General features: G+C 34.0%; 1 protein-coding gene and 1 long non-coding RNA gene across 2 annotated transcripts; one reads left to right on the top strand and one right to left on the bottom strand.

The window, feature by feature from the left end:
• The first annotated feature begins 801 nt into the window (after nt 1-801).
• Nucleotides 802-40,817, top strand: LOC140450643 (UPAR/Ly6 domain-containing protein crok-like). Its single transcript, XM_072544304.1, has 3 exons — nt 802-982; nt 18,368-18,622; nt 30,745-40,817. Exons 1-3 carry the CDS (start codon nt 922-924, stop codon nt 30,972-30,974), a joined length of 546 nt encoding a protein of 181 aa, XP_072400405.1. The 5' UTR covers nt 802-921; the 3' UTR covers nt 30,975-40,817.
• On the bottom strand, nt 37,486-54,545 carry LOC140450644 (uncharacterized). Its single transcript, XR_011952023.1, has 2 exons — nt 47,628-54,545; nt 37,486-47,526 (listed from the first exon to the last, which is right to left on the bottom strand). It is a non-coding gene; the product is annotated as an uncharacterized lncRNA (long non-coding RNA).
• Nucleotides 54,546-59,672: the final 5,127 nt, after the last annotated feature.

Below are 59,672 nucleotides of genomic sequence, written 5' to 3'. Positions count from 1 at the left end.
GGGAAGTAAAATTTTTTGGGGCTCCAAAATTAATATTCTCGGCCAAATTCAGCTTGTTCGTTTGATTTTGAGGGGTTCAGTGGCATTTTCGTCTCTGACGACTGGAGTAACTACCTAGCATCTTATTTTAATTTGTGGTTCCTGTTTTATAATAATCGGGGAATCACGTCAATAAATAAATAAATAAATAAATAAAATAAATATCTTCGTATTTTTTTGTAAAAGTTACAAGATTGCTCGATTTTCTTGAAGGGCTAATAGTAGCGATCGCATATCGAATGCTATTTATGATTTCTAGATTGGTCATTTTCCTTTCATTTAAATTCCTTGCAAATGTGTTTAAAATAGACGTTGGACAGCATTGGCCACGTTAGATATCCCTGTATTACTCCCCGTCTTACTCTGATTTCGTATGATTTTCACTTTCAATTCTTGTATTTCTTCTTATTCCAATATAAATTTATTTGTAATTATTCCCAGATTTTTATGAGTACCGTCTTGAAAGTATATGAAACATGCTGGTAGAACCATGGTTATGAATACATTTAGATCAGACAAAGCCTCCCTAATGTTTAACTTTTTTTGAATCCCATATTGGTATCGCTAATATCAAATTGTAGTTTCCGGTAAATACAAAATTCACCAATCAGTGAGAGCTCTCTAAGCTAGAGCGTTATCAGTCGAATATATAAACACCCTCTAAATTATAACTCTTTCAAAGTTTTTCATTGACAAAAATAAAAATATACCAGAAAAATGTTTGGTTTGGCAACATCGCCCTTTACGTTTTCATAGAGCAAATGTCGGCCAGATAAGACAATCCGAGAGCCACAATTTTCAAATCGTCCGAAAGAGTTGCTTGATTAAAAAAAAATCGAACACTTTAGTGCTGTATATGAAGTTAAGAAAAAACGTACAAAAATGTTTGTTGGTGTCTTGTGTAAAAGTGTCATCGTTTTATTAGGATTTCTCCTAGTTTCCTGTAAGTATATTATCAGTGAGACTATATTCTATAAGTCTCTTATTTTTTGTTTGACTTATTGATACAAATTTTATCAATAATAAATTTATTTTTTGTTGTTTTTTTCTAATTATTAAAAATACGTTACATAACTATTAATGGATTTTGCGGGAATAAGTAAAATCGATGGTAACCTAAAAGGTAGAAATTGGACTAAATTTGTTATAGTGTTTCTAATGTTAAATCGATATAGGTAGCATGTTTCTAGGAGTTTCACAATTTTTTTTGTCGGAATTAATCAAAATAAAAAAAGTTTATAATTATGGAAAATTTTCGGAAAAATATGCACTAAGTAAACTTTTTTTAAATAAGCATGTTGTAAAAAACAGTGAAAAATGCATTTAAATATGCATTTATAGAAAGTAAAAAGAGTAATATAAAAAATAAAAAAAAAATAGATACAAATACATTTTATTTATAACCAACGGTTATGTAAAATTTACTAGTGGATAGTTACAAAAATTATTAAATACAAATTTCTTTCGATTTAAGTTAATATAATATTTATATACATACTTAGAAAATCTACTTTTTATATTACATGAAATAACTGGCAAATATTTTTATAGGAAAAATTATTAACTAAAATCATTCTCCAATATTGCTATATTCGTGAGAACGTCATTTAAATTTTTAATAAACAAAAACCACAATTATTTAAAATCACTTGACGAAATTTTCCATCGATGTCTTTCTTTCCTATTACAAGGAGTTTCAATTTCAGAATTTGTTACGGTAGTCGTTACTCAACCATTCTCTGTGCGTGACTACTTCTTTTGTGATTCTTTCTCTTATTATCATTATGTCAATTCTAGTCTATTGGCAGCTGCTCTAAAAAGGTCTACTTAGCTGACATCATATCATTCACATAATAGTGTTAAAAGAGTATGTGAAATAGCGAGTGTAAGTAACCTTTTCGAGCATGAATGTGACCGGGACTCACGACAATTCGCGATTGGATGCTGCTTCGCGCATTGCATCAGTCGCGGCAGTTAACGTTACGGGATTAAAGCTAGCAAAACTCACTTATTAAGCGCGATCATACTATTACTCATATTTGAGGTTTAAAACTTCAATAGGTTTCATTTCGTGCTTTATTGTCACATTGTGAGAATAAATGGTTATAGATTTTAAGCCGATAAATCCGCGAATGAGCTGCTTAAGAATCAGGGGCAAGTTTTTTAATATTAGCCTTATTAATGTACATGCCCCAACAGAGGACAAGCAAGACGAAGAAAAACACAATTTCTATGATGAATTAGAAAGAACATATGACAATTGTCCCAGAAATGACATTAAAACAGTAATCGGTGATCTGAACGCAAAAATCGGCACGGAAGAAATATATCTACCGCACATTGGTAAATATAGTCTCCATAATAATACTAATTCGAATGGACACCGAGCAGTCACCTTCGCAGCCTCAAAGAACATGATCGTAGGAAGCACATGTTTTCTACACAAAAAAAATACATATGGGGACTTGGACCTCGCCTGATGGATTAACGAACAACCAAATTGATCATGTGATCATAGATGCTAGACACTTCTCCAACCTTATGGATGTCCGCACCTATCGAGGCGCCAATATTGATTCAGATCATTTTCTAGTTAGCACAAGAATTCGGGCTAGAATCTCAAATGCGAAGAAGGAGAGAAGTACCAAAACAAGGCGCCTTAATATTGAACTCCTCAAAAACCCGCAAACGGTAGAAAGGTTTCAAAACTATAGCGAAACTAAATACATAACTAAAGAGAATCTAACAATTAGTGAACAATGGGAAATGTGTAAAAATTACATTAAAGACGCAGCAAATAACATTCTAGGGCCGCAAAGACCACCACCACGCAATGAGTGGTTCAATGCTGAGTGCGAGGACATTACAAGAAGAAAGAACAATGCATATAAACTGATGCAGCAAAGAAGAACCCGAGAAAAACAACAAAAATATAAAGATCTCAGAAGAGAAGAGAAGTATATCCGTCGGAGAAAAAAGCGAACTTATGAAAATAGAATATTGGAAGAACTTGAGGCATTAAAAAAGGAAAATCAAACAAGAAAATTCTATAAAAATCTAAATAAAGCAAGAAAAGAATTTAAACTAAGGATCGGACTATGTAAGGATAAGGAGGGGCATATACTCAATACAAAAGAAGAAGTATTAAAAAGATGGGTGGAACACTATAAAGAACTGCTTACTATCGAAGTAGAAGATCCAAATCAACCACCCCTAGGAGCAAACAATAATACACTATTGGAGCCTCCATCAATTCAGGAAGTACGGGATGCAATAAAACACCTAAAAAATAATAAATCTCCAGGAAGTGATGGTATACCCGCGGAACTTATTAAATGTGGAGGTGCTACTCTGACTAATCATATATATAAAATAATACTGAGAGCCTGGAATGAGGAACAAATCCCAGAAGAGTGGTGTATTGGGGTCGTTTGCCCGCTACACAAAAAGAGCGATGAATTAGAATGTAGAAACTATAGGGGAATAACCCTCCTTAATACAGCATACAAAATATTTTCGAGTATTTTATATGGTCGCCTGAGTGAATATTCAGAGGAGCTTCTTGGCGAATATCAAAGTGGTTTTAGGCCTGGTCGATCAACAACAGACCAGATCTTTGTGCTAAGGCAAATACTGGAAAAAAACCAATGAATTCAATATCGACACATACCATCTTTTCGTAGATTTTAAATCGGCCTATGACAGTGTCCTAAGAAATAAATTGTATGAAGCCATGGATGAATTCCACATCCCCGATAAACTGATAAGATTGGTTAAGGCTACAATGCGTAAAGTTGTTTGCAAAGTCGAAATACAGGGCGAACAATCACAGGCATTTGAGACGCATGTTGGGCTGCGACAGGCAGATGCGCTGGCGTGTCTTCTTTTCAACATAGCTTTGGAAAAGGCGGTCAGGGATGCCCAAATAGACAGCAGAGGAAACATTTTTAATAAATTATCCCAAATTTTGGCATATGCAGATGATGTTGATCTAGTTGCCCGCACAACACGCAAGCTAGAAGAAATGTATACCACCTTGTCAAACGCCTCAAAAAATATGGGCCTGCTAGTTAATGAAAATAAAACTAAGATAATGGCATTAACACCCAACAATAGAGCCAGAAACATCGGCCACCAATTCACGGTTGATAATTCTAACTTTGAAGTGGTTGACAAATTCACATACTTAGGCTCCCTGATCACCAAGGAGAACGTCATGACGGAAGAAATCAAGCGAAGAATAATCCTAGCAAACAAATGCTATTTTGGACTGAGTAGACATATGAGAAGCAGAAACTTAAGCCAAAAAACAAAAATAACCATATACAAAACCCTTATACAACCAGTGTTGACATATGGGTCGGAGACATGGACCATTTCCAAGGCAGATGAAAATCTCCTGCTTATATTTGAACGAAGGATCCTGAGAAGAATATTTGGTGGCATCTGTGAAAATGGTGTTTGGAGAAGGAGGTACAACTACGAGATATATCACAGATATAAACATATATTTGGTGGTAAAGATGTAGTATCCTTTATAAAAAAAGAAGACTAAGATGGGCACGACATCTGGCAAGATCACAGCAGAACAACCCTCCTAGAAGAATCCTTATGTCACAACCTGTGGGAAGTAGAAGTAGGGGTAGACCAAAACTCAGATGGAGGGATGGTGTAGATGAGGATGATAGACAAATAGGCGCAGCAAACTGGCAACAGTTGGCAATGGAGAGAACTGACTGGCGTAATAGACTTGGGAAGGTCGAGGCTCTTTTATAGGGCTGTAGCACCAATGATGATGATGATGAGAATAAAGGTGAAAGATATAAATTTCTTAGAGATAAAAATTCAAGAAAGTGTTATGTGGTTAGAAGAAGTTATTCAATATTTTGCACGGTATATTCACAGTATACAAGAAATCTACACCAAACAAGATGGTACTACTGTTAGTAGCACACAACAAAAGTTCTTGAAAATAAAAACAGTATAAAGAAAGCAACTTCGAATAACATACCAAGAATAGAAATAGTTACAAAAACCACTGGCTCGACGACGAATGTAGAACAGAGTTAAAAAAAATCAGATTTAAGATTAAAAAGTTTACGATTGTAAAAACAAAACAACCTAGACAGGAATGCCGAACAACGAAAAAAAGTAAAGAAAACCTTAAGGGCGCGGAACAGAAAGTATAATGGATGATAAAATAAAGCATATTGTAGAAAATTACAAGAAAAACGAAATAAAAAAAAATTACAAAGAGGTAAATTAAATTAAAACTGGATACCAGGGAAGAACGATGAATGTAAAAAAATATTTCTAAGAGCCTCTTAGAGAAGAGGCTTTACGAAACCGACTTAGAAAGAAATACTCCAAGCATGGAACAAGAAATATTAAATCCTATACACAAAAGGGGAGATGAAACTGAATGCGCAAACTATAGTCGAATATCCCTGTTAGAGGTAATATACAAAGAGTTCGCCATACTAAATAAAAAACGATTAGAAATATATATGGAGAAGAATCTAGGATAATACCAGGGAGGATTTCGTAAGGGAAGATTAAAAACCGATCAATTTTTATGCTAAAACAAATCCTGATCAATTGCTATAAATACAACATTTCAACACAAGTACTTTTCATTGATTACAAAGCTGCCTACGATACAATAGACAGAAACAAATTAATAGAAACGCTAAAAAAATTTCAAGTGCCAGAAAAAATAGTGATATTGGTAAAAATAACCATTAGCTAAACCATTGTGCGTTGTGCACAATTAACATTGTGCTGTGAAATGCAATGGTGGAGTCTCAGAAGAATTCGAAGTGAAAAAAGGTGTTCGTCAAGGAGACCCGTTGTCTACCTTGCTACTCAATATAATTCTAGAAAAAATTGTAACGGTTAGTGGGATAAATAGATCCGGCATTATTTTCTACAAATAGCACCAATACTTAGTGTACGCTGATAAAGTGGTTCTCAAAGAAATGGAAAATAACTGTAAACGTACTGTAATTTCTTAGTTATTCGTTAAGAAACTCTTCCACCTAATAATATGGTCTTTCAGATAGATAGGATTTTGTCAATTTACGAAATTTAAGGAAAGAAGTTGTAGATTTAAGTTGCAAAGGGAGGTGGTTGTATAATTTTTTTGCCGGATATAATATAGGGATCGGAAATACACATCAAAGCTCGAATTTCTAGGTCTTGCGGGAAAAACCTGTAGGTGTTTACGAATTAAGCAAACAGTTTCTAGAATATATAAAGAGGAAAGAATTAAAATCCCGTTATTTTTTAAGTAGCTTCTGCAATGTGTTATTCTACTGAGGCCAAAAAGATACCGTATTGCTCTTTTTTTTGTAATTTAAAAATAACATCAGATTGGGCAGCTGTACTAGAACCCCAAAAAGGAAGACCATATCGAAGATATGACTCGAACAAAGGAAAATATGTTATTTTGGAAAGTGTTAAATTGATTTCCTTCGAAATAGATCTTGTTACATAGCAGGCTGAGGCTAGTTTCTTACTTAACAAATCGATATGGAGGGGCCATTTAAGGTTGTTGTATATAAAAATACCAAGAAATTTTACAGAATCGACGATACTGATCTGGCTGTTATAACGAAGCAAGAGCTCCTTTATAGGATAATGCTACTGTCTTAGAGTCGGACCAGGTTTTTATTTTAAGTAGGTTTAAGTCTCATCGTTCAAGTTTATTTACTCCAAAAGGGAGTATATTCCTAGAGATATATGCTTAAAGTTTTTGTATCTTCAAGGAATAGGATACTGTTTTGGATTGGGGTAGTGGGGCAGATTGATTTACCCAAAATGGCGGACGGAGAAAGTGGCAAGGGCCAAGGAGAAGGTGGTTATTCATTATCTCCTGGTGGTGGGTTTTCTTTTGGCTGGTCGGCCGTCAGTCGATAAAAATACCGGGATCACAAAAAAACGATTCCCTTCAAAGTTGTTTGGCCTTTCTTTAGTAAATGCGTGGAGGTTAGCTATGGCTAGGTCCTCACCCTGTACAAATATCATTGTGCAATGAGATCTGAAAACCAATCTCCACCTGTCCGTAGTGTATTGACTCGACTTTCCAACATATGACTTCGGGGAACTGTGTGTTTAGGATTGTAGGTAGTGGTTAGCAAGTGAGTGTCCTCTGAGAGCTGGGTGCACTTGCCAACTTAGGGATGGATGTAACAAGGAATAATATCGATTTTGGATGAATAAATTTGATTCATGGTATGAAAATCTCGGGACAGAGTCCGGCGATGTCATCCCTTTTTTCTACAAAGACATTAAAAAGAACAATAGACATAAAGTGAGTTATTGACTGCATTTTTGAGGTGAAATCGTGTATTGGAATTTGTTTGAAAGTAATTACAATTTGCATTTGATGTGGACTAGTTTCTTGCCAAATTGCCTCGGCAGTTTGGACAAATTGGAGCATTTGCCTTGGGGCATTACAGTGATTTGTGTTGTTATCAGCAGTTATTTTTGTGGGCATTTGGTGTTGAGATGTTCGCTTTGTATGAAATTGGTTGGATATTGTCAGTAAAACAGTAAGAACCTGCTCCTATGTGGTCTCTGTTCTCTTTCTGCCTTGCTTTGGTGTATATTAAGATTTTGATGTATATTCAAACGGATTTTTCTGATTGGTTAGCGTAGATGCCTTCGAACATTTTTATATCTACCGTGAGTGGACCTTCGAGAATTTTGTGGGAATGTGGTTGATAATTAATATATTTGGATTTGCCTGTATATCGTTTTTCGTATTTCTCGATGCGACTTTTGGGGTTGTCTGCCATTCAAGCGGCAAATAAACTGCATACTCTTATGATAGGATTCTTGGACTAAGGGAAAGCCCTATTTAACACTAAGCGTTGACAGACTTTCTTCGCCTTCAGTGCTCACTTTAGGTCTCCAAAGTGACTGTTAACCCGATCGGTTGCACTACGCGATATTTCGGTGATTCTTTTTCACTACTTGTAACGTAGGCTCAGGAAGATGCATATTGATGGCAAGGATCTGCGCATAATAACCAGTCTCTATTGGAACCAAAGTGCTGAGATAAAGATGAGCAACTTACACAGTGGGAAGATAGATATTAAAAAGAGTGTACGACAGGGATGCGTCCTCTCGACGCTCCAGTTCAATATATACTCTGAAAAAATCTTCAGAGAAGCACTGGGAGAAGTTTCGGAGGGTATCAAAGTAAACGGAGAGGTAATCAATAATATAAGATATGCTGATGACACAGTTATTATCGCAAATGACTGCAACGAGCTTCAAAGACTCATGCAAAGCATACACACAGCAAGTCAAGAATATGGTTTAGAACTCAATACAACCAAAACTAAATGCATGCTCATCAGCAGAACACAACAACCTCCGATGCAATTGACATTAAACAACCGAAAAATAGAACAAGTGGAGACATACACATACCTTGGAACCACAGTCAACACAAAATGGGACCAGTCAACAGAAATAAGATCACGAATTGAAAAAGCGCGAAACGCGTTCAACAATATAAAAAAGTGGTTCACAAGCAAAATCTCAATGGAACTAAAATTAAGACTGGTCAAGTGTTATGTCTTCCCGGTCTTGTTCTATGAAGCAGAGGCATGGACCACAACGGAAGCCACCCTGAAGAAACTAGAATCCTTTGAGCTGTGGATATATCGCCGTATTCTTCGGATATCCTGGACAGACCACATCACTAACGTGGAAGTAATGCAGAGAATAGGCAAAAGCAAAGAAATAATCTTCACCGTAAAGAAACGGAAGCTTGAGTACTTCGGACATGTCGTGAGGAATATTAAGTACCGGCTGCTACAGTTAATAGTCCAAGGAAGAATCGACAGTAGGAGGGGACCGGGAAGAAGACGACACTCATGGATGCATAACCTGCGACAATGGTTCGGACTAACATCGACCGAACTGTTCAGAGGTGCCGTAAACAAAGTCAAAATAGCCTTGTTAATAGCCAACGTCCGAAACGGATAGGGCAAAGGAAGAAGAAGAAGAACGTAGGGTTCCTGGGCTAAGGGAAAGCCTTATTTAGCATCAAGCGTTAACAGACTTTGTACAACTTTAGTATTCACTTTAGGGTTCGAAAATGACTGCCAACCGGACCAGGTGTTCTACGCTGTGTTTCGTTAATTCCTTTTCACTATTCTTGACATAGAGTTCCTGGGCTAAGAAAAAACTCAGTTCAGCACCAAGTATCGACAGACTTTTTTACACCTATAATGATCTTACAATACATTTTAACCGGATTGGGTGCCCTACGCGTGGTTGTTTTTGTGCTATCCTGTTCTATGAGTACTGTTCAATTCACAGCGTTACGGCCTGTATCGGGATGGATAGTCCTCTTAAAATATACATTAATTTGTTACCGGATTGTCAATCAATTCAAAAGAGAAGTTTCAAGTCGCTAGGAGAAACGATGTGCTACCATCCATTTCTGCGACTGTGTATCTTTTAAAGACATAATAATAATAGATTAGATAAAATATGGGTCGTTATGTGAATAGATTTGAAACGATAATATTCACTTTAAGTGGTCTAGCTATCTTTGAGTATAATACACGCCTGATCTACCAAACTAATATACAGGGTGATGAATCGTCAAATGCGCCATAGGAAACTCAATGGGAAATTCTAAATTATTGAATTCCTGTTTCCTTAATTATTTTACACCAAAAGTCAAGAAAAACTTTGTAGAGGACTGAAATCTGTATCGAAAACAAATGTTAAAATTCTTCTAAGAATTAAACGTATGTATTCCAAAATTTTGCAACAATATAATACATTTTTCAGGCCACCAGGCAGTCATTGCAGACCAGTTTAATATTCATAATTCCACGGCCTTAAAATTTTTTAAAAGAAATAAATTCCGTTCATATAAATTTCAATGTGATCAAGAACTAAAATCGTTGTCGAGCAATGAGCAGAATTTTTTTATGAAATTTTAGAGAGGGCTAATGCAGACAGACAATTTTTAAAAAACATTTTGTTTAGCGATGAACGTACATACATTAAATAATGAACCAAATGTTCAAAATTATAGGGTTTGGTCGACAAGACAGCCTGAGGATATTATTGAAAGCCATACCCAATATCTTCGAAAAACAAATGTCTGGCTAGGGATATTTAGATACAATATTATTGGACCATTTTTCTATGAGGAAAATTTAAATTCAAAAAAGTTTTTATACTTGCTACAAGAAGAGATTTTACCGCGACTCCGCAGAAATAGCTCCAGATGAAGAAGAAATTTGGTTTCAAATTGATGGATGCCCTGTGCACAATAACTGGGAGGTAAAGGAAGTCCTTAAACTTAATTGTTTCCTTTGCAAAATCTATTCTGACCAAAAATTTACAGATACTGAAGCATTAAAAATGCGAATCATTGAAGACTGTGCAAAAATAACGCCACGCGTTCTGGCTAATGTTAAACGAAAATTGTACAATCTAGTGGGATACTGCTTAGTACAAAGTGGCTTATTGTTTGAACATTTGTTATAGTTTTATGTTTAGAAATTATGATAAATTATTTTTAGGAAAGATCACAGTAAAACTATATTGAAATTCTTTGAATTATTGTATAACCTGGAATTGAATTGGAGTGTATTATATTATACACGTCACACACATTCTTGCACTACGTGTGACCTAACTTTTAGGGGTGGCCTAAAAAATATATTATATTTTTGTAAAATTTTGGAGCACACTTAATTCGTAGAACAATTTTATAATCCAGTAAAATAAGGCAAAAAAGGGGGCAAACCTCGGAATGAAAGATAATAAGCTGAAAATTTGCATACGTCTTTATTTTGATGGTATAAAACTTATCTCAAAAGTCTCATATAATCACGTGTCCGCGACTTAAGATATTTAAGGTCAAAGGTCACGAAAATGAGTTTTCTGCAAATATCTCGTTTCCCTTACACTTTATGACATTTAAGGTGGTAAGAAAAATTGTAGAATGGAAAATTCTCTTCAATTTTTGTCTCAAGTACTTTTATGTACCTTCAACCCTTCTTAAGATAGAGCGCAAAGAGTGGGGGACCGCTTACCTGTGTATACGGTAACGCGAAGTCAGCCAGTAGGATTCAATAAATAATAAGTTATATAGTTAATTATTCACTTAAAATACTATTATTATCATTAAATTTTTACTATTTATTATTTAATAAACTATATTTATAGATATTAATTATAAAATATATATTTTTTATATATTTATTTTATTTTTAACAAACATACAATATTAAATAAAATACTTTTCGTTCATATTACTACGAATAATATATCTCGAAATACAAATCTCTTGTACGGCGGTTGCTGTTTCTGCGAAGCTGTAGCAGATGCTCCTTTGTTATATATGACCTAACCTGTTTTTTTTTAATATGACTTTCTACACACCGTGGCGAATGAGTTTGGGACTTCTATGTATATACGCACAATAGCGGTGGAGGGATATTTCACTTGATGATGGGAATGGCAGGGTAGAACTATTTTTCTGCGTTAGTATTTCTTTACCGAAAAAAATTTATTTTATTATATTTTTATTTTATTTTTATAAAAATTTATTTCTAATTAAAAGCTGTTAATATCACTACAAAACAAGCCAGAGATGATGCTGATGTTCTCATTGTAGAAACAGCTATTGCAGAGTCTGAAGATGTAGGAAAAACTTTCGTCATTGTAGGAGAAGATATTGATTTGCTAGTTATCTTGATAGGACGAGCTCAATCACATCAACAAGAATTTTTTTTTTTAAAAATTGGTAAGGGTAATGCTGAGACAAAATTATATTCATCGAAAAGTTTTGATAAATACCCTCATTCTAAGAAACACATCTTATTTTTACACGCGTTTAGTGGATGTGATACGACTTCTGCGATTTATAGGAAAGGTAAAATATCGTTTATTAAAATGTTCAAAAAAAATCACCATTTACATCAGTCACCTCAACTATTTTAACAAAAAAACTGCCCTGTACAAGAATTATTTGAAAATGGAGTACGTATTTTCTTAGCAGCGTATAATGCTCCAACATCAGAAGACGATATAGACTCTTTTCGATACACCCAGTTCATCAAATCAACAAGACTTAACAAACCAGTGCAGTTATCAAGTCTTCCACCTTGAAGTGCAGTAGCTCGTCAGCATATCATTCGTGTCTATTATCAGACCCAAATTTGGTTGGGAAATGATTTAGAATCCCAAGAATTCGGCTGGGTAATGCAAAATGAATTTCTGGAACCAATAACAACATTATTACCGCCAGCACCAGAAGAACTGCTGAATACAATATTTTGCAATTGCAAGAAAGGTTGTGGTTCTAATTGCGGATGCAGGAAATCAGGATTGCAATGTACTTTAATTTGTGGGCAGTGTAATGGACAATCATGTCTAAACGCTTCATCAACTTCAGATGATTTCAATGAAAAAAGTGAATATGCACCTGATATTCTTGAATATTTTTATTCTGATACTTTAATAAACGAGAATGATGATGATGAATCCGATATTGAGCAGTCAGAGGAAGAAGAAGAAGAAGAAGAAGAAGACGATGAAGAAGAAAATTAATACAAAAATATCGACCGACTTGGTCGAGTGTTGATGGCGAAGTGAGTCTTTTGCGCCAAAGCCGGTTTTTGCCTTAGCGTGCAAAAACACAAAGCATTACCGTTAGTGGCGCGTATGTTTAAATAGAGATAAAAATGAATATATCACTACTGTATAAATGTAAATAAATTCAAAACAAATATAAATGCGAAACGGAACAATAATAAAAGAATATATATTATATTTGTAACTTTAATAAATCGATTATTGGATTAATAAATAAATATATAATTTTAAAAAATAACAAATATGATTTTTTCAGTATTTAATTAAATATAAAAGTGATTATTGTTGAATTCTGCACTTGATCTTAATTTATCGTATATACAGCTGTTAAAAATATCATTAAAGTTCATTTGAAATATTTCATTTAATATTGTATGTTTGTTAAAAATAAAATAAATATTATATAAAAAATATATATTTTATAATTAATATCTATAAATATAGTTTATTAAATAATAAATAATAAAAATTTAATGATAATAATAGTATTTTAAGTGAATAATTAACTATATAACTTATTATTTATTGAATCCTACTGGCTGACTTCGCGTTACCGTATACACAGGTAAGCGGTCCCCCACTCTTTGCGCTCTATCTTAAGAAGGGTTGAAGGTACATAAAAGTACTTGAGACAAAAATTGAAGAGAATTTTCCATTCTACAATTTTTCTTACCACCTTAAATGTCATAAAGTGTAAGGGAAACGAGATATTTGCAGAAAACTCATTTTCGTGACCTTTGACCTTAAATATCTTAAGTCGCGGACACGTGATTATATGAGACTTTTGAGGTAAGTTTTATACCATCAAAATAAAGACGTATGCAAATTTTCAGCTTATTATCTTTCATTCCGAGGTTGCATCCTTATTTTACCGGACTATTAATAGTTTTTAATACAGATTTCAGTCCTCTACAAATAGTATCTTATGACTTTTGATGTAAACTAAATTAGAGAAGCAGAAATTCAACAATTTAGAAGTTCCCACTGAGTTTCCTATGGCCCGTTTGGTGATTCACCACCCAGTAAATGGGGAGTAATGGAAGGCTGGAGATGGGAGGTGCATTTACTATGCTAGGTGCTAAAGAGAGATAGATAAACCACCGATCGAATGCTCTACGTTTCACTACTTTGTTCACTATGTCTAAAATAGTCTATTTTTATTATATCTATAATATTTACAGTGTTTTTCCACTTAAGATAGCAAAACGTAGACAACATCTAAAGGTGGGTACACATATGCGAGCCGAACTGTTTGCGAACTGCTCGTGAGCTGTTCGCGAAGAGTTCGTTGAAAATATGTTTATGTTCAGGCTATCCAATACCCTAAGTATCTAATAACAAACCGAGAATTAATTTACTTCGTTATTCTAAACATTTCGGTATTTTGTTTAGATTATCTGTTATTAATTTCTCTCGTTACTTTTGAATAAGCCGCGCTCGTTCAGCAATTTTGTTTAACCGAATGATCTCATCGCACACTTAGCAGAAACAATTTATAGACACAATTTATAGTTCTGCGAACATTCTTTGTGTTCGTCCCAAAAACCGACAGGCTGTGGTTCCTGACGAGCAACGAACGAACAGCTCGCAAGCGGTTTGTCCCGTCGTACAAATTAACGAATATAGCGTTCACAAACGGTTCGCGAACAGTTCTGCTCGCATATGTGTACCCGCCTTAAAGGTGGGTACACATATGCGAGCCGAACTGTTTGCGAACTGCTCGTGAGCTGTTCGCGAAGAGTTCGTTAAAAATATGTTTATGTTCAGGCTATCCAATACCCTAAGTATCTAATAACAAACCGAGAATTAATTTACTTCGTTATTCTAAACATTTCGGTATTTTGTTTAGATTATCTGTTATTAATTTCTCTCGTTACTTTTGAATAAGCCGCGCTCGTTCAGCAATTGTGTTTAACCGAATGATCTCATCGCACACTTAGCAGAAACAATTTATAGACACAATTTATAGTTCTGCGAACATTCTTTGTGTTCGTCCCAAAAACCGACAGGCTGTGGTTCCTGACGAGCAACGAACGAACAGCTCGCAAGCGGTTTGTCCCGTCGTACAAATTAACGAATATAGCGTTCACAAACGGTTCGCGAACAGTTCTGCTCGCATATGTGTACCCGCCTTTATGCATTTTTTGTGCTCCCAATTTGGATTTTGACATACCGGCCAATTTCGTGGAAGATACGGAATTACAGCTTTTTGTAGAAGTAATAGAAATTGATGATATGAAGAATATAGGCGATGCAAGAATTTAAAAAGATGTACTAAAATGTGCAATAAAACTACCTTAAAAACGACAAAGCAGCTGACCCAGATCAAATTCTATCTAAATTAAAAAACCCCTCTATTCACAAAAATTTTCTATCTAAAAACTATCTTATTTTTAACAATGTATTTCTTTAAGTACTGGCCATCCATGCATTAGGAAATTGTAGTTGGATAATCGCGTAATCAAATTATAAAACATCAAGAGTTAATTATGTAACATACTCAATTACGTCAGGTGGTGGAAAAAAGTAAAATCAATACGTAAGTAATGTTTTCATTACTGCTAATAGTGGAAAGCTCACTCAAAATATTGTTCAGTAAAAGTTTTATGCGAAATTAATGTAAAATGTAATGGATTTTAAATAGCTACAGGAATTACATTATCATGCTTATACTGTAGTTTCTGGAAAATTAATATTGAAGACAAAGAATTAAAAAGCTTGGGATAATTACATTAATATTTAAAAAAACTAGTAATTGTATTCATCGTTCTACTCACTAAATACGTTTTTGTTTATATAGACCCATTAACAATCAGAATATTGTATATTCTGCTTAATGTGCCATGCTCAATTTTGAGCGTAGGTAGTCTATATTGCTTATCATTAAGTGAAGACGGATATACGGGACCTACAGTTTGATGTCGATTCCGAACGACTGTGTAGAGGAGCTGTCTTAGATAGATAACGACTGTTTAATTTGTAGTGTGATGTTGTAGTGGGGAATAGAATCCAAGTCATTCGACATCAAAGGCGGACGCATAGTCACCTCCAAGCCACCTAGCTATATACATTTTTTATTTATCCAGAAACTATAGGTTTATCATACATATTGTTCCTAAAGATAATTCATAAGAGAATCTACAAGCTGTGTTAAAGTCAAATTTCCCCCAATCAATTCGGGTTCACAATTGCTGTTGGTACTAGAGAGGCTTTGTTCTTACTATAAGTCTTATTCCAGACATGCAGAGGCGTCAACTGCGATGTAAACACATATCTGGTTGATTGCGAGAAAGCGTTTGATCGAGTACAGCACGCCAAGATGATGCAAATACTAAAAGAAGCAGGAATTAACAACCAAGATCTGAAAATAATTAGAAATCTTTACTGGAATCAGACAGCAAATCTCAGAGTTGAAGGTGAACACACTGTCTATGTGAAAATCATGCGTGGAGTGAGGCAAGGCTGTGTTTTGTCTCCTCTAATCTTTAATCTGTACACTGAAAGAATATTTATCGAAGCTTTACACGAAACTGAAAAAGGTATTCTACTAAATGGTTACCGGCTAAACAATATCAGATATGCAGATGACACCATAGTATTTGTGGACAACTTAGAAGACCTACAGGTTACTTACTACCTTATACTTACCTATAAACGTTAAGAAGACAAAGCTTATGATAATTAGCAAGAAAAAAATAACAGAAGGTCAACTCTACTTCAACCAATCCCCTGTAGAAAGAGTGACACTACAACTACCTTGGCACCATAATAAATGTAGAATGGACCAACAACCAGGAGATTAGAGCACGCATCGGAAAAGCTAGATCCACCTCCATTCGGATGGGAGCCTTCTTCAAGAGTCACAACTCTGTTATTTTTAACTGCTTTAAATGGTCCAGTATCATTCTATCATATATTTTCTAAAGATGTGAAACAGTTGTATTTATTCATTGTAAAGAAGTTTATTGCGGGCTGCAGTTAAGTTTATTGAGGAATTGAGGGGCTGTTTGAAAAGATATTTATTTATAGCCACGACCGGACTAAAAACGTAAAAAACACGTTTTTGGATCTTATTTTCTCTCGTTATAACCAAATTTGCCTCGCTATAGACGGTTATAGTTCAATAGAAATTTCACGGGACATCTAATGTATCTCGTTATAAGCGAAACCTCGTAATAACCGTGTTCGTTATAGAGGGAGTATACTGTACTAATTTAAGTAGCCACTAACACCTGACCAAACCAACATTTTAGTCCTAAATAGCGTTCAGAAAAATCAAAATAGGAAAAAAAACAATGTAACAAACGAAGAAGTCACAGAATATACATCAAAACGAAAAAAAAAACTGTCCAAGACAGAGTGACACCAGAAATGCTAAAATAACTAGGTACCTACCTATAAATTTATTGACGTAGATAAAGCATTTGATAGTATACCGAGAGAAACTATTTAGAGTAACCTGAAATAAAGGCAAATAAATAACAAGCTATGTAACGCTATAATAAGCTTTATTAAAAAAAATAAATCAGACGCTTTCAGGATGAACATCTGGTAGAGACTGCCTTATACGCGAAACTATTGGTAAAATCGTACAGCAACCAAAACAATGGCCAGGAAGACTTAAAAACCTATCTACGAAGATATGGAAATAAAGAACATTATCTAGAGTCTCAAATATTTTAACGAAACTTCGATAGATATAGATTATGCAGTTGAAAAGATATGGCAGGATTCAAATGAAATATGTTCTTGTCAAGCGTTTTTACTTTATTTCATTTAATTTATACCCATTAGAGCCATCAAAACATGCGTTGCCGGGTGCCGCCATCTGTTTTATTGAGACAATTCGGCCGTTTTTCAGTTTTTATTGGCTCTCGACTAATGCTTGGTTTATAGAAATGGGTGAGGGCTATGATTCTGGAGTTTTCGAAACCAATTTTGTGACCTTTGTGAAGATGGTGTTGACTTAGAGCTGAAATTGAATCGGAATTGCGAAGTGAAATGGAATTTTCATGAATCCTATCTTGTATTATACGATTGGTATGGAATACGTAAGATCGTGGGCAGCATGCACAAGAAATTTCCTTAAACTCCGTGTTGTTCATGTGGAATGTTGTCTTTGATTGTTTGGACAAGAAATAAAAGTTTTTCTTCTTCTTCTTCCTCTTTAAAAGCAATTCTGCTTGTTCATTGGCGGATTAATACCTCTATGGAAGGCTGTCACTCCATATTTTGCGCGCTCACTCGACACTGAGGAGTAGGAAGACTGAGACCTCAGTGCCGTTTGATGGTTCTTGTATTTATACAGAACACGACACTGGTACGTCACGAGTGAGGGCAGATTGAGACCCCGAACTCGAACAGAACCGTATCCCTCTTAATCTCGCTTAATAGCAAATAAAATGTAGAAATAGCCATCTGATCAAGGCTTGTCTCTAAGATTTCGTTAACTTTACTTTATTCTTGGCTTTCTCTTTTGGTTTGTAGTCATAAAATCTCAAATCAATTAAATTCTTGTTATTTATTATAAATTATTGCGTCTCTCGTGACCAAATCAACAAAACAAGTACTGTTATATAGTGATAAAATTTGCGATTCCTTCTTTAAAAAGAAATTACCTAATATGCTTAGTTACTTAAATTTTGACTAAACTAGTTCAGAAATATTTAGAAACATCTCAAATTTTTAGGTAAAGCCCAAGAGGAGTATCCATATCCAATTCAAACCAACTTACTATATAACAAATTAGATGCAGAAACCGGTAGCATTCTACAGTGTTATGACTGTAACTCTGAATACGACCCTAGATGCGGTGATCCTTTCAATCCGTATACAATCGGCATGATCAACTGCACCGATAGAAATACTCCTGAACATCTGCTAGATCCAGATGATCCAGAAAAGAAGCTTAAACCAACTTTGTGTAGAAAAATTGTCCAAAGAGGTAAGTAAAGATTTTTTTCTCTACACTAGATTTATATATTGTAAATAACAAGAAATTAAAAAAAAAAAACGTATATAAAGCAGGCCTTGAAATAAGCTTTACTTCTTCCGGATGGTTAGTATTCCCACACAAGGAGTTCAAAATAAATATTACATGACCAAACTTGTAGGTATATACCTGATTATTTTATTTCTTTAAATTACAATTTTAAGTCTAAAACATGTTTAAACCCTTTTGGTTACTTTTGCGACGTATATGTAAAGGGTAGTTATTTGTTAGTAATGTCATAAAATTTATAAACAAGGTCATTCAACCTTAAATTCCATTTGACTATCTAACACAGTAAATTTAAAACCCAACAATACCATGAAATGTATGTGGTAGAGTATGGGCTGGTTGAGTATATAAAAAATTTGTCTTGTGGGAAAAATCGGAATTTTTTGATGTTCTGCCGCCACGTGAGACAGGTCGGACAGGTGGGCAGATGTTACAGGTACGATCTTTGTCGTGTAAATTTTTCCTCTTTCTGTCAGATGTATGTTATGTGTCGGTTATTTTTCTCCTTCTTCCCCGTCGTCTTTTTTTCCGTCTGATAAATCATCTTTATCTGTCGTCTTCTCCTTTTCCTTTTCTCTTCGTATGTCAAATCTTTTGTCTGTTAAAACGTCAGTTCGTCTGACTTAAGGTACTTCTTATGTTTTAGTAACTCAATCATTAACAATGGCGGCTGACGAGAGCTATTTTAGATTTTTTTAATGAATGTGGCACATAATACACCAAGAAACTCTTATATTTTACCGAGAAAAAGTCTCATAAGAACAAACTGAACAAAATTTACTACAAAATGAATAAGATAATCCCTAAAATTAATTTAGGAGTACACAAATGTTTCATGTTTGTCTAGCAAAATCAAGTTTTTTTATAGTTCATGTATAAAAATTTTGTTCATTTTTTCTTATCACTCTCAGCCAAATTTCTGGCTTCGGCCCATGTTATTTCTCCCTCTTGAACTAATTCCCTTACATATTTGTCCCAAGTCTGCCTTGATCTTCCTTTCTTTTTTATTCTCGTTTGCCATACCCGTTTAACTTGTCTAAAATTTTCATTCTTTTCAAAGAAACAATATGAAGCCTCGGAATCGGATTGAAGATTGAAGACGACCACGGCAAGAAATAAGGACAAGAGAAAAATATCCAAAACCCAGATGAGAAATACTACATGTAACAAAGGAAAGTAAGATGAAGAAACCAGAAATAAAATAAAAATTAATGGCATCATTATTGAACAAGCACCTAATGGAAATAAAATATCTTGGTATTACACTGTCCAGCTATGGAGACTTTAACAAAGAACTAAGAAATCAAGTACAAAAAGCCAATAGACTGGCTGAATGCCTTAATAACACTATATGGCGAAACAGACAGATTAACACTGAGATGAAATCAAGAATTTATAAAGCCAGTGTAAGACCAATATTGACATATGGCTCACAAACAAGACCCGACACAGCCACAACACAAAGGCTACTGGAAACGGCAGAGATGAGAGTACTGAGAAGAATTACAGGAAATATGCTAAGAGATCGAAAGAGAAGTGAAGACATTAGAAGAAAATGTAACGTACAGTGTATAAATAAATGAACACAAAATAGAAAAAAAGAATGGAATAACCACATAAGCAGAATGGGGTTGACCTGTGTCCTCAAAATAGAAAAAGATAAGTCACCAATCGGCAGAAGAAGTATCGGACGACCGCGCAAAAGATGGAGAGAACAATGAACAATTGCTTATAAAGAGGAAGAAGAAGAACAAAGGAAAGTGAAAATCAAAATTAAATTTATATATACTAATCTCTAAAGTGGAGTAGCAAAAGACACCAGGGCTAAAAAAGTGTAGCCTTACTAATACACCAAAGACATCAAAATCACATCAAAGAGTGTCAGATAAGAATGGAGAAGAAACACCTGATCATCATCAAAGTATTGGACCCAGAAAATAACAATCCTCAAATAATAAGGGATTCATTTTATGACGAACTACAATAAGTAATAGAGCAAGTCAGAGGAAAGATGATAATACTGAGGGATTTTAACGCTCGAATATCCACCAAGTAATACCCAGAATATTCAGAGGAGCGAGTATTTTATATGGTCGCCTGAGTGAATATTCAGAGGAGCTTCTTGGCGAATATCAAAGTGATTTTAAGCCTGGTCGATCAACAACAGACCAGATCTTTGTGCTAAGGCAAATACTGGAAAAAACCAATGAACTCAATATCGACACATACCATCTTTTCGTAGATTTTAAATCGGCCTATGATAGTGTCCTAAGAAATAAATTGTATGAAGCCATTCATACAATTTATTTCTTATGGGGTTTATACCTTTTCCTATTTCATACAATTTATATCTTCTTATCAGTTTATCGGGGATGAATTTCACATCCCCGATAAACTGATAAGATTGGTTAAGGCTACAATGCGTAAAGTTGTTTGCAAAGTCGAAATACAGGGCGAATAATCACAGGCATTTGAAACACATGTTGGGCTGCGACAGGGAGATGCGCTGGCGTGTCTCCTTTTCAACATAGCTTTGAAAAAGGCGGTCAGGGATGCCCAAATAGACAGTAGAGAAAACATTTTTAATAAATCATCCCAAATTTTGACATATGCAGATGATGTTGATCTAGTTGCCCGCACAATACGCAAGCTAGAAGAAATGAATACCACCTTGTCACACGCCTCAAAAAATATGGGCCTGCAAGTAAATGAAAATAAAACTAAGATAATGGCATCAACACGCAATAATAGAGCCAGAAACATCGGCCTCTACCTTTGAAGTGGTGGACAAATTCACATACTTAGGCTCCCTGATCACCAAGGAGAACGTCATGACGGAAGAAATCAAGCGAAGAATAATCCTAGCAAACAAATGCTATTTTGGACTGAGTAGACATATGAGAAGCGGAAACTTAAGCCAAAAAACAAAAATAACCATATACAAAACCCTTATACAACCAGTGTTGACATATGGGTCGGAGACATGGACCATTTCCAAGGCAGATGAAAATCTCCTGCTTATATTTGAACGAAGGATCCTGAGAAGAATATTTGGTGGCATCTGTGAAAATGGTATTTGGAGAAGGAGGTATAACTACGAGATATATCACAGATATAAACATATATTTGGTGGTAAAGACGTAGTATCCTTTATAAAAATAGGAAGACTAAGATGGGCAGGACATCTGGCAAGATCACAGCAGAACAACCCTCCTAGAAGAATCCTTATGTCACAACCTGTGGGAAGTAGAAATAGGGGTAGACCAAAACTCAGATGAAGGGATGGTGTAGATGAGGATGGTAGACAAATAGGCGCAGCAAACTGGCAACAGTTGGCAATGGATAGAACTGACTGGCGTAATAGACTTGGGAAGGTCGAGGCTCTTTTATAGGGCTGTAACACCAATGATGATTATGATGAATACCCAGAATTAAGCAAAAATTTAACGAGGATGTTAAAAATGAAAATGGAGAACTGATGGTAAACTTATGCACGAATAACGAACTAATTTTTTATTTCTCTGCTTTATCTTTTTTATTAGTTTGTATGTTTTTATAGCTTTTACTTAAATTTTCGCTGAATTTAAATCTTTTTTTCATTTTTCTTTAATTTTAGTTATCAGTAGAAAGAGATCAATATATATTTCTGGTCCTCTCCTAACTGTTGTGTCCGTTGTTGTCTTCCTATTACTTTTTTCCACTCTTATATCCACTATTTTCCACTATAAATTATTGATCTTTTAGCTCACACCTTTACTTCTCTAGTGTACTTATTTGTATTTCTTTGTGTTTGTGGAAACTATTAGTTTCGATTGTCTTTTTTCGTCTGTTGTTTTTCCCAGTACTCCCATTACTTCTTTATACAAATCATCTTTTATTCCTAGTCTGCTATTAAAACCGGCTACTAAGAATATTTTCCTTTTTCTCCGTCTGTTATAGCTGATAATTCTTTCCACGATTTATCTCTATTATCTTTATGGTAACAAATTACATGATAGTCATCATCATCATTCTGGCTTTACAACCTTGTCTGAGTCCTAGCCTCCTCAAGAATTTCTCTTCAGTCGGTCCTATCCATCGCCTTCCTCCGCCAAGCACGTATTCCCATATTTCTCATGTCTTCATCGGTGTTATGAAGGAACCTTGTTCTGGACCATCCTCTTCTTCTCTGACCAATGGGTCTATCAAGGAGTTTTCTAGCTGGGTCATTTTGTTCCATGCGCATTAGACTCCAGGTCTCTGAACCATATGTTAGGACTGGGCGTATTATTGTTTTGTAGAGTTTTATTTTTGTATTTCTCGATACAATTGGGGCTTTAAGGAGGAGATTGAGTGATGAATGACTGATTCTTTTAATGCTACCTACACCTCTCGTACAGTGTTTTCCATTCGTCCAACAATATGGATTTGCACTGATTTGTTATTTATTGGACAAGTGGTTGTGATTTATGACATACGTATTACTTTTTTTAGAGCCAGATTGGACAGTATATAGGAGAGAGGGTCTCTCTGGCGCACCCCGTTATTTATTTTAAAAGGTTTAGACAGTTCCCCCTGAATTGGTACTCTACATTCAACTTTTTCAAAAGTTAGTTTTCTTAAATTTACCAACTGATGTGGTATTTCTAGCTCTTCCATTGCTTTGAACATTTCTCTTTTATTCACAGAGTCATAGGCTGCTTTGTAGTTTATAAATATGTGATGAATATCAATGCCATATTCCAGTGTTTTTTCTAAAATTTATTTTAGGGTTGCAATCTGATAAATTGTCGATTTACCACCTCTGAAACCAGCCTGGTATTTTTCTACTATCCGGTCTGCATATGGTGCCATACGGTGACATAACACTGTGGAAAAATTTTTATACGCTACATTTAGAAGCGTAATTCCTCTGTGGTGAGAGCATTCAAAGATATCCCCTTTTTTGTGTGTAGCGCAAAGTATTTCAATATTTCAATCATTTGGGAGGGATTTCTGTTTCCATATTTCTTTCATAAGCTGCTTTAATATCATTATAGTATCATGGCCACCTTCTTTATATAGTTCAGGTGGTATCTATTTCGGGTGATATGTCTCTGGCTAGTTTTTAACTGCATCTTTAACTTCAAGAATCGTTGGTGGTTCCTCTTCCCTCTCGTCTGTTCTCCTTACCTAATCTCTTTTATCTTCCAGGTTTTTTCTCTTTCTCAATATTAACTGCCTCGATAAAATATTCCACTTATCTATTTAATACATCTTTCCTTGTTGTTAATAGGTCTACATTCTGACTTCTGCATTGTCTTGTGGTTGCCTTGAATTCTTTTCTTTTGATATTAACTTTCTTATAGAATTCTCTGAATTATTTCTCTCTGTTAAGGTTTTCTATATATTTAAGTTCCTTATTTAAGTGGTTTCGTTTTTTTCTTTTGTGTATCCTATTTTCTTCTCTTTTCTTTCTAGAGTAATTCTCTACAGTTGTACAGTTGTTCTGTAACAAAAATGTGCTGAGGAGTCTGGGTGACTCTATCCAAAAGGGTGAACTCTAAAATGTACCTTGATACACCAACGAACTAATATGTGGAATAACGGAAGATGGAAGGGATTAGATAGAAATAAATTATGTAAAAGAAATAAATAAAGGGTAAATATGAATTTTAAAATATAGCGGAATTAAGTGTTGGCTAGCGACTATGCAGGAGAATGACCACTTGACACTCAAAGAAGGATTCGGCCAATTTGCATGCCCTACAGAGACCGTAAGATATAAGAACTAATGACAAGAAAACCACCAAGAAATAAACAGATGAAAGATAAAAGTTGCTCTAATGAATGCTTGGGCGCCAGGAAGTTAAATGTTTTTTTCCGAGATATCTTGTATTGCTGAAATATGAAAGATAGGTACTAATTGAAATATTAAATTTTAACCACAACTTTAATAATTACCAAACTTAGGTACAGACTATTTTAAATGCTTATATACTAACCACCACCTCTTATGTACAGTTAACTTAGCTATATTTACAGTAAAATCCCTGAATATAATTATAAAACAATTTACCCCTGATATACCCCTTAATTTCAAATCGTGACAAAAGTTATACCCAATAATATTGTATAAATAATAAATATAATTATATACTACTCACTAATAGTTTAGTTTTCGTTCAAGAATTGTTTAGGTTTTCAAGTGAAAACTCTCTGGATATGTGTGCACACGATAACCTAACAAAGAGAAATTCAAGGGAGAGTTATAACCTCATCCCTTGGTAGACAATAAATAATTAAATTAAGTTATAATGATTAATGTTTTAAGAAAATTGAAGGTATTTATTATTAAGGATATATATTTAAATTAAAAGTGGAACCAAAAGTTAAAACCTTGAAGATGACGTAGCAAAAGTTATTTAAAATAATTGAATGAGAAACAAAAATAAAAGTAAGTTCTTCCTGCCGGTTTCCGTAGGTTGCCCTTGAAGATGATCCGGTGGACAACTAGACTCAGGTGGTAAAAGGTACACCAAACCTGGATTCCTTGTATCAGGTACTCTTAGACAAATAAGTCAACTTAAAATTCTTCTTAAATTTCCAATAAAAACCAGTGAACTTAAAACTTCTTCCCCTTGTCCTTAGTAAGTACAACCCAAAAACTAAAAAGATTTCTTCCCCTGACTTGCAATTGGATTCTGGGAGTAGGCAGCTAGGGTGACCCAACTGAAAGTATCCTCGTACAAACAACAAAATAACTCAAATGATTTCTTCTAAAACGAACAGCTCTTGACAATAAAATAAACTTAAACTCAATTCGGGAAAAATGGCACTTCCCAGCCGCTACTATTCTGATCGAAACGATCTTTCTTCGATCACATCCAGTTCACAAGTAACCGTTAAGGTTCTACAAGTCGTCGGATGGATGTACTTCCAGAATCTTACCACTGGTGGCGCGGTTTAATGCCAACCTTAGAAAATAAGATTTACTGGGAGTTATTTAAATATTTAGTTTAAGAATATTTCAATATGAATTTAATTTAGAATTAAATTAAAAGATTCCAGTCACAAAAAAAAGGTAAACGATTATTTAAGTAACGGACTCGTTACAGTTCTAGTTCGTCTTCATCGTTCATCTTTCTGTAGGCTTCATTTTTTTCTTTTGTTGCATTCTTGCAATCACCGTCAAACCAATGATTTTTATGGGCACAAATTTCTGTTCCAATTTCATCTTTCGCTGCTGCTTCAACATCTTTCTTTATTCTGGGCCAGTAGGAGTATATATCTGTCTGACCTTTTTCATTAACTTTTTGATTCCTTAGCCTGTTGGTGATGTTTTTCGAGTACGCATTTGTCGCATCTCTCAGCTTTTGTACATTCCATTTTTTTTATCCATTTTATTTTCTTTACTGGTATTTGAAATTCTAGCTCTCAATGTTGAGATCACTAGGCAATGATCTGAGTCTATATTTTCGCCTCTATAACTTCTGCAGTTTATTACGTCTGTCCCATGCCTTGAATCTATTAAGATGTGATCAATCTAATTCGTTGTTCTTCTATCAAAAGAGGTCCAGGTTACCTTGTGTATGTTCTTGTAATCAAAACAGATACTAGTGACTGTCATATTTAGTGCTGCTGCTAGGTTTATCAGTCGAAATCCATCATTGCTACTGATGTTGTGCATAATAAGCTTTCCTATCGTGAGCATGAAAACTCGCTCTCGTCCTATTCTTGCATTCATGTCACCTAATACAATCTCAATGTCATTTCTAGGACATCTCCTGTAGGCTTGCTCTAGGTCTATGAAGAACTGTTCTTTTATTTCCTCTGGTTTGTTATCAGTCGGGGCATGTGCATTGATCAAACTTGATAGTTAGTAACCGCGAAATATTAAATACCGGCTTTTGGTTAACCAAAACACACCTTGGTACCAACATAAACAGCTAATGGGACCACTCTACTGAAATAAAACATTCTTAAAATACGTTTATTAATAATTTTTATTACATAATAATTATACAATAATTACTGTATGGCGATGCACCCAAGGCAGGTATAATTAACGACCTTGTTTGTCAAGCACATTCCGATGTTATAATCTATTATGTAGGTTATTGTTATACAAACATTTTCTGCGTAGTCATTATATTTGAGGGTCTAATAAACACGTGTCGGGCGTGTGTAGAATAACCAAAATAAACATATTTTTTAGGAGAAATGACTTGTTTAAAACTATTCCTGTTACTGTTACAAGGGAAACGCGTTCATCCTTTACAATTATACTTGATGTATGATGGCGATGTATTATAGTAAATAATAAAAGAGATTTAGAACAAAAAGTGGAATAGTGGAGACATGTTCTTGAGAAAAAAGGTTTAAACCTTTGTGGGTCAAAACTTTTGGTGAAATGACGGTGAAAAGTTGTAGATTTTAAGTATATAGGATGGATATTACAGAGTTATATGAAAATAAAAAAAAGCTTGTTTTTTGTAGTCTAAATCAATATGTTTGCAGTGGACCTACTCATTGCTTCTGGTCTTCGACTTTTTGGCAAATATATCCTTGTTTGCATTTAGCTAATGTCCTATAAATTTCTAACATATCGGCCATTACAGCAGAAATTATCTGACTTTTGACAATTATTAACATAAATTCAAATTTAAATAAAAGTTTCTGTACCATGTTCTTACAGCATGTATTGTGAAGCTTATAGTGATAAAATTTATTAAAAAGGAAATTCCTAATTAATATGTTCCTTTTCACTATTCGAAATCTACATAATCCTTGCTACAGATGCTGTGCCAACAGTTTTCGAGTTTCAGGATTAAAAATTTATCATACCAGCTGACGTTCCGAAAAAAGGAAAAATATTTCCATTTAAATCCACTTGAATTCAGATCGTATCTCTGCGAAACTATTTCTGGACCAATGCCCACAAAAGTTCTCTCTATAAACAGACACCATATCGCACAGAAAGCTTTCAGTTTCCAGCATAAAAGCCGGCCGATAAGAGTTATTTGCCGCATAATCGTCACTGTCGATATTTCCTAACTGGAATCTCGATAAACCCAAACTCTCCCTAAAACTAAGGCCTGAAATGGTATAAATCAGTGCTAATGTCCTCGGAAATGTATAAATGACAAATGATTTTTGTTATCTTAACCCTTTTTATGGGATAATCGATTTTTGATTGCGACTCTGCAATCCGAAGGCGGTTTTTTGTATATTCATCAAGAGTTTAAATATATATGATAGATGAAGAAGATACAGGATGCAGAAACAATTAAAAACATTCACTAATAAAGAAATAGAAAACACGTACCATAATAATTGATATGAAGTTAGCACTAGATCACTGAAATAAAGCAATAAATAAAGTACAGAAGATGAAATTAATTATTGTCATTCTATAATTCAGTATATATAAACAGTTCACAAAACATTGTAGAATAAGACCAGAAACGATACAATGATTAGACTGTATAAGACAAAAAGCTGGATATGGACGCAAAAAAAAACTCTAGAATGCAAGCTTTTCCAGGAGCTTTAATATTCTTTAAATTACTTTTTTGTTTTTACGTCGTCTTTTTCAGTTATGGCCCAGTGCCTCTAGCTTTCATTTTATGCATTCAGGAATTATTTACCGATCATCCCCTTGTAAAAAATATCCATCAATGTTACCACCACCTTTCTACATTACACACTAAGATTACCTTTAATGGATTCCGCCTCACATTGGTATACCTGGCAACGAATTCGCAGATCAGCATGCTAAAACGGCTTTAACAGATACCACATCAACAATTCATATCCAAATTTTCAAAGATTTAAAAACATAAGCATACATATTCGCCACGATATTATGGCAAACCCACTGGAGCTCCTTAAATACATCCTTACGTGCAATCCATCCCTCATTGTATAAGCCATTATAGACTGGCCCTACGGGACAATCTAAACAAGACCTTACAATTATACGAAGAATCCGTATAGGCCACATCAAACTAACACACAGCTTCCTGTGATATCAGATTTCCGGCCTATCTGTCAATTTTCTTACCAAATGCCACCAATACAGTGTAGTAAGATGACAGCTAAATCTCAAACCACAGCTAGGCGACATTCTCAGTGATCCCAATTATATAGACAGAGTTCTTCAGTTTTTTAGAAAAATATTATTGTATGATAAATTCTAAAATATTTTTATATGATCTTATTAATGCGAGTCTTCTACAGCTGGCGCCGCTTCTCGCATCCTATTTCCAGCGTTTTCTGTCGAAGCAATCTTCAGTTGTTAGATCTCTGGCGGTCATTGCATCGTCGACATCGTCTCTCCAGGATCGTCTTGGTCTACCTCGTTTTCTTCTAGTTGGCGGAGTCCATTCTTCTATTTTTTTTGGCTATCTATTTTCAAGCATTCTCTGAAGGTGTCCATACCAGTTAAGTCTTTTGGCTTCGATTGTGTCTATTATGTCTAGATCGATTTCCATTTCTCTCCGAATATCTTCGTTTCTCACCCTATCAAGTCTAGTGAGCTGGCAACATCGTCTCCAGTAGTTCATTTCCATGGCCTTAATTTTTGATTTGTTTCTTTAGTTTATTTTCCAGAGTTCGACGCCGTACAGCCCAATACTTTCTATTATTGTTTTATAAATTCTTCTTTTATTTTCTTTTGTTATTTTTTTATTCCATAATAGTCCGTGTAGCTGACTGGTGGCTGATCTTGTTTGGCCAATCCTGGAGTGTATTTCTTCGCTACTTCCTGCTTTTGATGTTATTTGGACTCCCAAGTATTTAAAATTGTCTTTTGGTTTTATAGTTCCCATTTCGATTTGTAGGCTGTCTGGTTTTTATCCTACAACTAAGTACTCAGTTTTTTGTATATTAATTGTGAGGCCCCATTTGGTATACTCATCTTCCAGTTTTCTAAGCATGTAGCCTACATCACTCTCGTCTTCAGCTAGAATGGCTTGGTCGTCAGCGAAGTGTATCGTGTACAATCTATGATCTTCGATTGGGATGCCCATATTGCAGCACTTTCTTCTCCACACTGAGAGTGCCTCATTTAGATATATTTTGAAGAGTGTAGGTGCTATGCAGCAGCCTTGCTTTAGGCCCTTACTAATAGGAATTTCTTTTGTTAATCTATTTCCAGTTTTAATGTTTGCCGTCATATTTTTGTAGAGCTGTTGTACTGCTTGTATATTTTTTTGCTTATTCCTTGTTTTTCCATTGCTACCCAAAGCATTGAAAGTGTTACACTATCATACGCCTTTGTCAGATCTATAAAGACTGTATGAGTTGAAAGGTTATGGGCTAATCTTTTCTCGATAACTTGCTTTAGAGAGAATATACTGTCCATACAGGATCTGCCTGCACGAAAGCCATGCTCTTCTTCAATATCTGTCATCTTTTTTTCAATTTTGTTTTTTATTTTTTTCCATACAGTCTTGAGAGTGAATGTATGACACTTAGCCCCCTGTAGTTTGAACAATTCTTTCTAACTCCTTTTTTGTAGATGTTGTTAATATGTGCTTTTGTCCACTCCGGTGGTAAGTCGTGTCCATTATAGAATAAGGTGAAGACATACGCCAGTAATTCCCGTAATACTTGTGGGCTATGTTTTAATAATTCATTTGGTATACCTTGTGGTCCGCATGACTTCCGATTTTTTAGAGTTTGTATTGCATTCTCGACTTCCTGTACTGTTATTTCATCGTCTTCACTGAATTCCAGTTCATATGTTGTTGTACTGATGTTCGTGAATTGAGGTCTTGTTTCAGTCAAAAGTTGTGAGTAGTGTTCGATCCAAGATCTTTCTTCTATTAAATCTATTCTACTCGTTTTTTTTCTGTTTGTTCTCAGATTTTTTACCGTTTTCCATGCTTCTCTTGATCTTGTTGACACTATATATTTGTTGAGTTCTTCGCATTTACTTTCCCAGGAAATATTTTTTGCTTTAGGTACTAAATTTTTTACTTCTCTGTTTGATCAAAACATTTATTTATAAATTTATTGCAAATAACAAATTTAAATGCTGCAACTCCCTCGCTTATATAGCATACAAATATTGTCTTTTCATATAAATATTTCTGTTTTAGTGGAAGGAAAAACAAGAGTGATCCGAGGCTGCGGATACATCAAAGATTCCCACGACGACAAGCAATGCTTCCGAAGGACGGGTACCAAGAACGTTGAGGTTATCCATTGCTCATGCACCAAGTCCTTGTGTAACGTAGCAAACACAACAAAACGTTCTTTAGAAATTCTAGTCGGTTTATTTTCCGTTTTAATTATGTATAATGCACTATATCGAAGGTTATCATTTTAAAAATATTGTGTTTTCGTTTTAGAAGAGAATGTTGTTGTTTGGTTGAGTCGATTTGATAAAACATTATAGAGATCATTGTTTGACCCTTTCAGTTAGTCGATATTATTTACAAATTAGGCAATATTTATATTTTTTTTATTAATAATAAAAGACGAAACGGTTCAAATGTTTACAAATAGTTGGTGAAAATTGGTCATTTAAAACAGTTTTATCCAGATATAGATTATACTAACAAATGTATTTCATTAACCAATTTTATTAAAATTTAAACTCTTATTAAGTAACTTACGGAGGTTACGATAATTTGGTACTTAATTTGTTTTTATTTTCCGGTAAGGATTTGCAATTTGATAACAAAAGAAACACAGGAGTAACATGGGTAGAGATTATCGGCCAATACAACTAACTTCCTGAATTAAATTTAGCTAGTATTAATATTTAATACTAGACTGAATATTTAATACCTTAAAAATAATAAAGGGGATATTATTGCTGATATGAAGGAGAGATTATGTCACTGGACCAATTACATCCAACAACTATTTAATGATGAAAGAGAAGAACTGTCATTAGAAATCACCGAGGATACCGGACCACCAATATTAAGAGAAGAAGTCATCTATGCCATCAAAAACACAAAAGAGGGTAAAGCTACTGGACCAGATGATGTGCCAATCGAATTATTAAAACTCATCGATGAAGATGTTATTAATGTAATGGTTGAACTCTTTAATCTAATATATCAGACTGCCATAATCCCCAGACAATGGCTGCAATCGACCTTTGTAGCAATTCCCAAAAAGCCAAGTGTAACAACTTGCTAACAGAATTGTTAAAACTCTTGAATATGAAATTAGTGACACACAATTTGGCTTTAGAAATGGTATGAGTACAAGAGATGCTTTGTTCGGTTTGAATGTGCTGGCTCAGAGATGCATGGACATGAATCAGGACATGTACTTATGTTTTGTAGACTTTGAAAAGGCATTTGATAAGGTTCAACATAAAAAGCTTGTAGATATATTAAAAAGCAAAAATATTGACCATCGTGATATGAAAATTATATCTAATTTATATTGGAATTAAACTGCCAAGGTAAGAGTTGAAAACCAGTACACCCAAAATATCAAAATACAGAGAGGAGTCCGTCAGGGTTGCGTGCTGTCCCCACTACTTTTCAATGTCTACAGTGAAGCGGTATTTCAAAAAGAGCTCTTAGACTCAATAGAAGGTATGTATATCTATCAATGGAGAAGTTTTGAATCACTTACGTTTTGCAGACGATACAGTAATAATGACGGATAACAACAATGATTTTACAGAACGTAATGCAACGCCTTAATGAACGCTGTCATGAGTACGGACTGAAGATAAATTTAAAGAAAACTAAATGCATGATCATGACTAAATCTGCACATGCAAATATCCAATTGAATATTGAAGATGCTGCAATTGAGAGTGTTAATAACTATAAATACTTAGGAACATGGATAACATCAGACGTAGACCAAACCAATGAAATTAAGACACGCATTGAAGTAGCACGTGCATCATTTATTAGACTTAAAAAGTTTCTTTGTTGTTGGGATATAAGGTTAGAACTACGGCTGAGAATGCTTCGATGTTACGTATTCTCTACTCTTCTTTATGGCTTGGAAGCGTGGACACTAAAACAAGTCCATCTGAATAAGTTGGCCGCCTTTGAATTTTGGTGTTACAGAAGAATCCTACGAATATCATGGATTCAAAGAATGTCAAACTTGGAAGTAACTAGAAGGATAGGAAATGAGGCGGAAATAATATTAACTATCAAAAGACGAAAACTTGAGTACTTAAGACATGTGATGAGAGGGCAAAAATACGCATTATTACAACTTATTATGCAAGGCAAAATCAGAGGAAAGCGAAATGTGGGAAGACGAAGAATATCCTGGCTTAAGAACTTAAGGGAATGGTTTGAATGCGTAGTGCAGAACTTTTTAGAGCGGCAGTCAACAGAGTCCGCATAGCCATGATGATTTCCAACCTTCGATAGAAGATGGAACTTAAAGAAGAAGAACTATTAATATGTGTGAGGGTAATAATGGAACAATCGGTGGAATAGAACACACCCCTATACATGGTTTTTGTTGACTTCGAGCGTACCTTTGACAGCTTATCTCATGCTGCTTTATGGAAAATTTTAGAGCTCATGGACAACTTCATGGATATATTTTTGATCTACCAGAGTCATCATTAGATCTGCTCTACGTGTTGGAGATCTTTATCGCGGTCTTAGGCTTTCTACCTATCCATCTACTACCGATAGTTCCATAGTACCTCTATGGCTATATGGCTGAAGATATGCCTGGGTTAATTTTTTGAAATGCCCATCTTTTATATCAAGTTCTTTCAGAATTGACAGACTAGTTTTGTGTTCTGTCCAGAACACGCGTAAAAATCTTCTATAGACCCACATTTCAAAGGCTTCGACCTTACTTATATCAATTTTTTGAGAATCCATGTAGCAAATGGGAAAAATACTGGTATTGGCCAACCAAAACATAGTATTCCTTGTTTGTTGTTTAGTCTTTCCATATTTTGATTAATTTGGCTGTTGCAGTTCACGCTTGGTAGCGTATGTGTTCGGTAGATGATGACCGATACCGGTACTCATTCCGACTTCATTCGCTGCTAGTATAAGTGTGTCATCTACGTATCGCAGGTTACTGATTTTTCTGCCTTCCATAGTGGCGTTCCATGTTTCTAATTTCTAGAAACTAACATTTGTAAACAATATAACCGTTTCTTTCTTAATTTAGGATACCAGTTACCTGCAAATATTGTGAAATTATAAATATTTTTTAGATGTTTCCTTAATTTGGGAAAACTGGTAGATATTTGGTAAAAATATTAATGAGCTTATAAGATGAGGTACCAGAAAAAACTTTTGAATTTAATCAACTAAGAAGAATAAGTAATTTGTGGGCAAAAATCTTCCATTTGAAAATAATTTATATCTTAAAAACTTGTCTATTTATTGAAGTATGTGTAGGTATTGGTTTTAAAGTTTTTTTTGGTATCCTTACTTACTTAATTATTGTTAATAGTTTATTTACTTAAGTTTTGTTTTCTTACGTTTTACATTTATTAAATATATTTTTAGCAACGGTAGTGTTAAATACACGAACTATAGTTTAGAAAACTATTCTAAAATCAAAATTTCGCTAAGGAATTCCAGCTAGTAGCGTACGTGATAATTAGTAATCAATTTTTGTATTTTTTATAATTCAGAATTAATCTATAATGGTATTAAGCTTTTCTTCTAAGTTTCTGTCCACCTAGTTAAATACAGTCTGGCCAAATTCACTTTGTATTTGATGCGCACTGCGCACAAAGAGAAAAGAGGCCGTGGAACCGGTAAGCGAGACCGGAAACGAATGTACACTCCGTGTAGGTATTTTACTTGGCGAGACATTACCAAAATTAAATTCCGAAAATTCGGTTAAAAATAAATATATGCATCCAAATCTCAAATACAAAAAGAATTTGGTACTTAACCTCTTAATGACTCATGTATTTTTTTAAAAGCTCTCAGAAAAAATCCATTTGTTATTATGTATTTACTTCCCCACTTCTCGCAGAATATGAAGTTTCCCGTCAATTTTTATTTTTTTAGTTTTTTGTTCAATCTTTTTGGATGGTATAAAATACAAGTAAGAATTATCCCCGAAGTTATTTATTTATTTATCGTATGGCAATTACAACACATTTAGAACAAAATTACAAACACTAGTAATATATGTACATATATGACAAACTTTAAATAGTTACAAACAAACACCAAGTGTATTAATAAAATCAATTGACTCTGAAGTTGCAAACAGGAAGTCTTCAGGGTTACCACTGTAGGATCTTGAGGGACACTCTTCAATAATGTGGTCGATGGTTTGGTTCTCCCCGCAGTCACATTGAGGAGACGGGTTCTTTTCCCATTGATGTAGCACGTATGCACATCTGCCATGTCTGGTTCGGATCCTATTTAGAGTGGACCATGTTTTGCATGGAAGATCAAAACCTGGTGGCTTGTGGGTAATGCAGGGCATGTTATTTTGCCATGCGTTCCATTCTTGGGACCATGCATTCGTGATGTTGAACTCCTCATGTATCATTCTTCCCGTTTTCATTGATGGTTTTCTAGAACGGAGACGGGTATTTCGTGCATCCTCGGTATCTTGGTGGATCGGCAGGTTTATATTGTTCATGATCTTTTTGTATTCACGTGTAAGTGCGTCAACTCGTCGTAAATGTGAAGGTGGGATGTGACTTAATACTGGAAGCCATTGGATGGGAGTTGATTTAATTGTACCAGCTATCATCCTCATAGTGCTGTGCAGCTGAGTGTAGACCTTTTTTACGTATGGACTGTAAAGCCAAACTGGAGCACAATATTCAGCGGTCGAGAAAACAAGGGCTAAGGCAGTAGAGCAGAGAGTGGAAGCCGATGTTCCCCAGGTGACACCGCAGAGCTTCTGTATAATGGTATTTCTTGTACTCAACTTTTGGGCAGTTTTTGTTAAATGCTCTTTAAATGATAGCGTTCTGTCTAGTGTTAGGTCCAGGTACTTCGGTGCTTCTATTATATATAAGCCTCTCTAATAGTTTGTAGATGGCAGAGAGAAGCGCAATTGGTCTGTAGTTTTTTAGGTTGTCGGCGGGTTTGACTGGCTTTAGTATGGCTATTATCTTAGAGCGCCTTAGTTCTTGTGGAATATTTCCAGTTTCCATGATGTCTGTGAAAATCGAGCCAGCCAAACTTTTGTATACTTGCCACAATTTATTAGGAATTCAGGGTGAATATTATCAAATCCTGGTGCTTTTGCTGGCTTAACGTCTTTAAGAGCCTCTGATATGTCTTTATCCTATGTGTGCTTTATCCTTTGGTGCCCTGGATGTTTTTATTATATGTGATGCTACGGCATCTGGCTTTACAGCTGCCTCTCGGCGCTTCGTACGGATATAACTCCCTAATTTTCTTAGTAATGACCATGCCTGTCTGCTTGATTTCTGAAAGTTTAAACTTTCTACTGTTTCAATCCACTTTTGGCTTCTAGCGGCGTCTAGGCTGTACAGTAGTTCATCCGCTATTTCTTGGTCGCCAGTTTCAAGAAAGCTCTGATTTAATTCCTCGCTATTTTCCGATAAGCCAGGGATATATTCTTTGCGATACCCTCTTGGTATGTGTTTTTTAGCTACACTTAGCACGGCACCAACAAATCTATGGTAGTTTTTGATATTAGGTGTAATCCACCCTAGGCATTTATCCAGATCCGCAAAGAAGTCAATCCAGTTGGCCTTTTTAAAATTCCATCTTGGACGTGGGATAGAACTAATTAAAGGGTTTTGCGTCCCTACTTCTATTATCCCCGAAGTCAGTCTGTTTCACTGTCGTTGTCTTCATCCGACTTAGAGTTACTTAAAAATAGTTCACTTTTATCACTAAGTTCACTAAGATCATTCACCAGACAAATTTCGTTGAAATTTCGTCAACGATACCAAATCTTGAAAGAATGTTTCGAAAGATTTCAGCTCAAGACACGAAAGCTGCAATACCTGGGGCATGTTATGCGTAATGACAGATACAACATACTTCAATTAATTATACCAGGGAAAATCCAAGGCAAGAGAAGTGTAGGAAGGAGAAGAATCTCATGGTTGCGTAACTTGAGGGAATGGTACGGATGCACATAAATCGAACTATTCAGAGCGGCAGCATTTAAGATCAGAATAGCCATGATGATTGCCAACCTCCGTCGCGGAGATGGCACGTAAAGAAGAAGAAGAAGAAAGAAGATGGCTAGAAATAAGACCTAACAGGCTGCAATCCTAATCTTTGAAGTGGAGAAGAAGAAAAAGATGTATGGATATGCAAAGCCTTCCATAAAGTTCAACATAACCGCCTCATACAATTGAGTGAAAGAAAACTTAGGTATAGTGGATAGGAAATATGACGATAAAGTAGGAAAGCTCTATGATCAAATTATAGATATCTTACAGAAGCTTAATAAACACGAAATTTTATATAATTATAGACAACTTCCTTATGGTCTTGGACAACCTAACAATCGAGGACAGAGAACTCCATATGGGAAGAGACAGAGAACTTTTGACCACCATTAAAAGGAGAAAGACAGCATATTTGGGGCACATACTTAAAAATGAGAAGTAGACTGTCTACTGGGACCCTAAAAAGGGGTCCCAGTAGACGACAAATATCCTGGCTGAAAATCATTAGCGACTGGACCGGGTTAAACACACAGACACTTTTAAGAAAAGCAGAATATAGATACGAATTTGCAATGGTTATAGTTAACCTTGATTGGTGGAGTCGGCACTAGAAGAATAAGAAGAAGAAGTGAGCTAAACTGGGATAGCCTAAGATAGAAAACTTCTTCTTCCTTTTTGTATGTAGGCTTTAAAACCTGTTTCTTCTTCAATATTAGCCTCCTAAATTGTTTAAATTGTAGCACCATCTTTTTCTTGGTCTACCAATACTTCTTCGTCCATTTGGTGACTTATCTTATGCTATTCGTACTATCCTATCCTCTGCCATTCTACTAATGTGTTCGTTCCACTCCTGTTTCCGTTTTGTCACCCATCCATTTATGTCTTCTACATTGTATGCTCTTCTTATGTCTTCCCTTCTCTCCCTATCCAACAGACTTTTCCGTGATATTCTTCGGAGTATTTTCATCTCTGTTGTTTCTAGTAGTCATCTCGGTTTAGATGTGTCAGGTCTTGTCTCTGCCGTATATGTTAATATAGGTCTAATTGCTGCTTTATAGATTCTTATTTTGGTGTCTTGTCTTAGGTGTTTGTTCTTCCAGATTGCGTCATTAAGAGATCCCGCCGCTTTACCTGCTTTTAAGCTTTGTTGTCGTACTTCTTCTTCAACATCTCCGTAACTATCTATATCTATTCCCAGATATCTAAACCTTGCTTTCTGCTTTATTATTTTTCCATCAATTTTGATTTTACATCGTAGTGGGTATTTAGATGTTGTCATACATTTGGTTTTTTCTGCTGGTATTGTCATATTCTATTTCTTGGCTGTTGTATTGAAGATATGTGTTAATCTTTGGAGCTCGTCTTCTGTCTCGGCGATTAATGCGGGTCGTCTGCATAACATAATATTTGGATTTCTTTGTTCCCCATTCTGTAACCATGACCTTTACTGCTTGTATTATTTCGCCCATTAATATATTAAAAAGAAGTGGGCTTAACGAGTCACCCTGTCTCACTCCGCTTTATACTGGTATACACTGTGTTAGTTTTCCATTTATCTCTGCCTGTATTCGATTATGGAAGTAGATGTTTTCGGTGGTTTGTATAATATTGATTGGTATGATTCTTTTATACAGTAGGTATAAGACGTCTTCGACTTGAATGTGATGGAAAGTATTTGTCAGGTCTATAAAACATAGATGAAAACTGACAATGAAAATAATATCACAATAGACAACTATACTATCGAACGAGTGGATGCCTTTACATATCTCGGCACAGAAATCAATCAGAAGAACTCCGTAAGTAGCGAAATTAATGCACGTATTTCCAGCGGGAATCGTACATACTATGCTAATAAAAGATTGATGACATCGAAATTATTAGACAAAAGAACCAAAATGACTATCTACAGAACACTGATTAGACCCGTAGTAACCTATGGATGTGAAACTTGGGTAATGACGAAAAAAGATGAAGCCCAACTCAGGACATTCGAGAGAAAAATACTGAGGAAAGTATATGGCCCGGTACAAGAGGAAGATGGCACATGGAGAATCAGGAGAAACGACGAGGTTAATGAGTTAAATGAAGGTTATGACATTGTAAGATTTGTGAAAAGTCAAAGACTGTCATGGCTGGGACATGTGCAGAGACAAAGCGATGCAAAAACAACTAAGAAAATGTTACAATGGAAGCCCATAGGAAGGCGAAAAAAAGGAAGGCCCAGAACGAGATGGTTGGATGACGTGGAAGACGACCTGAAAACAATGAACATAAGACAATGGAGAAGAAGGGCACAAGAGAGATCTGAATGGAAGGACATAGCCAGACAGGCAAAGACCCATCCAGGGTTATGATGCCAAAAGAAGAAGAAGATAAAACATAGATATGCTGGTTTATTGTACTCGATGGTCTTTTCTGTGATTTGTCTTAGTACAAATACGGCGTCTACGCAGGATCTTCCGGAACTGAATCCTTGTTGTTCATCTGATAAAGTTGTTAGTTTATTGATTTTGTTGGTTAGGACTTTTGTGATGCTTAAGTGCGGTGTTCAGTAGAGTTATACCTTTATAATTGTTGGGATCTTCTTTATCTCCTTTCTTGAACATTCTCCATGCGACTGGTATCTTGCAGTGAATAAAAAATGTGAATAAGAAAAGTGAAATAAGATAGAAAATGATTGAAGGAAAAGGAACACATGTCCAAAGATGGATGTTCTTCGCTGTTGAGATAGATAGATTCACCTAATTTGGCTAATGAGATAGATATATTCCTAATTCCTAATTCTTGTCTTTATTTTTCAATTTCATTAAATCAAACGTTCAGTTAAGTATAGCTATCGACCTTAAGTCTTTCTAATGTTTGTACAATTTTTTAAAATTCGTTTTTTGGATAACTCTGTCTCTAACGCGTATAGTTAGTTATTTCGAAGATAATTAAGAAAAAGCTTCACTTGATTTTTGTCCATTATTCTCTCTTAGGTTTAGATTTTATACTTGACGAAATTGGTGTGAAATTCATATTCTTACAACTAAAAAAATGTTATATATGTAGTACTTAGATTTGGCCAAAAATTAGGAGAAAATCTTAATTAATATATCCTTACATTTGCCTCCTCTTAATAATTTTTAATAATATCTCGAACCATTATTAATTTGGGATGAAGAAAAGGCAAAACATAAAAATGTATGCTCCCTAATGCTAAATCGATGCTCACATTACGATCATATCGCAGAAGCAATATTTAAAAAAATAAATATATTAATCATAAGTAACAATATTATAAATATCGAAAAATCTAGGATGACCTAGCATTGGCAATAACTGAAATCATTTAACATATTTAGAATATACATATCTCTATCTAAAAACATTGGATTTATATTTGACATACAAATTTATGTTTTAATAAAAAACCTAGAAAATATATACTCTTGTAAGTTGACATGAAATCTTGTAGAATACTTAATTGTTTATATCTGGCATTAATATTGTGGACCATGTATCGGCTTAAAACGTGCTGTCGGCGTTTATTAATATAAAATATAAAAAAAGAAAATTTTTATTCCAAATCCTTCATAAAAGGTATATAATAAAATACCCAAAAGGGCTATATCACAAATACATTACAGAACGTTTTCGGAATGTAAAAAAAGAAAAGTTAAATAATAAAACAAGCTGTTTCAAAATCCATGCGAGCTATACCAGTGACAAAAACGGAAAAAACGTGTCATTGCTATCCAAAAATCTCGCAAACTGAATCATTTTCATCGTAGCTCATTAAAAAGCCGTTAAAGTTGGTAAAGACACTTAAAAAAGAAGAGACTACTCTATTACAACCAAAAGAAATATATTAGACCAATAAATACAAAAAAATTTGAGGAAAAATATAATTTAACCTATCATATCACTCCAACTCACACTTAACTCACCGACATATGTAGGTGTTGACATTTGTTGTCATAAGTGTTATGTTAACATAATCAATAAAGTCAAAAATTTTAGACCTAAATTAAAAATGTTTTTAGGGAGCATAAAAGTATTTGCCTTTTTAATAAAATTCTTCCACGTGTTTCACTTCTTTATTTAATTTTACAAAATGGTAACAAAGTTACAAATACTACAGCGTGTCCACAACCGCTTTTCGCAAAAGAAAACTACTTTTCTTTTGTGGAGAGCGTTTTTGGACACCCTGTATAAATGAATAAGCTTATTTTGCAAAAAATTATATTAAAAAAATTCTAAATATATTTGTAAGGAGATGGTAAATAAATAATTTTACAAAATCACATAGAGACAAAAATATTGTATTTATGTTTTAATTAGTCTCTTCATAGACCAGATAAATAAGCAAATAAAAAGAATTTTTATGACACTCAAACAGTGGTACCTCAAATGAGGTAGAATCTCGTAAAAAAAAATGATAACAATTCACAAACAAGCATTCAAAACGTTAGTTAAAAAAATCTACAAAAGTCTTAGTTGAAAGTTAAACATGATGTTTAAGAACAATAGTTTTGCATTTAGTATAATATAAATGTGTATAAACATGACATATACAATATTTTTGTCTGTAAGTATCTGAAGAAGGCGGTTTACTTGATCTTAAAAATAATATCTAGCTGAGACTTTAAGATAATATATATTAGAAACATATCGATACATTTTTTTAGAAGCGTTTCCAAGAGTTTTGGAATTGGGCAAGGTCACTACATTTTATATATTTTAAAATTAATTATTAAATATAATTAAATTTTAAATTTAGCGCGATAAGATACGAAGATATTTAATTTTAGTGATTGAAAATAGAGCATAAAGGGGGAATCAATATTAAAACCAGAAAAATATACACCAAACTACAGTATTTTATCTTCGTCTTAAGGTTCGAATAACTGAAAATGTGTAATACAACTTTAGTAAATGCATTTTGGTATTCAAAACTCTAGACTGACTATAGCATACAAAAATGCAACATCAAATTTTTCAGAACCTTAGTTTTGATTCGCCCTGTATGCAACGCGTAAACACTGCCGAATTTGGCCTCAAGTGCCATTGTAGTGATTGCTTTGTTTGCGGTACTTTTATTTTGAAACTAGAATACAGTTAAAAGTAGTTGTTGAAAACTCTCGTTGTTATCCTAAATATGCTGATATAGGTAAAATATAAAAGCTCTAGATCTAGTAAAAAATGTAAAGAGATTTTATTTGCCTAAGCTGATTTTTGTTTTGTTTAGTTGATTGTGTGAAGTTTGACATGAGAGTGTTCAACATCTTCTAGGTAAACAATACTAAAAGTGGATTGGTTTTTAAATAAAAATATATGTATATATATATATATATATATATATATATATATATATATACACTTTAAAGCAAAAGGACAAAAAAGTGTGGAAGATGCTTAAAACAAAAAAAAGTGGTACAGTAGGCGATACTATCGACTAGCACGAAGCTGCAGACTATGTTTTGAGTACTTTTAAAAGTTAAATAATATTTTTATAATTAAATAAAGTAATTTTATTATTTATTTATATTTTAAACAAATAATAAATAAATAAATATACACATATATATATATATATATATATATATATATATATATATATATATATATATATATATATATATATATATATAACTGTTTTGGATGGGTTGGAGTCAATAAAAGGGCTATTGGTTAACTATTTTTTTAATCTCGAGCTTTCAATTGTGTTTACAATTATTATCAAGAGCTAAAAAAGACAAAATATCTTACAAGGTTGAACTAGAAAGAAAAAACAATTTTTGTTAACTTACCAAATAAAAATTGCTGCTAATACATCTTAAAAATAATTAATATAAAAATGTCCTAATCTAATAAATGCTTCTCTGAAATTTTTTTATAATTTTCACTACATTTTGTTAGAGTCCAGGTCTCTGAACCATATGTTAGGATTGGGCGTATTATTGTTTTTTAGAGTTTTATATTTCTCGATATAATTGTGGATTTAAGGAGGAGATTGAGCCCAAAATAGCATCTGTTGGCCGTGCAAATTCTGCGGTAGGATTATTTTTAGTGTTAAGGAGTGCTCCCAGGTATACAAATTCGTTCACAGCTTCGATGATAGATCATTTTTGTAGCTGATTCTTTTAATGCTACATACGCCTCTCGTACAGCGTTTTCCGTTCTCCCGACAATATTGATATCATCAACACAGGCAAGGATTTGCACTGATTTATTATATACTGAACCAATGGTTGTGATTCGTGATATACGTATTACTTTTTTTAGAGCCAGATTAAACCACTATAAATAGAAAACATATATTTTCAACTAAATAATGATTTTTACAAACAAGATTTTGGATTAGTCACAGGCTTTTTATTATTAGCCCCTAAGAAGTCAATTCAAATATGTTCATAATTTACGCCAACAGATATTTAAATTACCACTCAAACCACAACATATATGTCAAAAAGGAATTATCAAATCATTGTATGATAGATCCCAAAATATCTAATGCAATGAAAATGTATTTCAGAAAGAAAAAACCTGTTAGCAAAGGTTTTAACAAAAAATATTGCAACACTAACCTCAAAATTTTCAACTCAAAGCATGGCTATCTGCCTGCAGGATCGAGGCCGGCGGACTTGCCTGTTAAATTTGGCCAAAAAGTTGATTCAATCAACGCTATAGTACAATAACAGGTGTAATATTAATAATTTCAATGAAATGTGGTAAATTTCGGGAGTAGAAAACACTTCTCTTGGATTTGAAGATAGACGTACAATTTTTTACGCAGTAGTGTCAATGGTTCAAATTTGATGGCTGTTATATGGGGCATATTAATCAAATATTTAAAATCAGAACAAATTCTCGTGTGGCTAGTTTAGACATGTAGAAAGTAACAATTGGTAACAATAATTCACGAATCAGGTCACGTTTATAGTCTGAGCATGCGCAGCAAGTACAGATTTTCTGGTTTTTGTCGATATTTGATTTGTGAATGTGATATGAGTATTAATATTAGACAGTTGTACTTTAAAAACCAGTCCAATTTTGTAGTAAAAATAATTAAAACTAAAAATATAAAGTCACTGATCCACCGTGTAACTTTTTGTACACTTATTTCAAGGGCTATCCATTTACAAGGTGACTCAAATAATATTAGATATGGAAATATGTTTATTAAAAAATATATATGAAAGATGCGATCATCAATCAACAAAATACGTTCTTATAATTATAATATAGTTCAAAATCACGTAACAACATTGGCTCTAATAAAATTTCATAAGTACCTGAAAAATATATATTTGATTTAGTGTTTTTAGTTTTATTTTGATTGTTATAGATGGTTTATAAATCATAATTGTTAACTTAAAATAATATAACTTCACGTCAATAGTAAAAATCATCAGATTTCTTAAAGTTTCTGTAAATATGAAAGTTATAAATAAGTTTACTGTTGACTATAAAACCTTTTGTTTCGTTTAGCACGCACATTTTAAATAATTTTTCAACGTACATGTTGAAAAGTATCGGTGACAGGATTTAATTCTGGCGAATTACTTTTAGAACATCAATTTATTCCATACGATTCCAGTATAAATCTGGAATTATCTCTATATTCTTTTTATCTATACGTATCTCTTCTCTATAGGACTCCTTCTTTATAGGTCAATTAGGCACCAGCGTATTCTAGTGTAAGTAGCAGATTCACTTAGTTTTTAAACTATGTAGTACGTTGGGCTTTTTGTTTTCCTGGTCAGGGCCCGCTAAACTACAGTCAAGCTAATGCAAGTTGGCCGCCTGATCCGCTAGGCTATCTAACCGACTTTTAATTGTAATACTTTTGAATAGAGTTTCAACAAGACAGCTCGTCTGGTTGTCAAACCTTTAATAAAATGCTTCTTCCCTCCTGTTTCATTTTTTTTCTTAGGTAGTGTCTAACAAATCCTTTGAGCATATTGAAGCAATTTTAATACTTATTGATAACTATACTAATAGCCTCCGCTGTGCTGGTAATAATGTGATTTTAGCCTCATTTATAAAAATAAATCGACTTGTGGAGGATAGTGAGCGATATACCGTCTCTATGAACACATCTAAGACTAAGTTGCTAGTATTATTAAAGACTCAAAAGCACTTATCACTAAGAATACATGAGCATGTCCTGTCTCTGAGATTCTTAAGCACATTCGTTAATTAACAGAAGTTCCAAAGCTACTTGATATTTGTTATTATACCACTTAGTTTTTTCTAGGAATATTCAAGCCATTTTTATTTACTTCATTCTTCAACTACTATGATACTCAGTGTTTAAAAATCTCCCTTACATAAGAAGATCCAGGTTTTGTTTTCCTTAATTCTTCCAGTTTCCAACAAATGCTTAACCAAGCCAGAAGCATTTGAGATGTAGCCGTAACAAAGAGTCTATAAACTGAAACAATAATGCTGATCAAAAATTTTGAGGTTAACGAGGTCCTGGTCGACGATACATGAAGTGGCTAAAAAACATCAAATAATGGACTGAGTTAGACTTCCAATGCAAAGAGTCACAATGTCTATATCACGTCATCAAAGGGAAATTAATACTACAGTAAGTAGGGCAACATATAATGCTTACTTACCTTTATGTCGGATCACTTCTTCAAGCCAATATTCCACCACTTGAGTGACATTTTCCTTACAATATCATTAAGTGAATGAGAGTGCACTATTGATTCAAGATTGCACAAACCAGTAAGTGCTTAGAGTTCGTATTTCGTCACAATCTAGAGTCCTTTGGATCATTGAAAAATACGTCACAGTTCTTTCACTTAGAGTCCTGGAACTAGTAAAACGTCTACAATATTTCAATCTTGGTGGATGTCTTTACTAGCCAAATATTGTTGAGTAAGGTAGGATACTATTTTATTTTTTTTTTAACAATATAAGAAACCACTCCGCTCTTCAGGGGAGCAATTTTTATTTTAGGAAATATCTTGTAAACTGGAATAGATTTCAAACACTTTTATATTATTTGATTAGTTTGATTTATAGTTTGATCAACGTGATGGGTGTATGATGGGATTAACGTGCTCTCAGAGAGCTGAAAGCTGCAACTGCTCTAAGGAGGTCTACTGAGCTGCAATTATTTCATTTTCAAAGGTTTCTCAGGATATTATTCTTGTAATTCGGCTTAATTTCTACTGCAGAGAAATCCAGTTAGGTTACGATCTATTTCTTGAGAAAAAATTTTATTTGTTGTCAGTGCAGTGACTTTAAATGTAAGGCTTTTGAGCAATTATACCCCTAAGTATTTTATGGTATGTGTAATTCTCATAAGAGTTCCCCTGGCCACGTTGTGTTCCACTTTTTAATAGTATGCGCATAATTAGGTCTTCTTAAGGTTTGGCCTCAGCGAATTATTGTTGTAGTTTGGTGCCAGATCTTCTAACGTGTCAGACAGCTTACTTTAATTTCTTCCACATATTTCTCCTGATCAGTCAACGATGTCTTATGTTCTTTTAGAGTGAAATGACCAATGGGTAGAGAAAAGCAGAGAGGCAAGTATTTCCCTGAAGAAGGGCCATTTTTCTGATTTCCGCAGCAGTTTTTTGGCAGCCAAGCCAAATCGGTGCGAAATAGTTAGTAATATTGCACAGTTTTACTAATATTGTTTGGTGATTAATGATTTAATACTAAGCAGTCAAGTCAATGCAAGTTACGTCAGTTATGTTCCTCTCCTCAAATCCATTCTCGTTAATGTTACTTACAGCAAGAGTCTCTAGCTTTAAATCCGGCTTGCTCTGTATTAGCTTCTCTGTAAGGATTATTACAGGTTCATTAACAAATATAATAACACAGTAATGAAGTAAAAAAATAATCTAGTTTAAACTCATTGTAGGGAGCAAAAATGTACCTATGATGAATCCCATAAGAAAAAGCTTCATAATCATTTTAATTATTTCCTTAACAGGCTTTAAATATGACCACATAACATCTTGTTATTTGTACAATATGCAAATGTTTTAAATTTTCTTGTACTTTTAAATGCACTGATTGCATTAATTTGTTTGCTACCTTTACTAGCATAAATTTTTTGCGATTTCTTTTGAATAGTTGTCAAACCAGACTCGTCCATATTATAAATGTTTTCCGGTGGAACGTGAAAATCTAATCTAATATATTTGCTAATACAGTGAAATAGGCACATATGTTTGGTTTAATAAAAGCTTGAGCCCTTGCCAACGAAGTGTTTTATTAAGGATTTTGCTTTAAAAAGCCTCTGAGCCATTTCCAGCCTGCCATCCTGGTTTCCTTATTAAAATTCTGGCTAATAATGTTTCTTTCAGCTACTTCGTATACAAGTTTTCGCAAATCTTTACTAATCAGGTCAAAAAAACGAATTTCCATAATGATAATATTGTCAGCAACTTCCTGTTTAATAATGGAGGAGAATATTCATCGTGGTCGTCCCAAATCACCTTTAATACTTCCTTGTTGCTTAATAAAGCGCTTTTCAAAGTTGTTCTTGGAACGTTAAATGTTTTTTCTGCCAGTTTAAACCCAATAGTTTTTTCTTGTATGCTTTAGATCTTACTGCATATTACTCTCGTTTCACTGTTACCTTTTCTAAGGAGACATCCCTGTAAAACATATGTTAATCATTAAGTAGCAAAACTAAAGATATGTCCAATTTATTTTCTTTTTTCTATAATGGAAAAATAGTCCGTCATAAGTAACGACATAGGGGTCCATCATAGGCAAATAGACAAAGCAGCAAATTTAATTCTGTTACTTTTGTTTTGACCATTTTAACCTAAAATAAAGTATAATACTTGACAAAGAAAGTTTAGATATTTTATACAAAACTAAAGAAACACTTAGCTTAACGTATGTTACCAGTAAAATACTACTTACCAAAAAAATTTATTAGATCAGCAACGCCAAATTTTAATTTTATTTCACAAATTTCATAAAAACAGCCACGTGTCTGAAACTTTGCAAATACTAAACTACAAACTTCGTGCGTAAGCGGCAACCGACGATGTGTATGTAACCGCGTGCTATTTGAAATTACAGCCGGGGGTCTGTCATAGACAGGGGCCCAACATGGGTACACTTCCCTTACCTACTTTGTATTCAGTTTGTGTGTATGCATCGCAAATTGTACTTGCTCACATGGTTGATATAGATCTAGTTTGTAATTTAGTATGTTGCTAATAATCCTTGTGAAAAACCTTAGTTATATCTTCTTTTATATATTTGAGTACTAAAATGGCATTGTTCCTTCCACAGTGCAAGATTCACAGTGATCCAAATAAAGGAAAGAGACATTTTTGATACTTAAGAAATTAAAGAAAATCTGTTTAAGTTTGTGTCTTAAAAACTCATTATATTTATGAACCATCATCTTTTCTATAATTTAATATTGTTAAAATGTCAAAATCGAAGGAAATGCAGGGTCATCTTAACACTAAAATACGATAATAAAATCATTCTAAACAAGCGGTAAAATATATGTATATGTTAATTTTTATCGTCTATTTGACTCATCTTGTGCTAAGTAAAACAAATATAAGCTATGTATAATAATTAATGATATGTGTTTTGTTCTTAATATGTATTTCAAATTTAAAAGACGCTCAAAAATCTCGTTAATTAATTTATTTGCGTATATGTAAATATACGTTGTGCTCTTTTGGCTATAACTTATAATGAACTGGATGAATAACTATGAATTAGCCAGATTAATGATCCATGTGTTTCCACGTTTATTTCTACTCAATTATGTTAAAAATGCTCTGAAAGTTGTATGTTTCCCTTTATTATTCCAGTTCATATATTTTTACTTCCATTTGCTCATTTGTAATTTTGTTTTCTTTATAATTCAATCTTTTCGTATAGGATTTAAACATCTGGACTATTATAGTACACTATTTAAAGAAAGTCATATACTTGAAGGTACATACAAAATTCCTCCTTCTTGCTAGAATGTAACTTAGCTGATCTTTTCTTAGGTAGAATGTGGGTTACACCAATCTTATGGAATTAATTTGCCATCTTAGTGCTAGACATTTTTACTATTATTGAACCAAATACTTGAATTACACCATAAATCTTTTTACCGCGTTACTGGTCACTGGATACCTTGAAGAGTTCATTAAGAAAATTTCAGCTTTCGTTAATTTTCTTTGCCAAAAATACCGAAAATAAAAAATGGCACACAGTGAATTATTTTAGTTTTACTATATATGTGACAGTCTACACGGATTCATTTATTGGCGAATAAATATTTATACGAATTGCTTTTAAGAGGTTCCAGATAAAGTTGCCGTAGGAAACAGCAGACTTAGGGTAACTCTCGACTTATCAGATTTATATGGATACCATCCCACATTGGCATTGCAGGCAACGAAAGGGCTGACCAATGCGCGAGTAAAATTACTGTATCTGCCGATATAGAAAAAGCCGAGTATTAAAATATCACGAGTGATATAAAAACTTATATTAATAATAAAGTTTTGTGCAAGTGGAAAAACGAATGGCAATCTTCTCAAACGTCACTGAAGCAAATTAAAAATGACGTTACACTTTGTAACCCTCAACTAGAAACAGAAGAGAATAGTTGGTAACAAATCAATTTCGAATTAAACACACGAGACTTATTCCTTACTCATTCATATTTATTCTCTAAAGATGATCCACCTATACTGCCCTACTAAGAAAGAACCCCGTATCTCCAAAATTTAAAAAATTGGGATATTTGCACCATATGAATAATTATGATTTATATAACATAGAGAACGATTTCCGAAGTGGAAATTGAAACGTCAATTAACATATTTACATAGAGAAAAACCCGTATTTTACATTTCTAAATATTTTATGAAAGAAAATAGTTTCCCCGTAAACGCCAAAAATGACTATTATGCTTAGTATAAACTTGGCAGTTAACGCTTCGTAGTAAAAACCTGGTATATGCTCAGCAGATACGGATTTTTAACGTAGGATAAAACGATATGCGAGGTTTTTTCTAAGGAATAGAGCAACACCGCTAATAGTTTCCACCACCAAGTGGAACTATCGTTAAAGAAAAAGAAGAAAGTTTATGATTATCATGATTTCGTCGAGGCCGTTAAAACGTGTAATTTGAATCGTGTGGTGGTGAAGAATTGGGGGTTTCCGATTTTCTTATCTGGAAAGACTTTCCATCACAGTCAAAATTCAAGAAAACAGAGTCACGTATTTACCTATCACAGATTGTTAAAGTAATTGTGAAGAGAGAGAGAGAGCAAGCTTTTACACGTTAAGATTGACGATAGCGAGGAGTTGATAGAGATGGACTTTTTATAGACCAGAGTGTTAAAATCTGGGATAAAGGACCCCACACCTGTGACGAAACCTTCTGGGATTGCTAAGAAGAGAAAAAAACAAATGTTATAAAACTTAGGTCAAATTATACCGGCGAAAGCTTAAGACAAATTTGGATAATACGTGGTTTTAGCTAAGTAAACTTGACATAATTCTTTGCTTTGTTAGCCCGTATGTCGCATAACTAATGTCCATATGGTAATTTTGCAATTTTTTTTTTTTAAGTTAACTACGATGCTACACACTCTACCCTTAATGATTTTGTGTTATTATTGTACTAAAAGCACAAGGGATTAAACAAAAATCTTTAATCGCGTTTTTCTCAAAACTCGCTATAGTGGAGATACGGGGTTCTTTCTTAATAGGGCAGTATATGTGAAACATGTGATGTACAAGATACTGTTAACCCTTAACACTGTTAATTGGGCACTAATTTTTCAACGGATAATATTGTAAAATTTTTAAAATCCCTAGGAATATTTTATAAAATTTAATTTTGTATTTCGCAGCGGCCGCTAATAACCATTATAGTGGTTGTATTTTCTGTATAAAAATCGTTTTTGGACAATGATTATCAATGCAAACCTGTAGTGTTTACCAGATTTTTGAGGTGTCTTTGTTATAGGTTGTACATTTTTACCTGTTGCAAGAAACTAGATGCGTTTTTAAACGATTACTGCTTATGTTCTAACATTTATATGTATAATTTGTTGTTTCTTGTGACAGAACCTCTATCCCTCCATATATTCCTATGATGTAACACTAAAATCTATAAATTCAGATGCAAAGACTTATAAAAAGAAATAAACTAATAAATCTATTTAACTCAAGAATATATTTTGTCAAATATGAAAAAATGTTTATTTGTATATAGATATCCTGACAGTATAATAATAAATGACGTGGAATTTAATTAAGGAAAAAGTTTAATGTATACTACGAATGCTTCTATGTAAAGATGTATTTAGTTCTTTAAATTACTTATAGCTTATGGATTTTATATCTAATATATCATATGGCAATTTTTATGAACCTGTGTTGCATTTCAATGGCTGAGCGTTGGATTTTATGTCTAATACATCGTTTGGATCGGATAATTAGTCTCATGAGCCACACAATTAAAAAATTCTTTAAAATTATACATTTAAGAACATTTCAAATGCTTAAAAAGACGACAAGTCAAATAAAATCAATAATTGTTGAATCTCTCCTCTTCAATTTTTTCCACTATTCAATTTTCGGCAAGGTATTTCGAGGACTTATTATTACTATGTCGTTTTTAATATGCTTCTCTCATTTTCTACCGTTGTAAGAGCATTAATTACTATTTAAATGGGAATAAGCCACAATTAAAGGTTAAAGTACGTTTATTGACGTTTCAATTTCCATTTCGGAAATCGTTCTCAAAATACAAACATTAGTAAATTTACTAATGTTTGTATTTTGAGAACGATTTCCGACGTGAAAATTAAAACGTCAATAAACGTACTTTAACCTTTAATTGTGGTTTATTCCCATTTAAATAGTAATTACTCTAACATGCCACAAGAAAATAGCTTCAGAACAGTTGTAATAGCATATCTACCTTAAATTATTTCCTATTTTTTAAGTGCAAGTTCGAAAGAGCGACACCTAGTGCCATGGATCAGCGAAGTTTTTAGCACTTTTAATATATTAGTCCTATATAAAGTTCTATATAAACCGTACATAAAATGACTTAAACTTGTTTATTTAATACAATAATTATTGTAATTTATATCAAAAATTCCCGTCGAAAATTATTTAATGGATCTTCAACTATACAAATTGGTAAATATATTTTTTACTATTAATATTTTTTACGTTTAGATTTTATCATCTGAACACTTCAGAAATAGGTTAACAAAAGGTAAACATTTCAGAAGAGCGACACCTAGTGTCAGATCAGCGAAGTTCCTAGTAAACTGCAAATAAAAATGACTTACATTTATAGTTTATTCGTCGTGGGTTCATCTCATTGAGATGAACCCACTTTTGGGTCACTCACAAATGACACGGTCCAAACCCGGAAGACGAATAAACTATAATTCTGACTCTGGCCGTTGAAGCCTACGATTTCATTTGACTTACATTTGTTTATTTAAAACAATAATTATTGTTATTTTTATCTTTATATATATATATATATATATATATATATATATATATATATATATATATATATATATATATATATATAGGGGAAACGGGTTGTTCAGGTGATCGCATTGTTCGGATTGCCTATTACTTTTTTATTGGGAGAAGAAAAACTGCAAAAACACAATGAAAATGGCTGAAAATGGCTGAAAATGCTTTATGTACATTAATAAAATATTATATTATACAAATAAATATACAATATATTTAATAAATACATATTATCTATATAAATTTCAATGGGGAGTAGTAAAAAAATCTGTAATTTTTTTCTGGACGCCAGTCTCGACGTGCTGATCAAACGCTATGTCTCTTATACGCCTCAGGATCATGATCTCCTCGCTGCTGTTAATGTTGTCTTCTGCCCAACTGATGGCCGTGTTGAGAGCTTTAACAGCTACAGCAGCAGAAGTTTTTGAAGCAGGTGGTTCATCATTTCTTGGGTATCAATTTCTTTGTCGCAGCCACCTGATGCCCATTCTCGAACCTTAGATTTAGTAATTATTGTGGTATTGTCTTGAGCCAGCTGAGCGACAAGGGGCTGAAAATGATGTCTTTTTCGTTGGATGAAGAGTCGTCAACAGCCACTAAGTTTGGTCTCAAGCTTTTCCAAGAAAGTTGAACCAAACGTTGTGAAATGGATGACCAACAATTTGCCAAATTGAAAACGTTCTTGAGATTAACTTTCTTCAAAGCTACTACCAGATCCGTTCCAGTTTGCTCATCAGCAAGAATGTTGGAGAGTAAAGCTTTTCGATAGTGCAGTTTTGTTTTGGATGTCATTCTGGTCCATTGGTTAAATCATAGCTGTTGGGTGGTAAGAACATGGAAAAAATTTTACCATCTTCACTACAAAGTTCATCAGCGGATGGATCGCCAGGGTAGTTGTACAGGAGCACCACTACCTCCTGAGGGAGGTTCACACGTGCGAGATGACGACGAACATCAGGGACGAATCAGTTTTGAGCCAATCCAAGAACAAATCTCTTGTCACCCATGCAATATTTTGCCCTCGATATCATACAGGAAGATCAACAGATTTGAATACACGAGGCTTGTTAGCCGTCCCCACAACAAGCAAACGAAGTTTGTTAGTCCCTGAAGAAATTGCACAAGGCATAAAAGTGATTCTTTCTTTCATATTTTTTTGACCAGGAGCGTTCTTTTCTTGACATGACACCAATGTGTGATCTGGTAACATGTGCCACAATAACCCACTTTCATCTGCATTTTAAATTTGCTTAGGTATCAAATTGTTACTCACAAGTTCTTCAAATACAGTTCGGAAGGGCTCGATGCCGTCGGCATTATTCGAAAGTTTCTCACCAGTAATTTTGAGATGTCTAACTCCATGACGTCGTTTGAAGTTGTCCAACCAACCCTTGGAAAGGTGACATTTCATGATGGAAATGACGGGCTTTTTCACACATTTCACCACTGACCGGAACATGCTTTCTCCACTATTGTAGGAACAAGATGAACAACGCACTTTCTACCTTCGGATGTTCGGGGGTTTTGATAGTTTTCCTCTTCCCTGGACCGATTTTCGTTTCGCTGACGAACTTTTCGATCTTTTCTTTGTTTTTCTTAATGTCCGTAATGGTAGATTTACCAATACCGAACTGTTTTGAAATGAAACTGTAGCTAGTTCCTTGCTGTATCAACTTGAGAATTTTGTTCTTTTGTTCGATAGTCAAAGTCACGTGTTTACGTGATGCCATCGTGATACGAACGCACTAACAGAACTAATAATATGTAGGTTGGCAAGAAAAGTAAAAACCGATGACCTTGGGTTCGGATTAACGCGACCGTACTGTATATATATATATATATATATATATAACTAAATTCTACTACCATGTTCGGCATCATCGAGAAATTATGGTCCTTTCACGTATCAGCTATAGTAACGTGTTCTACCAATCCTATGACTAAATATTCAATTTTTTAATATTAGTTGCCGAAGTTCTCACTACTTTATTATTATACTGTCATTAATGTTAAAAAGAGAAAACAATCTATGTATTTGTAAGGTTTATCTTGATAGTTTGTTTCTTTTAGCGTATCGCTCGCACGCCTTTATTTTTAATAACTGTTGTACATGTTACGGTATGTATATGTTAAATAGTGTTTGGAATTAAAATAATAAAATGTTTCACAAAATTCTGGGTTTATTTATAAAATATATCGAAGATCTATTAAAGACATGGTTTTGTCAGCTCAGTAAATATACGGATCAAAATTTTTCTGGAAACCACATTAAGAAATATTTAAAAACTATGGAAAAATATTTTGTTTAACCCTCCGTCGGTCGCATGTGTATCAAAATGATACAAGCTCGCCAATTTCCAGTGCTATTATTGAACCCTAAAGTAAGGAGAACTCACCTTCATAGTACCTTCCTAGACCGGTTTAGTCAACCGCTCAATCGTATTCATAACGTCCTAGTGATTGAGTGTATTTATAGACAAGCGTATTGTATAATACATCTAAATACCCACTACGATGTAAAATCGAAATTAATGAGAAAATAATAAAGCAGGAAGCAAGGTTTAAATATCTGGGAATAGATATAACTAGTTACGGAGATGTTGAAAAAGAATATTAACATACACGGCGGAGACAAGACCTGACATATCTAAAACGAGACGACTACTAGAAACAACAGAGATGAATATCAGGGAAAAGTCTGTTGGACAGGGAGAGAAGCGAAAACATAAGAACAGAATGCGATATAGAAGACATAAATGGATGGGTGAAAAAACGGAAACAGGAGTGGAACGAACACATTAGTAGAATGGCAGAGGATAGGATAGTACGAATAGCACGAGATATGTCACCAAATGGACGAAGAAGTATTGGCAGACCAAGTAAAAGATGGTGCGACAATTTAAACAATTTAGGAGGCTAATATTGAAGAAGAAACGGGCTTTAAAGCCTACGTACGAGAAGGAAGAAGAAGAAGAAGGAAGATGAAAAAATAAAATGAAAAATAAAGATGATCAGTTTTAGATACGTCAGAAATGATGTTTTATTTAATATACATCAATTACTGTCTTTACAAGACCTTGGATTTTTTTTTAAAGCATCTGAGACAATGCATCGGAAAATATGGAGTATTCTCGCGGTAGCTGAGATTTGTAAGTTTCTGCATTGGTAATGACGGCTGCACCAACCGTAACGTAATCAATGTTTATACAGGCATCTGTGTAGACAGAAAAATAATTGTGATAGAAATTTATTATAAATTTTACCTATACGTATATATTTAAAGCAACACATATTATTATATTCTATTCTAATTATATTTTTTATTAATGTGTATATTTTTCATCTGAATAAATGTTATCATTATATTACTATTATGTAAAGTGTAGAAAATTGGACAATAAACAAAAAAATTGCCAGTAAGATGTTTAGCAACCAGAATCAACAAAAACATCTTTTCTTTTTCTTATTCCTCTTTAGTAGATAAGCAATTCGTCCCGTTCGGGTACACGTAAACTCATCACCAATTACCATAAATACCCTTGTACATAGTACAAACTCATCACCGCCATAAAAGTAGGGTTTTCAAAATAGACCCTAAGAGATTGGTAAACTGATCACTGGCCTACCTGCAGCCTGGATCAGGTATAGACCATAAAATCCCAGCAAACGGCTAGTTTTTGGTAATTTCACAGAATAATCCAAATCCAGATGTCTTAAATGCAACTGCAATTTATTGGTTTTTATTTGGGAATTCCACAAAATTCTATTGATAGCTACCTAAAATCATGCGAAAAGAAAAATTTCTCTTCATTTGCCCTTGTTTCTTCAACATGTATAGTGAACTGCTAATTTATTTCGTCCTGAGCCAACGCGGACAAAAAATGATGGTTATCAATAATTTCAAACTTCAATTGATTGCGAAAGACTCTAAAAAAATCGAATTGCCTTTTGTGGACTTGTGCGATGAAAATGTTATACCGTTTTTGTTTAGTTGTTTCGCACTGGTTTTCGCGAATAATCCTGATCAAACCGAAAAAAATCAGTGTAATTAAGTTCTTTAAGTTAACTGTATAAGATGTTTCTTGTAGGCAAGGCATAATATTACTTTGTTGCTGTAGATTACCTTTTCTGATATTATATTTTGAGATTTCTAATTAAATTGTTAAAGTCACATTGTTATATGTATATATATTTATATATATATATATATATATATATATATATATATATATATATATATATAAAGTCGGCACCATATGTGAAACCTTTTCATTTTTAGTTCTATGAATTTTGTTATATAAAATAATTATGTTACATAAAAAGTTTTGAATGATCTAAAACCTAGAATACAATGATCAGATATAAAATTTTTTTAGTTGTATACGCGGTTTGTCAAAAAAAAAATGAATTGTGGATATTCTCAAGTCTTAATAAAATTCATGTTGTTTAACGAACCGCGTAAATGACTGAAGAATACTAATATCTGATTCTGATGACTGAAATTCTAGATCATTCAGAACTAGAGAATAAATTTTTTTTCATAAAACTAAAATAAAAAAAATTTCCATATGGTACCAACTTAATTGGACTCCTTATATACATATACTGAAAAAGCGATAAACGCTTGTAGTCAACGCTGATCAGTTAGACTACAAACACAACTATATATTTGGGTGTGCAGCCGAAGATAGGACAAAGAAGTACTCTTTTTAAACTACCAAGCTTTCGCAAATCTCTATTTGCATCATCAGGGTACTACAATAAACAAAATTAGTACAAATTACAGAATAAAAATTATTTTGTATCTTACACTAATTGAGGTTAGTTGTCATGATGTTTATGAAATGTAATGAACAACTCATCTGACTTCTACAAATAATGGCGAAAACTAACCAAAAAATGTAAAAATATTGCTTTTAAAAGCACCCTAATTGTGGGATCTTTGTACAAGTCATTGAAAGATAAAGTATAGGAAGCTGTACTTAAGCATTTTGATACATTCTGTCATAATAAATGCATTGCTGATTACTTCAAATTTAAAAATTTCCGCCAATGATGCCATAAAATGTAAAGCTTTACACGTGTAAAAAATTAGGTTTCCTTCGACTTCAATGCACTAGTAGCACACTCAAGTTTTTAGCTTTTCCTATTTTTCAGATATTTTATATTTACTGACTGTCCAAAATCGTGTATTATTTTCAAAATAGTTAAATAACGCCAAAACGGTAAGACTTAGACCGAATGTACGCTTAACAAATTATCTCGAGAATTCAATGAGAAATATAAAAATGCAATGAAAATCAAATAACGAAGTTGGGACTACTTCCGATATAAACAAAAATAGCACATATTGACAAATATTTTCATGTTAAAGTTCACTATCGAAATCCTATGCAACTAAATTTTTAGATCTCAAAACCATTTAGATTTGCAGATACGTCTAATAGGCCACACCGTGAGACATATTAATATCTTAGTTAAATTTTAAAGCAACTTACTTAAAATAATTTCTGAATTTATTAAATTATCACATAAACGAGAAGTATAACAGGTAAGAGGCAATCTCTCGCATTAGAAACCAGGCAAAAATCACGGTGATGAGTTTACCTATCTGCGGTGATGAGTTTACCAATCTCCAAAGGATGCCGGTGATCAGTTTACTATATCTCCGAGGGTCTAATAATTTTATGAGGGGCTATATAGTGATGAGTTCGTATACGTCCACTCGTTCATTGGCGGATTAATATCTCTATGGAAGGTAGTCACCCTGTTCACATAGAAATAACAATAGAAACCTGTGGATTATCCACCAAGCAGCTATGAAAATCATGGGCCAATGTTGGAGAATCAAAAAGGGACAGATTTATATGTTAAATAAAATATAAAATAACATCGTATTGATATCTAACATTTAAACAATGTGGATAAATTAAAAACTTACTGATTTACTTATAAATTAAGTCAGAGATATGCACGCCTGTTAGGGGAACCCGGGGTGGAACGGAATACCTAAGTTTGATAGTAATTTGTGCGATATTTAATGAAACTACACCATCATTTGACAAATCTTATGTTTATTTATTTATTTCTTTACAAGGAAAATATAGCTAAAGTTATAAAAAACAAACGTGTCTGAGAAAAATGTGCATTACAAAAATAAAGGGAAATTTTCCATTCTGCCCCACCCATACTATAGCTAATATCATTGGCAAAGTTCACAGACGAGAACGCTTTCATCATCATCACTATCTAAACCAACACATGCTAGATGTGCCAAATGCTACAAGAACATCAGCCTTCATTGGACTTAGAGTAGTAATCATGGCAATACAAGCAGGCCGTATCTTCTTCTTCTGCGCTATCTTCAGATTCAGTTTTAAATATTTTTTGTTTCTTTGCCTTAGTTTTAACCTGTTTGTTCTTATTTTCTTTCCTTTTTCGTTGAGTTTCAATTTCTCTGGATTTGTTTTCATCATTTTTAAACATTAATATCTGTTTAATTTTTTTCTCTTTAGCTTCCTTTATAGCTTGCATCTTTTTTAAAGATTCTTCTAGTTCAACCTTATAAGGTGAAGCGGTAAGGACAGCAGTCTTTCCACGCTTCTTTACAGCTCTTTTTATTGCTGCTTTAACTTTAGGCAACGGAATTAGGTCTCTTGGCGACGTGACTGAAAAATGTGTGTCGGCATTAGTACGAACAGGGGAATCGGGCATCCAAGAACATCTGGGTTTAGGGACATTCACTGGTGGGGGAAGATTTTCGTCAATAGTCGGTACGGATGGATTATTTTTGACAGGATTATCAACTACGGGTATGGGATGAACATGTGGTGAGGAGAAATGCTTCTGTATGCTATGGTGTAGTTGGCGTTGAATCAGTTGTCTCTGGAATAGCCGGCGATGTTTCCTGGATTGTACTGCCAAAAGGATTTTCCAAAGGAATATCTGTTGTTGCTGATGGTAGAAAGTCATCATCGGTGAATTTATTCATATTGGATGGCCAGATACCAGATTTTTCAAAGCCATTAATGACAGTTCTCATATTTGCTGCACTTAAGAAAACCTGGCCAAAAAGTGTTAATATGTCGAAAAGCTGAACCACTCTCCCTGGATGCGACCTGAGCCACTTCCTTATTTCATCCTCATAATACAAACTCAAGGGCTTCATAAATGCAACGTCCAATGGTTGAATTTTGTGAGAGCAATGAGGAGGGAAACACAATATTAACACACCATTGTAACGTGCTAGATCTATTGCGGCCAAGTTCTTTGTGTGTGACGTATGCCCGTCAAGAAGTAACAGAACTGGGTGTTCTTTCGTCCCTTTAGAAAACAGAATGAACTGTTGTATCCATTTTACGAAAAACTGTGACAGTGGTGCCTCTTTCAGCAGAACTTAAGACACCTACTTGACGTTCTCCTCTA

The sequence above is a fragment of the Diabrotica undecimpunctata genome, chromosome 9 (assembly GCF_040954645.1).
Source record: "Diabrotica undecimpunctata isolate CICGRU chromosome 9, icDiaUnde3, whole genome shotgun sequence".
Taxonomy (NCBI): domain Eukaryota; kingdom Metazoa; phylum Arthropoda; class Insecta; order Coleoptera; family Chrysomelidae; genus Diabrotica; species Diabrotica undecimpunctata.
The sequence above is the reverse complement of the archived record's forward strand: the minus strand, read 5'-3'. Positions and strand labels throughout refer to the sequence as shown.

Coding starts and splice junctions, on each gene's coding strand:
- LOC140450643 (XM_072544304.1), top strand. CDS start 922: ATGTTTGTTGGTGTCTTGTGTAAAAGTGTCATCGTTTTATTAGGATTT. Junction 983..18,367: donor AGGATTTCTCCTAGTTTCCT/GTAAGTATATTA, acceptor TCAAATTTTTAG/GTAAAGCCCAAGAGGAGTAT. Junction 18,623..30,744: donor TAGAAAAATTGTCCAAAGAG/GTAAGTAAAGAT, acceptor TTTCTGTTTTAG/TGGAAGGAAAAACAAGAGTG.